Here is a 60,948-nt window from a genome sequence, read left to right on the forward strand (position 1 = left end):
CGATGGTGGTATTGAGCTCTATATTTACATCCATTATATGCAATGGTGTTGTGCCTTCCAGGACCCCCTTGACAATGAGAATACATTCAATGTCAATTGATTGCTAAGGGTATCTGGTGTCTAACCTCGTTTGTTGTATCACTTTTATAGATGTTCCAGTATCAAAGGCATGTGCTCAGGATTGCACACCATCCGCTACTGTGAAGTGCTGCGGTACATCTCAGTGTAACGGTAATGCTAACGTTATTGTTAATTATACAATGGCAGTCACTGAGGCGGCACACTGATTGGTCACATGTTCACATGTTCTAACTGGAGAACTTTAACAAAACACCACCTGGAGGCAAACAAACAAAACAACGGGAATCAGTAATAAAATAAAAAATAAAAGGGCTGTAATCATCCTCCAGTGTAGCTGCTCTCGCTCAAACTAGAAACCTTATTGAATCCTTGCACTACACTGTCTCTTTGTGTAGTCACACAACTTCACCCTGGTAAATGAGATCTCATTGCAGAAAGAGATTGCTAAAAAATAGTGATCGTTCAAGTTAATAGTTATAACTCAGCTGCATCCGGGTTAGGCTTTTAGCAGAGATACTGAGATGAGATGGGCTGGGTAACAGTCAATGATAAGGGGAGCAGTGAAATGTTCACATTTACAAATGTCAAGTAGACAGTAATGTTTTATCAATAGGACTTTATCAATGTTTCATTATGAAGAGATTGATAAACGTGTTGAAACATTATCAGGTATGTGTCTAATTGAGCCAGCCGTAACCCAGCCTCTCCTTCCTTATTCATTGTCTCTCCCTGGCTTGTTTTGCAGTGGACCTCTTGAAATGCTACACCTGCACTGACTTGACAGATGAATCTAATTGTAAAGATATAACAGTCTGTGGGTATGGTGACAAGTTCTGTAAAACCACTTACAAACTAACTGGAACTGGTAAGTAATGATCCCGAAGGGCCGGGTTTCTCTGACTATAACAAGTTTAACTGGCTTCTCTTTCTCTTGTCAATTCCTACTTAGTGTTGGGATTAACATAGATTTTTCCAGCAGCTTCTTTCTAAATAAGGACAAGAACATATCTGCAGTCATCACAAGAGACAAGTTTACATTGCACTAATGTTTCCCACATTTAAGTCACCATTCAATCAGCTAACAATAGTATTCAAGCCAGATAAATGTATCTCTACAATCAGGGCTGTTTTGTAAATGTACCTCCACCTACAAATCCAAGCTAAAATACTTTTTATTACATGCTTCACATTGTTTTTATTCTCTAATACAATGTTTGAAATGGCAAGAGTAACAAAGCCCTTTGTCAATTGATGAGATAATAGTTATAGAATTATGACTAACTTTCTTTTTGGATTCGTTGATAGGTGTCACCGTCAGCAAGGGATGTGCATCAACTTGTACTGTAACAACAGCTTTCCCGCGAGATGAGTGCTGTCAGGGAGAACTGTGTAACGGTAATACAGATACTATTGTAATATTGTTAATAAAATCAAAACTACAGGTGTTCAAATACATTTTTTTTGACTGCATCTATATTTATTGTAAAACGTACATATATAAACAGAGCAGTCAGTACTCTTTTTACACCTTGCTTAAAACAACTATGAAAGCACTTTTATCTGTCAAATGGCAATTATTTAAAATGTTGATTAAATGCTGTAAATAAAAAAAAAAACAGAATGAAGAGCTCCCTCAATTTTCAAGTACCATTACCACAGATAATCCCCAATGAAACGCATGCACTAGAATGTCAGATTAATACATAGCTATTAATAAACGGTACCATTATTTATTCTGTTAACTGATGGGGAGCATTTACACTTGCTTCTTAGTAAATGGGATTTGAAGCCATTTGTACTTAAGATATTTATGTGATTCTTTCTAAATTTCACACCATTGAGTGTTGTAGTGTAATGGATTCAGTTGTAGGGTCTGTAAGGTTTATGTATTAGGTAGTTTTATTTTTAAACTGATATAGAGATTGAAGATGTTCTTTATAAGAGGAAAGGAACCATGTGTGCCTGTTAAGACTTTCATCTTTATAAACATATTTATAGCTCTATATTATTATGAATTAGTTATTTAACAGATGTTTTTATCCAAAGCGACTCAACAACTGCTGCTGCAGAGTCACTTCCCATCGGACCTCGTTTGTTTAACGTCTCATCCGAGGGACGGAGCACAAGGAGGTTAAGAGACTTGCTCAGGGTCTCACACACTCAGCATGACACGATGGCTGAGCTGGGATTGAATCTTTAACCACTGGACCACCAAGCCCCCTACTAACTCAAACGTATTGTTTAAACTAGGTCTTGCTTGTTTTACAGATAAATTGATTTGCTTCAAATGTGCTGAAACAACCGATGAAAGTTCCTGTACTTCGAGTCCATGTGCAGCTGAAGCATTCTGCAAGAGTGACTACAAACTCAACGGGGCAGGTAAGCGCTTCTCCTTCATTTGGGGTTTCTATTCTTTGTGTTTCCAGTTTGGTGCTTGTGAATTCCAGCTGGTGAACGGAGGCCGTTGAGAGCAGTTGTGTTCATGTCTAAGGCGTCCATTCCTAGCAATCCTTTTCGTAATCCTCAAATCTAACATCACATACACCTCACTGCTTCATTGCTACTTTGCAGCCACATTTCCCATGTTTAGAGATTTAAAATACATAACTTTCTTATCATTAACTGACTATTATTAAGCAGGGTAGAGCCCTGTTTAGAATAACGTAACACATAATTTTGTACAGTAACTTATGCCTCACATATTAACCTTCAGTGGACACTTTCTTTTTTCAAGAGCATGCAATATTGTCCCACATGTAAAAATAAAAGCAGAATGCTGGTACCGTAATATGTACATGTTAGTGTAGAGTCACCGAGGATTTGATTCTGTATAAATGCCCTGCTTATTGATTTGTCAGAATCACTGATTTGGCACTAGCTGGTTCTGTCACCACTAACCTTGCTTTTCTCCACCTTACAGGAGTGCCTGTTGTCATTAAGTCCTGTGCAGCTGATTGCAAAGCTGTTGACAATACAGCAGACAAAAACGTGAGGACAACTTGCTGCAAAACAGGATATTGTAATGGTAAGACTGCTATTAACTGATAAAATAGTTCCAGCCCAGCTTTAAAATCCACCAAATTGATACATTTTTGGTTTGCTTGTGTATGTTTTTTTTCACATTAATCTTTGATATGTATATAGTTTAAAAAACACCATGGGATGTTTTATTAATTATATTTGTATTACATTTTTAAAGAGAGACAATGTAGATTTATGTTACAAAATGAGAAACAATGACACAATATTACTAAGGTGTTCTTAAAGACCTTTTTAGGGTTTAAAATTAATATTCAAGTGATCTAATCCCTAAATCCTCTCTTCGTTTGTATCATGAAGACAGCCTTCTCCCCGCTCACATAGTTATTTCTACAGGAAGAGGTTTGACTTTCTTAATCTTGCCACACAAAGCATCAGGCTCCTAGTTTAATTAGTCATTAGCGACCACAGTTTAGCTCAATTGAATAGCCCTCCATGCCTTTGATTCTAGATGGCAGTGCAATGAGCTGCTGGAGACCTATTCATTAAACCCCTGTGTTTATCTTTCAGGAAACGCCTTGAGTTGCAACACTTGTACTAATGAAGCTGACGAAACTAAATGTGCAGCAACAGCATGCGCTGCAGCTGACACACAATGTCAGAGCACTTATACCCTCACTGCCCCAGGTAAGCTGTGATCACAAGGGGAAAGGTGACTGATACCTGTGTCTCTGTCGCCAGCTCGTTCCTCCTCCTCTGCACATTTAAAAGGACAAGGGCCTGTGTGTCAACTCCATAGTAAATGTATGTTGTGGTATTTGTGAAGTACACTGAGAGTCTTGAAGGTTGCAGGTTCATGATCACAGTCTAAGTACTGAGAGAGAGGACCTGTTTCAGAGCTCAGTAGAGGCTACAGGGGGTGCTTTTAACTTTGGAGTTTTTTTAAAGAGTCACACATTGCGATGCATGACAGAACATGATAAGCAAAGTGATTTATAAACAACAAAATTAATACAATAGTTAACTGTGGTTTACCAGACCTGTAATTTGCTCTTTGGCACTTTATCACAGACCTTTTTGCACTGTATTTTAATAAGGGGCTGATATATCACCCAGGCTGTGGGAATCACTTGTGAGATTAATGAAGAGTTCATACGATGGTGGTATTGAGCTCTATATTTACATCCATTATATGCAATGGTGTTGTGCCTTCCAGGACCCCCTTGACAATGAGAATACATTCAATGTCAATTGATTGCTAAGGGTATCTGGTGTCTAAGCTCGTTTGTTGTATCACTTTTATAGATGTTCCAGTATCAAAGGCATGTGCTCAGGATTGCACACCATCCGCTACTGTGAAGTGCTGCGGTACATCTCAGTGTAACGGTAATGCTAACGTTATTGTTAATTATACAATGGCAGTCACTGAGGCGGCACACTGATTGGTCACATGTTCACATGTTCTAACTGGAGAACTTTAACAAAACACCACCTGGAGGCAAACAAACAAAACAACGGGAATCAGAAATAAAATAAAAAATAAAAGGGCTGTAATCATCCTCCAGTGTAGCTGCTCTCGCTCAAACTAGAAACCTTATTGAATCCTTGCACTACACTGTCTCTTTGTGTAGTCACACAACTTCACCCTGGTAAATGAGATCTCATTGCAGAAAGAGATTGCTAAAAAATAGTGATCGTTCAAGTTAATAGTTATAACTCAGCTGCATCCGGGTTAGGATTTTAGCAGAGATACTGAGATGAGATGGGCTGGGTAACAGTCAATGATAAGGGGAGCACTGAAATGTTCACATTTACAAATGTCAGGTAGACAGTAATGTTTTATCAATAAGACTTTATCAATGTTTCATTATGAAGAGATTGATAAACGTGTTGAAACATTATCAGGTATGTGTCTAATTGAGCCAGCCGTAGCCCAGCCTCTCCTTCCTTATTCATTGGCTCTCCCTGGCTTGTTTTGCAGTGGACCTCTTGAAATGCTACACCTGCACTGACTTGACAGATGAATCTAATTGTAAAGATATAACAGTCTGTGGGTACGGTGACAAGTTCTGTAAAACCACTTACAAACTAACTGGAACTGGTAAGTAATGATCCCGAAGGGCCGGGTTTCTCTGACTATAACAAGTTTAACTGGCTTATCTTTCTCTTGTCAATTCCTACTTAGTGTTGGGATTAACATAGATTTTTCCAGCAGCTTCTTTCTAAATAAGGACAAGAACATATCTGCAGTCATCACAAGAGACAAGTTTACATTGCACTAATGTTTCCCACATTTAAGTCACCATTCAATCAGCTAACAATAGTATTCAAGCCAGATAAATGTATCTCTACAATCAGGGCTGTTTTGTAAATGTACCTCCACCTACAAATCCAAGCTAAAATACTTTTTATTACATGCTTCACATTGTTTTTATTCTCTAATACAATGTTTGAAATGGCAAGAGTAACAAAGCCCTTTGTCAATTGATGAGATAATAGTTATAGAATTATGACTAACTTTCTTTTTGGATTCGTTGATAGGTGTCACCGTCAGCAAGGGATGTGCATCAACTTGTACTGTAACAACAGCTTTCCCGCGAGATGAGTGCTGTCAGGGAGAACTGTGTAACGGTAATACAGATACTATTGTAATATTGTTAATAAAATCAAAACTACAGGTGTTCAAATACATTTTTTTTGACTGCATCTATATTTATTGTAAAACGTACATATATAAACAGAGCAGTCAGTACTCTTTTTACACCTTGCTTAAAACAACTATGAAAGCACTTTTATCTGTCAAATGGCAATTATTTAAAATGTTGATTAAATGCTGTAAATAAAAAAAAAAACAGAATGAAGAGCTCCCTCAATTTTCAAGTACCATTACCACAGATAATCCCCAATGAAACGCATGCACTAGAATGTCAGATTAATACATAGCTATTAATAAACGGTACCATTATTTATTCTGTTAACTGATGGGGAGCATTTACACTTGCTTCTTAGTAAATGGGATTTGAAGCCATTTGTACTTAAGATATTTATGTGATTCTTTCTAAATTTCACACCATTGAGTGTTGTAGTGTAATGGATTCAGTTGTAGGGTCTGTAAGGTTTATGTATTAGGTAGTTTTATTTTTAAACTGATATAGAGATTGAAGATGTTCTTTATAAGAGGAAAGGAACCATGTGTGCCTGTTAAGACTTTCATCTTTATAAACATATTTATAGCTCTATATTATTATGAATTAGTTATTTAACAGATGTTTTTATCCAAAGCGACTCAACAACTGCTGCTGCAGAGTCACTTCCCATCGGACCTCGTTTGTTTAACGTCTCATCCGAGGGACGGAGCACAAGGAGGTTAAGAGACTTGCTCAGGGTCTCACACACTCAGCATGACACGATGGCTGAGCTGGGATTGAATCTTTAACCACTGGACCACCAAGCCCCCTACTAACTCAAACGTATTGTTTAAACTAGGTCTTGCTTGTTTTACAGATAAATTGATTTGCTTCAAATGTGCTGAAACAACCGATGAAAGTTCCTGTACTTCGAGTCCATGTGCAGCTGAAGCATTCTGCAAGAGTGACTACAAACTCAACGGGGCAGGTAAGCGCTTCTCCTTCATTTGGGGTTTCTATTCTTTGTGTTTCCAGTTTGGTGCTTGTGAATTCCAGCTGGTGAACGGAGGCCGTTGAGAGCAGTTGTGTTCATGTCTAAGGCGTCCATTCCTAGCAATCCTTTTCGTAATCCTCAAATCTAACATCACATACACCTCACTGCTTCATTGCTACTTTGCAGCCACATTTCCCATGTTTAGAGATTTAAAATACATAACTTTCTTATCATTAACTGACTATTATTAAGCAGGGTAGAGCCCTGTTTAGAATAACGTAACACATAATTTTGTACAGTAACTTATGCCTCACATATTAACCTTCAGTGGACACTTTCTTTTTTCAAGAGCATGCAATATTGTCCCACATGTAAAAATAAAAGCAGAATGCTGGTACCGTAATATGTACATGTTAGTGTAGAGTCACCGAGGATTTGATTCTGTATAAATGCCCTGCTTATTGATTTGTCAGAATCACTGATTTGGCACTAGCTGGTTCTGTCACCACTAACCTTGCTTTTCTCCACCTTACAGGAGTGCCTGTTGTCATTAAGTCCTGTGCAGCTGATTGCAAAGCTGTTGACAATACAGCAGACAAAAACGTGAGGACAACTTGCTGCAAAACAGGATATTGTAATGGTAAGACTGCTATTAACTGATAAAATAGTTCCAGCCCAGCTTTAAAATCCACCAAATTGATACATTTTTGGTTTGCTTGTGTATGTTTTTTTTCACATTAATCTTTGATATGTATATAGTTTAAAAAACACCATGGGATGTTTTATTAATTATATTTGTATTACATTTTTAAAGAGAGACAATGTAGATTTATGTTACAAAATGAGAAACAATGACACAATATTACTAAGGTGTTCTTAAAGACCTTTTTAGGGTTTAAAATTAATATTCAAGTGATCTAATCCCTAAATCCTCTCTTCGTTTGTATCATGAAGACAGCCTTCTCCCCGCTCACATAGTTATTTCTACAGGAAGAGGTTTGACTTTCTTAATCTTGCCACACAAAGCATCAGGCTCCTAGTTTAATTAGTCATTAGCGACCACAGTTTAGCTCAATTGAATAGCCCTCCATGCCTTTGATTCTAGATGGCAGTGCAATGAGCTGCTGGAGACCTATTCATTAAACCCCTGTGTTTATCTTTCAGGAAACGCCTTGAGTTGCAACACTTGTACTAATGAAGCTGACGAAACTAAATGTGCAGCAACAGCATGCGCTGCAGCTGACACACAATGTCAGAGCACTTATACCCTCACTGCCCCAGGTAAGCTGTGATCACAAGGGGAAAGGTGACTGATACCTGTGTCTCTGTCGCCAGCTCGTTCCTCCTCCTCTGCACATTTAAAAGGACAAGGGCCTGTGTGTCAACTCCATAGTAAATGTATGTTGTGGTATTTGTGAAGTACACTGAGAGTCTTGAAGGTTGCAGGTTCATGATCACAGTCTAAGTACTGAGAGAGAGGACCTGTTTCAGAGCTCAGTAGAGGCTACAGGGGGTGCTTTTAACTTTGGAGTTTTTTTAAAGAGTCACACATTGCGATGCATGACAGAACATGATAAGCAAAGTGATTTATAAACAACAAAATTAATACAATAGTTAACTGTGGTTTACCAGACCTGTAATTTGCTCTTTGGCACTTTATCACAGACCTTTTTGCACTGTATTTTAATAAGGGGCTGATATATCACCCAGGCTGTGGGAATCACTTGTGAGATTAATGAAGAGTTCATACGATGGTGGTATTGAGCTCTATATTTACATCCATTATATGCAATGGTGTTGTGCCTTCCAGGACCCCCTTGACAATGAGAATACATTCAATGTCAATTGATTGCTAAGGGTATCTGGTGTCTAAGCTCGTTTGTTGTATCACTTTTATAGATGTTCCAGTATCAAAGGCATGTGCTCAGGATTGCACACCATCCGCTACTGTGAAGTGCTGCGGTACATCTCAGTGTAACGGTAATGCTAACGTTATTGTTAATTATACAATGGCAGTCACTGAGGCGGCACACTGATTGGTCACATGTTCACATGTTCTAACTGGAGAACTTTAACAAAACACCACCTGGAGGCAAACAAACAAAACAACGGGAATCAGAAATAAAATAAAAAATAAAAGGGCTGTAATCATCCTCCAGTGTAGCTGCTCTCGCTCAAACTAGAAACCTTATTGAATCCTTGCACTACACTGTCTCTTTGTGTAGTCACACAACTTCACCCTGGTAAATGAGATCTCATTGCAGAAAGAGATTGCTAAAAAATAGTGATCGTTCAAGTTAATAGTTATAACTCAGCTGCATCCGGGTTAGGATTTTAGCAGAGATACTGAGATGAGATGGGCTGGGTAACAGTCAATGATAAGGGGAGCACTGAAATGTTCACATTTACAAATGTCAGGTAGACAGTAATGTTTTATCAATAAGACTTTATCAATGTTTCATTATGAAGAGATTGATAAACGTGTTGAAACATTATCAGGTATGTGTCTAATTGAGCCAGCCGTAGCCCAGCCTCTCCTTCCTTATTCATTGGCTCTCCCTGGCTTGTTTTGCAGTGGACCTCTTGAAATGCTACACCTGCACTGACTTGACAGATGAATCTAATTGTAAAGATATAACAGTCTGTGGGTACGGTGACAAGTTCTGTAAAACCACTTACAAACTAACTGGAACTGGTAAGTAATGATCCCGAAGGGCCGGGTTTCTCTGACTATAACAAGTTTAACTGGCTTCTCTTTCTCTCGTCAATTCCTACTTAGTGTTGGGATTAACATAGATTTTTCCAGCAGCTTCATTCTAAATAAGGACAAGAACATATCTGCAGTCATCACAAGAGACAAGTTTACATTGCACTAATGTTTCCCACATTTAAGTCACCATTCAATCAGCTAACAATAGTATTCAAGCCAGATAAATGTATCTCTACAATCAGGGCTGTTTTGTAAATGTACCTCCACCTACAAATCCAAGCTAAAATACTTTTTATTACATGCTTCACATTGTTTTTATTCTCTAATACAATGTTTGAAATGGCAAGAGTAACAAAGCCCTGTGTCAATTGATGAGATAATAGTTATAGAATTATGACTAACTTTCTTTTTGCATTCATTGATAGGTGTCACCGTCAGCAAGGGATGTGCATCAACTTGTTCTGTAACAACAGCTTTCCCGCGAGATGAGTGCTGTCAGGGAGAACTGTGTAACGGTAATACAGATACTATTGTAATATTGTTAATAAAATCAAAACTACAGGTGTTCAAATACATTTTTTTTGACTGCATATATATTTATTTTAAAACGTACATATATAAACAGAGCAGTCAGTACTCTTTTTACACCTTGCTTAAAACAACTATGAAAGCACTTTTATCTGTCAAATGGCAATTATTTAAAATGTTGATTAAATGCTGTAAATAAAAAAAAAAAACAGAATGAAGAGCTCCCTCAATTTTCAAGTACCATTACCACAGATAATCCCCAATGAAACGCATGCACTAGAATGTCAGATTAATACATAGCTATTAATAAACGGTACCATTATTTATTCTGTTAACTGATGGGGAGCATTTACACTTGCTTCTTAGTAAATGGGATTTGTTGCCATTTGTACTTAAGATATTTATGTGATTCTTTCTGAATCTCACACCATTGAGTGTTGTAGTGTAATGGATTCAGTTGTAGGGTCTGTAAGGTTTATGTATTAGGTAGTTTTATTTTTAAACTGATATAGAGATTGAAGATGTTCTTTATAAGAGGAAAGGAACCATGTGTGCCTGTTAAGACTTTCATCTTTATAAACATATTTATAGCTCTATATTATTATGAATTAGTTATTTAACAGATGTTTTTATCCAAAGCGACTCAACAACTGCTGCTGCAGAGTCACTTCCAATCGGACCTCGTTTGTTTAACGTCTCATCCGAGGGACGGAGCACAAGGAGGTTAAGAGACTTGCTCAGGGTCTCACACACTCAGCATGACACGATGGCTGAGCTGGGATTGAATCGTTAACCACTGGACCACCAAGCCCCCTACTAACTCAAACGTATTGTTTAAACTAGGTCTTGCTTGTTTTACAGATAAATTGATTTGCTTCAAATGTGCTGAAACAACCGATGAAAGTTCCTGTACTTCGAGTCCATGTGCAGCTGAAGCATTCTGCAAGAGTGACTACAAACTCAACGGGGCAGGTAAGCGCTTCTCCTTCATTTGGGGTTTCTATTCTTTGTGTTTCCAGTTTGGTGCTTGTGAATTCCAGCTGGTGAACGGAGGCCGTTGAGAGCAGTTGTGTTCATGTCTAAGGAGTCCATTCTTAGCAATCCTTTTCGTAATCCTCAAATCTAACATTACATACACCTCACTGCTTCATTGCTACTTTGCATCCACATTTCCCATGTTTAGAGATTTAAAATACATAACTTTCTTATCATTAACTGACTATTATTAAGCATGGTAGAGCCCTGTTTTAGAATAACGGAACACATAACTTTGTACAGTAACTTATGCCTCACATATTAACCTTCAGTGGACACTTTCTTTTTCCCAGAGCATGCAATATTGTCCCACATGGAAAAATAAAAGCAGAATGCTGGTACCGTAATATGTACATGTTAGTGTAGAGTCACAGAGGATTTGATTCTGTATAAATGCACTGCTTATTGATTTGTCAGAATCACTGATTTGGCACTAGCTGGTTCTGTCACCACTAACCTTGCTTTTCTCCACCTTACAGGAGTGCCTGTTGTCATTAAGTCCTGTGCAGCTGATTGCAAAGCTGTTGACAATACAGCAGACAAAAACGTGAGGACAACTTGCTGCAAAACAGGATATTGTAATGGTAAGACTGCTATTAACTGATAAAATAGTTCCAGCCCAGCTTTAAAATCCACCAAATTGATACATTTTTGGTTTGCTTGTGTATGTTTTTTTTCACATTAATCTTTGATATGTATATAGTTTAAAAAACACCATGGGATGTTTTATTAATTATATTTGTATTACATTTTTAAAGAGAGACAATGTAGATTTATGTTACAAAATGAGAAACAATGACACAATATTACTAAGGTGTTCTTAAAGACCTTTTTAGGGTTTAAAATTAATATTCAAGTGATCTAATCCCTAAATCCTCTCTTCGTTTGTATCATGAAGACAACCCTTCTCCCCGCTCACATAGTTATTTCTACAGGAAGAGGTTTGACTTTCTTAATCTTGCCACACAAAGCATCAGGCTCCAAGTTTAATTAGTCATTATAGATCGACCACAGTTTAGCTCAATTGAATAGCCCTCCATGCCTTTGATTCTAGATGGCAGTGCAATGAGCTGCTGGAGACCTATTCATTAAACCCCTGTGTTTATCTTTCAGGAAACGCCTTGAGTTGCAACACTTGTACTAATGAAGCTGACGAAACTAAATGTGCAGCAACAGCCTGCGCTGCAGCTGACACACAATGTCAGAGCACTTATACCCTCACTGCCCCAGGTAAGCTGTGATCACAAGGGGAAAGGTGACTGATACCTGTGTCTCTGTCGCCAGCTCGTTCCTTCTCCTCTGCACATTTAAAAGGACAAGGGCCTGTGTGTCAACTCCATAGTAAATGTATGTTGTGGTATTTGTGAAGTACACTGAGAGTCTTGAAGGTTGCAGGTTCATGATCACAGTCTGAGTACTGAGAGAGAGGACCTGTTTCAGAGCTCAGTAGAGGCTACAGGGGGTGCTTTTAACTTTGGAGTATTTTTAAAGAGTCACACATTGCGATGCATGACAGAACATGATAAGCAAAGTGATTTATAAACAACAAAATTAATACAATAGTTAACTGTGGTTTACCAGACCTGTAATTTGCTCTTTGGCACTTTATCACAGACCTTTTTGCACTGTATTTTAATAAGGGGTTGATATATCACCCAGGCTGTGGGAATCACCTGTGAGATTAATGAAGAGTTCATACGATGGTGGTATTGAGCTCTATATTTACATCCATTATATGCAATGGTGTTGTGCCTTCCAGGACCCCCTTGACAATGAGAATACATTCAATGTCAATTGATTGCTAAGGGTATCTGGTGTCTAACCTCGTTTGTTGTATCACTTTTATAGATGTTCCAGTATCAAAGGCATGTGCTCAGGATTGCACACCATCCACTACTGTGAAGTGCTGCGGTACATCTCAGTGTAACGGTAATGCTAACGTTATTGTTAATTATACAATGGCAGTCACTGAGGCGGCACACTGATTGGTCACATGTTCACATGTTCTAACTGGAGAACTTTAACAAAACACCACCTGGAGGCAAACAAACAAAACAACGGGAATCAGAAATAAAATAAAAAATAAAAGGGCTGTAATCATCCTCCAGTGTAGCTGCTCTCACTCAAACTAGAAACCTTATTGAATCCTTGCACTACACTGTCTCTTTGTGTAGTCACACAACTTCACCCTGGTAAATGAGATCTCATTGCAGAAAGAGATTGCTAAAAAATAGTGATCGTTCAAGTTAATAGTTATAACTCAGCTGCATCCAGGTTAGGCTTTTAGCAGAGATACTGAGATGAGATGGGCTGGGTAACAGTCAATGATAAGGGGAGCATTGAAATGTTCACATTTACAAATGTCAGGTAGACAGTAATGTTTTATCAATAGGACTTTATCAATGTTTCATTATGAAGAGATTGATAAACGTGTTGAAACATTATCAGGTATGTGTCTAATTGAGCCAGCCGTAGCCCAGCCTCTCCTTCCTTATTCATTGGCTCTCCCTGGCTTGTTTTGCAGTGGACCTCTTGAAATGCTACACCTGCACTGACTTGACAGATGAATCTAATTGTAAAGATATAACAGTCTGTGGGTACGGTGACAAGTTCTGTAAAACCACTTACAAACTAACTGGAACTGGTAAGTAATGATCCCGAAGGGCCGGGTTTCTCTGACTATAACAAGTTTAACTGGCTTCTCTTTCTCTCGTCAATTCCTACTTAGTGTTGGGATTAACATAGATTTTTCCAGCAGCTTCTTTCTAAATAAGGACAAGAACATATCTGCAGTCATCACAAGAGACAAGTTTACATTGCACTAATGTTTCCCACATTTAAGTCACCATTCAATCAGCTAACAATAGTATTCAAGCCAGATAAATGTATCTCTACAATCAGGGCTGTTTTGTAAATGTACCTCCACCTACAAATCCAAGCTAAAATACTTTTTATTACATGCTTCACATTGTTTTTATTCTCTAATACAATGTTTGAAATGGCAAGAGTAACAAAGCCCTGTGTCAATTGATGAGATAATAGTTATAGAATTATGACTAACTTTCTTTTTGCATTCATTGATAGGTGTCACCGTCAGCAAGGGATGTGCATCAACTTGTACTGTAACAACAGCTTTCCCGCGAGATGAGTGCTGTCAGGGAGAACTGTGTAACGGTAATACAGATACTATTGTAATATTGTTAATAAAATCAAAACTACAGGTGTTCAAATACATTTTTTTTGACTGCATCTATATTTATTGTAAAACGTACATATATAAACAGAGCAGTCAGTACTCTTTTTACACCTTGCTTAAAACAACTATGAAAGCACTTTTATCTGTCAAATGGCAATTATTTAAAATGTTGATTAAATGCTGTAAATAAAAAAAAAAACAGAATGAAGAGCTCCCTCAATTTTCAAGTACCATTACCACAGATAATCCCCAATGAAACGCATGCACTAGAATGTCAGATTAATACATAGCTATTAATAAACGGTACCATTATTTATTCTGTTAACTGATGGGGAGCATTTACACTTGCTTCTTAGTAAATGGGATTTGAAGCCATTTGTACTTAAGATATTTATGTGATTCTTTCTAAATTTCACACCATTGAGTGTTGTAGTGTAATGGATTCAGTTGTAGGGTCTGTAAGGTTTATGTATTAGGTAGTTTTATTTTTAAACTGATATAGAGATTGAAGATGTTCTTTATAAGAGGAAAGGAACCATGTGTGCCTGTTAAGACTTTCATCTTTATAAACATATTTATAGCTCTATATTATTATGAATTAGTTATTTAACAGATGTTTTTATCCAAAGCGACTCAACAACTGCTGCTGCAGAGTCACTTCCAATCGGACCTCGTTTGTTTAACGTCTCATCCGAGGGACGGAGCACAAGGAGGTTAAGAGACTTGCTCAGGGTTTCACACACTCAGCATGACACGATGGCTGAGCTGGGATTGAATCTTTAACCACTGGACCACCAAGCCCCCTACTAACTCAAACGTATTGTTTAAACTAGGTCTTGCTTGTTTTACAGATAAATTGATTTGCTTCAAATGTGCTGAAACAACCGATGAAAGCTCCTGTACTTCGAGTCCATGTGCAGCTGAAGCATTCTGCAAGAGTGACTACAAACTGAACGGGGCAGGTAAGCGCTTCTCCTTCATTTGGGGTTTCTATTCTTTGTGTTTCCAGTTTGGTGCTTGTGAATTCCAGCTGGTGAACGGAGGCCGTTGAGAGCAGTTGTGTTCATGTCTAAGGAGTCCATTCCTAGCAATCCTTTTCGTAATCCTCAAATCTAACATTACATACACCTCACTGCTTCATTGCTACTTTGCAGCCACATTTCCCATGTTTAGAGATTTAAAACACATAACTTTCTTATCATTAAATGACTATTATTAAGCATGGTAGAATCCTGTTTTAGAATAACGGAACACATAACTTTGTACAGTAACTTATGCCTCACCTATTAACTTTCAGTGGACACTTTCTTTTTTCAAGAGCATGCAATATTGTCCCACATGGAAAAATAAAAGCAGAATGCTGGTACCGTAATATGTACATGTTAGTGTAGAGTCACCGAGGATTTGATTCTGTATAAATGCCCTGCTTATTTATTTGTAAGAATCACTGATTTGGCACTAGCTGGTTCTGTCACCACTAACCTTGCTTTTCTCCACCTTACAGGAGTGCCTGTTGTCATTAAGTCCTGTGCAGCTGATTGCAAAGCTGTTGACAATACAGCAGACAAAAACGTGAGGACAACTTGCTGCAAAACAGGATATTGTAATGGTAAGACTGCTATTAACTGATCAAATAGTTCCAGCCCAGCTTTAAAATCCACCAAATTGATACATTTTTGGTTTGCTTGTGTGTGTTTTTTTTCACATTAATCTTTGATATGTATATAGTTTAAAAAACACCATGGGATGTTTTATTAATTATATTTGTATTACATTTTTAAAGAGAGACAATGTAGATTTATGTTACAAAATGAGAAACAATGACACAATATTACTAAGGTGTTCTTAAAGCCCTTTTGGGGTTTAAAATTAATATTCAAGTGATCTAATCCCTAAATCCTCTCTTCGTTTGTATCATGAAGACAGCCCTTCTCCCCGCTCACATAGTTATTTCTACAGGAAGAGGTTTGACTTTCTTAATCTTGCCACACAAAGCATCAGGCTCCTAGTTTAATTAGCCATTACAGTTCGACCACAGTTTAGCTCAATTGAATAGCCCTCCATGCCTTTGATTCTGGATGGCAGTGCAATGAGCTGCTGGAGACCTATTCATTAAACCCCTGTGTTTATCTTTCAGGAAACGCCTTGAGTTGCAACACTTGTACTAATGAAGCTGACGAAACTAAATGTGCAACAACAGCCTGCGCTGCAGCTGACACACGATGTCAGAGCACTTATACCCTCACTGCACCAGGTAAGCTGTGATCACAAGGGGAAAGGTGACTGATACCTGTGTCTCTGTCGCCAGCTCGTTCCTCCTCCTCTGCACATTTAAAAGGACAACGGCCTGTGTGTCAACTCCATAGTAAATGTATGTTGTGGTATTTGTGAAGTACACTGAGAGTCTTGAAGGTTGCAGGTTCATGATCACAGTCTGAGTACTGAGAGAGAGGACCTGTTTCAGAGCTCAGTAGAGGCTACAGGGGGTGCTTTTAACTTTGGAGTTTTTTTAAAGAGTCACACATTGCGATGCATGACAGAACATGATAAGCAAAGTGATTTATAAACAACAAAATTAATACAATAGTTAACTGTGGTTTACCAGACCTGTAATTTGCTCTTTGGCACTTTATCACAGACCTTTTTGCACTGTATTTTAATAAGGGGTTGATATATCACCCAGGCTGTGGGAATCACTTGTGAGATTAATGAAGAGTTCATACGATGGTGGTATTGAGCTCTATATTTACATCCATTATATGCAATGGTGTTGTGCCTTCCAGGACCCCCTTGACAATGAGAATACATTCAATGTCAATTGATTGCTAAGGGTATCTGGTGTCTAACCTCGTTTGTTGTATCACTTTTATAGATGTTCCAGTATCAAAGGCATGTGCTGAGGATTGCACACCATCCGCTACTGTGAAGTGCTGTGGTACATCTCAGTGTAACGGTAATGCTAATGTTATTGTTAATTATACAATGGCAGTCACTGAAGTGGCACACTGATTGGTCACATGTTCACATGTTCTAACTGGTAAACTTTAACAAAACACCACCTGGAGGCAAACAGACAAAACAAGGGGAATCAGAAATAAAATAAAAAATAAAAGGGCTGTAATCATCCTCCAGTGTAGCTGCTCTCACTCAAACTTGAAACCTCATTGAATACTTGCACTGCACTGTCTCTTTGTGTAGCCACACAACTTCACCCTGGTAAATGAGATCTCATTGCAGAAAGAGATTGCTAAAAAATAGTGATCGTTCAAGTTAATAGTTATAATTCAGCTGCATCCGGGTTAGGCTTTTAGCAGAGATACTGAGATGAGATGGGCTGGGTAACAGTCAATGATAAGGGGAGCAGTGAAATGTTCACATTTACAAATGTCAGGTAGACAGTAATGTTTAATCGATAGGACTATATCAATGTTTCATTATGAAGAGATTGATAAACGTGTTGAAACACTATCAGGTATGTGTCTAATTGAGCCAGCCGTAGCCCAGCCTCTCCTTCCTTATTCATTGTCTCTCCCTGGCTTGTTTTGCAGTGGACCTCTTGAAATGCTACACCTGCACTGACTTGACAGATGAATCTAATTGTAAAGATATAACAGTCTGTGGGTATGGTGACAAGTTCTGTAAAACCACTTACAAACTAACTGGAACTGGTAAGTAATGATCCCTATGAGCCGGGTTTCTCTGAATATAACAAGTTTAACTGGCTTCTCTTTCTCTCGTCAATTCCTACTTAGTGTTGGGATTAACATAGATTTTTCCAGCAGCTTCTTTCTAAATAAGGACAAGAACATATTTGCAGTCATCACAAGAGACAAGTTTACATTGCACTAATGTTTCCCACATTTAAGTCACCATTCAATCAGCTAACAATAGTATTCAAGCCAGATAATTGGATCTCTACAATCAGGGCTGTTTTGAAAATGTACCTCCACCTACAAATCCAAGCTAAAATACTTTTGATTACATGCTTCCCATTGTTTTTATTCTCTAATACAATGTTTGAAATGGCAAGAGTAACAAAGCCCTGTGTCAATTGATGAGATAATAGTTATAGAATTATGACTAACTTTCTTTTTGCATTCATTGATAGGTGTCACCGTCAGCAAGGGATGTGCATCAACTTGTACTGTAACAACAGCTTTCCCGCGAGATGAGTGCTGTCAGGGAGAACTGTGTAACGGTAATACAGATACTATTGTAATATTGTTAATAAAATCAAAACTACAGGTGTTCAAATACATTTTTTTTGACTGCATATATATTTATTGTAAAACGTACATATATAAACAGAGCAGTCAGTACTCTTTTTACACCTTGCTTAAAACAACTATGAAAGCACTTTTATCTGTCAAATGGCAATTATTTAAAATGTTGATTAAATGCTGTAAATAAAAAAAAAAAAACAGAATGAAGAGCTCCCTCAATTTTCAAGTACCATTACCACAGATAATCCCCAATGAAACGCATGCACTAGAATGTCAGATTAATACATAGCTATTAATAAACTGTACCATTATTTATTCTGTTAACTGATGGGGAGCATTTACACTTGCTTCTTAGTAAATGGGATTTGAAGTCATTTGTACTTAAGATATTTATGTGATTCTTTCTGAATTTCACACCATTGAGTGTTGTAGTGTAATGGATTCAGTTGTAGGGTCTGTAAGGTTTATGTATTAGGTAGTTTTACTTTTAAACTGATATAGAGATTGAAGATGTTCTTTATAAGAGGAAAGGAACCATGTGTGCCTGTTAAGAATTTCATCTTTATAAACATATTTATAGCTCTATATTATTATGAATTAGTTATTGAACAGATGTTTTTATCCAAAGCGACTCAACAACTGCTGCTGCAGAGTCACTTCCAATCGGACCTCGTTTGTTTAACGTCTCATCCGAGGGACGGAGCACAAGGAGGTTAAGAGACTTGCTCAGGGTTTCACACACTCAGCATGACACGATGGCTGAGCTGGGATTGAATCTTTAACCACTGGACCACCAAGCCCCCTACTTACTCAAACGTATTGTTTAAACTAGGTCTTGCTTGTTTTACAGATAAATTCACTTGCTTCCAATGTGCTGAAACAACCGATGAAAGCTCCTGTTCTCCAAGTTTATGTGCAGCTGGAATATTCTGCCAGAGTGACTACAAACTCAACGGGGAAGGTAAGCGCTTCTCCTTCATTTGGGGTTTCTATTCTTTGTGTTTCCAGTTTGGTGCTTGTGAATTCCAGCTGGTGAACGGAGGCCGTTGAGAGCAGTTGTGTTCATGTCTAAGGAGTCCATTCCTAGCAATCCTTTTCGTAATCCTCAAATCTAACATTACATACACCTCACTGCTTCATTGCTACTTTGCAGCCACATTTCCCATGTTTAGAGATTTAAAATACATAACTTTCTTATCATTAAATGACTATTATTAAGCATGGTAGAATCCTGTTTTAGAATAACGGAACAAATAACTTTGTTCAGTAACTTATGCCTCACATATTAACATTCAGTGGACACTTTCTTTTTTCAAGAGCATGCAATATTCTCCCACATGGAAAAATAAAAGCAGAATGCTGGTACCGTAATATGTACATGTTAGTGTAGATTCACAGAGGATTTGATTCTGTATAAATGCACTGCTTATTGATTTGTCAGAATCACTGATTTGGCACTAGCTGGTTCTGTCGCCACTAACCTTGCTTTTCTCCACCTTACAGGAGTGCCTGTTGTCACTAAGTCCTGTGCAGCTGATTGCAAAGCTGTTGACAATACAGCAGACAAAAACGTGAGGACAACTTGCTGCAAAACAGGATATTGTAATGGTAAGACTGCTATTAACTGATAAAATAGTTCCAGCCCAGCTTTAAAATCCACCAAATTGATACATTTTTGGTTTGCTTGTGTATGTTTTTTTTTTCACATTAATCTTTGATATGTATATAGTTTAAAAAACACCATGGGATGTTTTATTAATTATATTTGTATTACATTTTTAAAGAGAGACAATGTAGATTTATGTTACAAAATGAGAAACAATGACACAATATTACTAAGATGTTCTTAAAGCCCTTTTGGGGTTTAAAATTAATATTCAAGTGATCTAATCCCTAAATCCTCTCTTCGTTTGTATCATGAAGACAGCCCTTCTCCACGCTCACATAGTTATTTCTACAGGAAGAGGTTTGACTTTCTTAATCTTGCCACACAAAGCATCAGGCTCCTAGTTTAATTAGTCATTACAGATCGACCACAGTTTAGCTCAATTGAATAGCCCTCCATGCCTTTGATTCTAGATGGCAGTGCAATGAGCTGCTGGAGACCTATTCATTAAACCCCTGTGTTTATCTTTCAGGAAACGCCTTGAGTTGCAACACTTGTACTAATGAAGCTGACGAAACTAAATGTGCAGCAACAGCCTGCGCTGCAGCTGACACACGATGTCAGAGCAGTTATACCCTCACTGCCCCAGGTAAGCTGTGATCACAAGGGGAAAAGTGACTGATACCTGTGTCTCTGTCGCCAGCTCGTTCCTCTTTTGCACATTTAAAGGACAAGAGCCTGTCGGTCCACTCCATAGTAAATGTATGTTGTGTCTTAAAGGTTGCAGTTTCATGATTACACTCTGAGTACTGAGAGAGAGGACCTGTTTCAGAGCTCAATAGAGGCTACAGGGGGTGCTTTTAACTTTGGAGTTTTTTTAAAAAGTCACACATTGCGATGCATGACAGAATATGATAAGCAAAGTGATTTATAAACAGCAAAATATTTACATCCATTATATGCAATTGTGTTGTGACTTCCAGGACCCCCTTGACAATGAGAATACATTCAATGTCAATTGATTGCTAAGGGTATCTGGTGTCTAACCTTGTTTGTTGTATCACTTTTATAGATGTTCCAGTATCAAAGGCATGTGCTCAGGATTGCACACCATCCGCTACTGTGAAGTGCTGCGGTACATCTCAGTGTAACGGTAATGCTAACGTTATTTTTAATTATACAATGGCAGTCACTGAGGCGGCACACTGATTGGTCACATGTTCACATGTTCTAACTGGAGAACTTTAACAAAACACCACCTGGAGGCAAACAAACAAAACAACGGGAATCAGTAATAAAATAAAAAATAAAAGGGCTGTAATCATCCTCCAGTGTAGCTGCTCTCACTCAAACTTGAAACCTTATTGAATCCTTGCACTACACTGTCTCTTTGTGTAGTCACACAACTTCACCCTGGTAAATGAGATCTCATTGCAGAAAGAGATTGCTAAAAAATAGTGATCGTTCAAGTTAATAGTTATAACTCAGCTGCATCCGGGTTAGGATTTTAGCAGAGATACTGAGATGAGATGGGCTGGGTAACAGTCAATGATAAGGGGAGCAGTGAAATGTTCACATTTACAAATGTCAGGTAGACAGTAATGTTTTATCAATAGGTCTTTATCAATGTTTCATTATGAAGAGATTGATAAACGTGTTGAATCACTATCAGGTATGTGTCTATTTGAGCCAGCCGTAGCCCAGCCTCTCCTTCCTTACTCATTGGCTCTCCCTGGATTGTTTTGCAGTGGACCTCTTGAAATGCTACACCTGCACCGACTTGACAGACGAAACTAAGTGTAAAGATATAACAGTCTGTGGGTTCGGTGACAAGTTCTGTAAAACCACTTACAAACTAACTGGAACTGGTAAGTAATGATCCCTATGAGCCGGGTTTCTCTGACTATAACAAGTTTACCTCACTTCTCTTTCTCTCGTACATTCCTACTTAGTGTTGGCATTAACATGGATTTTTCCAGCAGCTTCTTTCTAAATAAAGACAAGAACATCTTTGCAGCCATCACAAGAGTCAAGTTTACATTGCACTAATGTTTCCCACATTCAAGACGCCATTCAATCAGCTAACAATAGTATTCAAGACAGATAAATGTATCTCTACAATCAGGGCTGTTTTGTAAATGTACCTCCACCTACAAATCCAAGCCAAAACACTTTTTATTACATGCTTCCCACTGTCTTTATTCTCTAATACAATGTTTGAAATGGCAAAAGTAATAAAGCACTGTGTCAATTGATGAGATAATAGTTATAGAATTATGACTAACTTTCTTTTTGCATTCATTGATAGGTGTCACCGTCAGCAAGGGATGTGCATCAACTTGTACTGTAACAACAGCTTTCCCACGAGATGAGTGCTGTCAGGGAGAACTGTGTAACGGTAATACAGATACTATTGTAATATTGTTAATAAAATCAAAACTACAGGTGTTCTAATACATTTTTTTTGACTGCATCTATATTTATTGTAAAACGTACATATATAAACAGAGCAGTCAGTACTCTTTTTACACCTTGCTTAAAACAACTATGAAAGCACTTTTAAGAGACAAATGGCAATCATTTTAAATGTTGATTAAATGCTGTAAAAAAAACATCTGAATGAAGAGGTCACTAAACCCCTCAATTTTATTTTGTATCTATTTGGTCAAACTAGCTTGCCAGGGTAACTTCCAGCAGAACCCAGCTGTTAATAAATGATCGCTTGGTACAGCCTTTAGTTATATTAGAAAGCTCACTGTTGAAGTCTCGCGAGCACCTCACGACAGACGCGATGTGATTTTTAAATTGCCAATGAGAGACTTTTGAAACGACATGACCATACACAAGAAGCGACACAGAGGTGATGCGACAGGTTTGAAAACATAATATAGTTTGTCATATATATATATATATATATATATATATATATATATATATATATATATATATATATATATATAATTTTAGCTCAAAGAGCCAGCTACCCATATATACAGTATATATATATATATATATATATATATATATATATATATATATATACATACTGTAATTAATTAATTTAATAATAATAACAATAATAATAATAATAATAATAATAATATGCTCACGTTGAAAATATCAGCTCTGTAGGGTTTCCTGTAAAATGCACAACACATTATTGATTTCAATAGTTTACAAAATGACCTGTCAAATTAGCTGTTAGCAGTGGTTAAGGGATTTAGCTGGTTACCTGACTAACTATTCATTTCTAAAACCTCTGTTATTCATGAGTCTTATTTCTCAATTACCGTTACCTCAGATAATCCCCAATGAAATGCATGCACTAGAGTGTCAGACTAATACATAGTTATTAATAAATGGTATTTATTCTCTTACTTGATGGGGAGCATTTACAATTGCTTCTTAGTAAATGGGATTTGAAGCCATTTGTACTTAATATATTTATTTGATTGTTTCGAAATTTCACACCACTGAGTGTTGTAGTGTAATGGATTCGGTTGTAGGGTCTGTAAGTTTTATGTATTAAGTAGTTTTATTTTTAAACTGATATAGAGATTGAAGATGTTCTTTATAAGAGGAAAGGAACCATGTTTGCCTGTTAAGACTTTCATCTTTATAAACATCTGTAAAGCTCTATATTATTATGAATTAATCATTTAACAGATGTTTTTATCCCAAGCGACTCAACATCTGCTGCTGCAGAGTCACTTCCAATAGGACCTCGCTTGTTTTACATCTCATCCGAAGGACAGAGCACAAGGAGGTTAAGAGACTTGCTCAGGGTCTCACACCCTCAGCATGACACGATGGCTGAGCTGGGATTGACTCTTTAACCACTGGACCACCAAGCCCCCTACTAACTCAAACGTATTGTTTAAACTAGGTCTTGCTTGTTTTACAGATAAATTCACTTGCTTCCAATGTGCTGAAACAGCCGATGAAAGTTCCTGTACTTCGAGTCCATGTGCAGCTGGAACATTCTGCCAGAGTGACTACAAACTCAACGGGGCAGGTAAGCGCTTCTCCTTCATTTGGGGTTTCTATTCTTTGTGTTTCCAGTTTGGTGCTTGTGAATTCGGCTGCTGAAAGGAGACCGTTGAGAGCAGTTCTGTTCATGTCTCAGGAGTCCATTCCTAGCAATCCTTTTCGTAATCCTCAAATCTAACATTACATACACCTCACTGCTTCATTGCTACTTTGCAGCCACATTCCCCATGTTTAGAGATTTAAAATACATAACTTTCTTATCATTAAATGACTATTATTAAGCATGGTAGAACCCTGTTTTAGAATAACGGAACACATAACTTTGTACAGTAACTTATGCCTCACCTATTAACTTTCAGTGGACACTTTCTTTTTTCAAGAGCATGCAATATTGTCCCACATGGAAAAATAAAAGCAGAATGCTGGTACCGTAATATGTACATGGTACTGTAGAGTCACCGAGGATTTGATTCTGTATAAATGCACTGCTTATTGATTTGTCAGAATCACTGATTTGGCACTAGCTGGTTCTGTCACCACTAACCTTGCTTTTCTCCACCTTACAGGAGTGCCTGTTGTCACTAAGACCTGTGCAGCTGATTGCAAAGCTGTTGACAATACAGCAGACAAAAACGTTAGGACAACTTGCTGCAACACAGGATATTGTAATGGTAAGACTGCTATTAACTGATAAAATAGTTCCAGCTTTAAAATCCACCAAATTGATACATTTTTGGTTTGCTTGTGTGTTTTTTTTTCACATTAATCTTTGATATGTATATAGTTTAAAAAACACCATGGGATGTTTTATTAATTATATTTGTATTACATTTTTAAAGAGAGACAATGTAGATTTATGTTACAAAATGAGAAACAATGACACAATATTACTAAGGTGTTCTTAAAGCCCTTTTGGGGTTTAAAATTAATATTCAAGTGATCTAATCCCTAAATCCTCTCTTCGTTTGTATCATGAAGACAGCCCTTCTCCCCGCTCACATAGTTATTTCTACAGGAAGAGGTTTGACTTTCTTAATCTTGCCACACAAAGCATCAGGCTCCTAGTTTAATTAGTCATTACAGATCGACCACAGCTTAGCTCAGTTGAATAGCCCTCCATGCCTTTGATACTGGATGGCAGTGCAATGAGCTGCTGGAGACCTATTCATTAAACCCCTGTGTTTGTCTTTCAGGAAACGCCTTGAGTTGCAACACTTGTACTAATGAAGCTGACGAAACTAAATGTGCAGCAACAGCCTGCGCTGCAACTGACAAACTATGTCAGAGCAGTTATACCCTCACAGCACCAGGTAAGCTGTGATCACAAGGGGAAAGGTGACTGATACCTGTGTCTCTGTCGCCAGCTCGTTCCTCCTCTGCACATTTAAAAGGAGAAGGTCCTGTGTGTCAACTCCATAGTAAATGTATGTTGTGGTATTTGTGAAGTACACTGAGAGTCTTGAAGGTTGCAGGTTCATGATTACACTCTGAGTACTGAGAGAGAGGACCTGTTTCAGAGCTCAGTAGAGGCTACAGGGGGTGCTTTTAATTTTGGAGTTTTTTTAAAAAGTCACACATTGCGATGCATGACAGAACATGATAAGCAAAGTGATTTATAAACAACAAAATTAATACAATAGTTAACTGTGGTTTTCCAGACCTGTAATTTGCTCTTTGGCACTTTATCACAGACCTTTTTGCACTGTATTTTAATAAGGGGTTGATATATCACCCAGGCTGTGGGAATCACCTGTGAGATTAATAAAGAGATCATACGATGGTGGTATTGAGATCTATATTTACATCCATTACATGCAATGGTGTTGTGCATTCCAAGACCCCCTTGACAATGAGAATACATTCAATGTCAATTGATTGCTAAGGGTGTCTGGTGCCTAACCTCGTTTGTTGTATCACTTTTATAGATTTTCCAGTATCAAAGGCATGTGCTGAGGCTTGCACACCATCTGCTACTGTGAAGTGCTGCGGTACATCTCAGTGTAACGGTAATGCTAACGTTATTGTTAATTATTACAACGACAGTCACTGAGGCGGCACACTGTAAACGGTAGCTCATTACAGAAAAAAAATAGTTTAAAATAGTTATGGTTCAAGTTACAAGCCACAAAAGTCATCCCATCCCACCCACAAGTCAGCTGCATCCAGGTTAGGCTTTTATTATTAATAGTAATTTAGCAGAAACTTGTATCCAAAGTGACTTACAGAGACTAGTGGGTGAACTATCCATCACAACTGCTGCTACAGAGTCACTCCAATAGGATATGGGCTTTACGTCTCTGAAGGACGGAGCACAAGCAGGTTAAGTGACTTGCTCAGGGTCACACACAGCGAGTCATTGGCTGAGCCGGGAACCTCCTGGTAATAAGCTACTTTCTTTAACAAATGGACCACCAAGCCTCCTTTGTATCATAGGTACTGAGATGATAAGGGTAGATCTAGTCAATAATAAGGGGAGCACTGGAAATGTTCACATTTACAAATGTCAAGTAGACAGTAATGTTTTATCAATAAGACTTCATCAATGTTTCATTATGAAGAGATTGATAAAAGTGTTGAAACACTATCAGGTATGTGTCTATTTGAGCCAGCCATAGCCCAGCCTCTCCTTCCTTATTCATTGTCTCTCCCTGGCTTGTTTTGCAGTGGACCTCTTGAAATGCTACACCTGCACCGACTTGACAGACGAAACTAAGTGTAAAGATATAACAGTCTGTGGGTTCGGTGACAAGTTCTGTAAAACCACTTACAAACTAACTGGAACTGGTAAGTAATGATCCCTATGGGCCGGGTTTCTCTGAATATAACAAGTTTACCTGGCTTCTCTTTCTCTCGTCCATTCCTACTTAGTGTTGGGATTAACATGGATTTTTCCAGCAGCTTCTTTCTAAATAAGGACAAGAACATCTTTGCAGCCAACGCAAGAGTCAAGTTTACATTGCACTAATGTTTCCCACATTCAGGTCACCATTCAATCAGCTAACAATAGTATTCAAGCCAGATAAATGGATATCTACAATCAGGGCTGTTTTGTAAATGTACCTCCACCTACAAATCCAAGCTAAAATACTTTTTATTACATGCTTCCCACTGTCTTTATTCTCTAATACAATGTTTGAAATGGCAAGAGTAATAAAGCACTTTGTCAATTGATGAGATAATAGTTATAGAATTATTATGGGCAGCAGTGTGGAGTAGTGGTTAGGGCTGTGGACTCTTGACCAGAGGGTCATGGGTTCAATCCCCGGTGGGGACACTGCTGCTGTACCCTTGAGCAACGTACTTTACCTAGATTGCTCCAGTAAAAACCCAACTGTATAAATGTGTAATTGTATGTAAAAATGTGATATCTTGTAAGTCGCCCTGGATAAGGGCGTCTGCTAAGAAATAAATTATTTATTTATGACTAACTTTCTTTTTGGATGCATTGATAGGTGTCACCGTCAGCAAGGGATGTGCATCAACTTGTACTGTAACAACAGCTTTCCCGCGAGATGAGTGCTGTCAGGGAGAACTGTGTAATGGTAATACAGATACTATTGTAATATTGTTATTAAAATCACTAACAGCTACCTCCTGCTGTCAGTACCAGTCTTCCTTCTCACTGTACATCTGAAACCTGCCCCCCAACACACATGCACACCAACTGGACTGTATAAGAGAGTGTCTTTGCAATGTGACCTATAACTTATGCTCAGTAACCTTTGGGTGGAAAATAACTAAGTGCTAAAGTGTTTAAGAGTGTCAAAGAGGGAGGGGGCGGGGGTTAAAGGTCAGCGCTGGTGCACGACTTCAGCTGCTGCAAAACTCAAAGCAAAAGCATGCTGTAAGCAAACTGCAAAATCATGAGACGGAGCAGGAAATGGAACAGCACGTGGTAAGAGTGTGATTAAAGTAACGTTCTGTGGAAACAACTCTGCTGAGAAGAATGTAGACATAAGAGGTCATTTTAGCACAGCACACAGGCCTGTTTATCTGTCTGTATAAACTGGGAGTGCTCACAGGCGTTCAGAGAGTCAGACTTTTGAGACAGCTTCCATTCTCCTCCCTGAGCATCGTGCTGAGGTGTGCCCAACGTGACTCCCAATGGGAAGGTAATCTGGCCGACTACCTAACTATGGTTTAGAGCCTAGTGACCATCTAATGTTGTTCTGTTCTTATGCATAAGTGCATCAGAATTATACTTTATCAAAGGAATCAGTATTATGAATGTAAAGAAATTAAATCCACAACCTTACACTTACAGTTTGCTTTACCACCAGATTTGTTTTGCTTAGCACAAGCAGCACAGCATGTCAATCTGTCCCTTTATTGCATGAGAATCCACACTTTGTTTTTGTTTTTTTTTCTGGTCGCTACTCTGAACAGGAGCAATAAGAGAAGATATATCTCAGTTCAATGATAAATAATACAAACACTGAAATCCACATTCCTTTCCATTTCTGCTTAGCTGGTTTACCAAGATGATGTCAATTTTCAGTCCTGAAAAAGATCAAAGATGATTTAGAAATGACTACTAAACCTGAGGGAACACAAAGTCATTTGGCTTGAAACTCTCTTCCGGGATGTCACACATCAATAATTAGCCAGGGGGCAATCAAATCAGTCATTCTGAGCCTTGTATTTGAATAAGGCTAAGCACTAGGAACAAAATTAATTGTATCCCTATATTCCAATGATAGACTTCAAAAACATCATTGATTTTTTGTTGATTTGCTATTTGTGGTTTTATTGAATTCTGACTTTTCTATGCTTTTCTCTTCATACTGCAAAATTATTCAAAGTCAGGAAATATACAGTACATTATGTTTAATTATGCCAAAAATGAAATGAAATCTTTATACTAGAAACATTTTAAAAACCTGTGTGACTCAGTTAATAAATGAATTACCAGACAACAGTATTTTCTGTTTTTTACCACTTTATGTTACTTTGCAGACATAGTTGTGCAAACGTACATTTCTGGTGGGGGTGTCTTTGGTATATTTGTTTCAAAACTGATGATTCAGTACGACACAGACCCTCCATGCACAACTCATACTGGGTAAAACTACTGCACGCCTGCCTTATTATTGATTGTGTCCCCTGTGCTTGCTTTGCAGTAAACACCTTGAGTTGCCTGCAGTGTGATGCTCAGACTGATGAAACTCAGTGCAAGGCGGGCGTGTGCACTGTAGGCACTTTCTGTCAGAACAGCTACACCTTCACTAACCTTGGTAAGCAGTAAACAGCAGGGTTAACTGTGCAAAGCTGTTTCCTCTGTGTGGCTTCCTGCAGTCCATGTTACAAGCCTCTTGCCTTATTGCTGCTGTATAAGCCTCCTTCTTGTCAATACTGACAGATTTATCTAGAAATAGTACATACAGTAGTACTGGGATAAACTTGGTATTCTCATGTTCAAATATCTGTTCAAAATTCAGACAGCTACTTGGATATTCGTTCATTTACAAAACATTGTCAAAGTCATCATATTTAAAACGATATTAAAGTTGAAAATAAATAGGCCAGAAGAATAGGTTGTCAAAGCCTTACTTTACCCTCCCCTCCCTGAATTATCTACAAAGCAAAGAAATAAAAAGTCAATAAAGCAGATATCACTTTTTTTTTTAATTCCTGCCATTGTCACTTCTTTGCAATAAACAAAGTGGCAAAAGACACATTTTCATGAAGTAATATCATCACTGAGGTTTATTTATGCCTTTTATGGCTGAACAAGCAAGTGAAAACTCGAATTTAAGTAAAAAAATATATATAAAATAAAATAAATGAATCCAACTGCTATTGAGTGAGATTTCCTGCTCAAATGTAATAATGCTGGCGTTTAAATTAGGAATTCATTAGCATGTCATACTCTCTAAACAAGCTGGGATCCCTTTCAGGAAATGTACTGCACAAGATTGTATGCCCAGCAGTCACTGGAAACGCATGGCATGTGAATCTTTGAAAAATATAACCCTAGCTATCTGTACAGAGTGTGCAGTACCTCGTGGGTGTGTGGCCTCTAACATTCTCTCTTGTATCTCTATCACAGCCAGCATCAAAGTCACAAAGACATGTGAGTCCGCTTGCACAGCGACCAACACAGTGAACTGCTGCCAAACATCCAACTGCAATGGTAATGCTGACATTGCTCTTAATCACGGAACTAACTCCGGTCTTTCTAGTTTCATAGTCTCTCAGGTATCACCCAACAACCCCTTCAGCGTTATTCATTGTGTCTCCTTTGCTTGTTTTGCAGTGAAAGCCTTGTTCTGTTATACCTGTGACAAACAGAGTGATGAAACACTGTGTACAACTGTAAAAGCCTGCGGATCAGCTTCGGGAAAATGTTCATCTGTTTATGAAACAGGTGTAGATGGTAAGCAATGACTGATATGGGCAGCTTTGGAGATAATACTGTACCCTGTCCTTCTCTGTCTGCCTCTTATATAAATCCTTTCCCTTTCAATGTATGTTTTTTTCTGTTTTACTCAGTGTAAACAATTGCAGGCTTGGTGGTCCAGTGCTTAGAGAAAGGGACTTGTTACCAGGAGGTTCCAGGTTCAATCCCAGCTCAGCCACTGACTCACTGTGTGTGTGTGTGTGTTACCCTGAGCAAGCCACTTAACGGATGAGACGTAAAACAAACAAGGTCCTATTGGAAGGGACTCTGCAGCAGCAGTTGTGATGCATGGTTCACCCTCTAGTCTCTATAAGTCGCTTTGGATTAAAGAGTACTATATGATTAATGAAGAACTTAACTGTAGTACAAGTTTAACCTCCAAATTATGCAGTTAAATTAATTGTAGATCATTCCATGAAGCCATTTTGCACCTCCATTAGCTATATGCAGTTTTAAACAGTGCACGTTATAGCACATATGTATTTAAATTTGAAAACATGCTTTCTCGTTCTACTTTAGGTTAAAGGAGACTCTTTGTTTCTATTCCTTTTTCTTGGTCCGATGTTTGCACTTGTACTCACTCGGTCATTTCACCTCAGCAGTGTCTTCTGGTTGAAAGCATAATACTGCTGAAAGTGTGTCAGTCAATAGCGGAAGCAGCTGATTGGTTATTGACTTGAAAGAAGCCAGTGAAGGGGTGGGAACAATTTCACTCTCCTGGTGGAATGACCCAGGAAGTTGAAGACAGTCAGAAAGCATGGCTCCCAAATAGTTTTCTTTAACCAAGTGTAGCACCAGAGATCACGCTGTGAAATGAAAATACACATGTGCTTCAACATCTGTTTCTGGCCGTTTGAGACGCATAGATATGCACTGCCTAGACATTTAATGGAACTCGTTCTTTTAATTACTTTAAAAAAGAACAAAACACACTTACAATTGAGCTCAGAAAAAGTCATGGAATTCATGATTGATTGATGAAACTTAACATGTTTTTTTGTGCCTGAGCAGTGAGTGAGTGGACTGATGAATGTTTTATTTTTACTTCACTGTTAGGTAAACTCACTGTGACAAAGGGCTGTGAGGCGTCTCGTGGTGCCTGTGTACCCGGAAGAGTGGGCAACAAGCAGACAACATGCTGCGATACGGACCTCTGTAATGGTAATACCAATACTGCTAATTTCACTGTATTTACTTAACCTCTATTCCCACTGTTAAGACAATAGCCTCTTTTTACCTGCTGAACCTAGCGGCTTGTTAATCAGCTGAATCCTGGAGGTTCGGGCACAGCCTGGCTCGTGTCAGTAGGGGTCGCTATAGAGGTGGACTAAACCAGAGGTTTCAAAGACAATGGGAACTGCGCTGTTGGTTCTTGTTAGCCAGTCCCCTAACAGCAATCAGTCTGTGGTACAGTCAAGGTACCATGTTGTATCTGTATGTCTTTTGCATTGTAATTGAAATGTTTGCTAATGATGAACTTTTTTACAAAGAATTGTGAGGGTCTGGAACCAACTCCCCAGTAATGTTGTTGAAGCTGACAGCCTGGGATCCTTCAAGAAGCTGCCTGATGAGATTCTGGGATCAATCAGCTACTAACAACCAAACGAGCAAGACGGGCCAAATGGCCTCCTCTTGTTTGTAAACTTTCTTATGTTCTTAACTAAAAAATAACCATCGCCTGTCCCTCCTCGATGTGCAGTTATTACACAAATCCTCCTGCATATTCATTATCTCTCTCATGCTTGTTTTTCAGTGCCAGTCTTGAAATGCTACACTTGCAACAAAATTAAGTCTGAAACTGACTGCACTACCTTAACTGCCTGCGACTTCAGTGTTGGGTTCTGTTTTGCCTATTATGATACAAATCCAACAGGTGAGCCATTACGATACAACTCCAACAGGTGAGCCATTACGATACAACTCCAACAGGTGAGTCATTACCATACAACTCCAACAGGTGAGCCATTACCATACAACTCCAACAGGTGAGCCATTACCATACAACTCCAACAGGTGAGCCATTACGATACAACTCCAACAGGTGAGCCATTACGATACAACTCCAACAGGTGAGCCATTACCATACAACTCCAACAGGTGAGTCATTACGATACAACTCCAACAGATGAGCCATTACCATACAACTCCAACAGGTGAGTAATTATGTGTGAGTGCACATGTATTTACTATGTAACTATTATGTAAATGCACAGTAATTAGATTAATTTGACTATTTTATTTAGACAGCATTTATAAAACTATTACTTATACCCTGCAGATTTATCCAGCTTTTAAGCATTTATAGAAATAAACACCGTTGTTGAAAAGTATACTGATATGTTGCCCAGTACATGATATCACATTTGCAATCATAGTAAAGTTAATATCTTACCCATGAAAATAACTTCTCATTACACCCAACCCCCCACACAGACAGTACTGGGTTAAAGAAAGGTATAGTCTGTCTGCACCACTTTCTTATTAACTAAAGGGGGACCTCAACACACACTGAATGGCTGCTAAGCCATGCTCTATTATTTGCTTTAGCACACACTAGAAACAACATCACTGCTCCATCATTTTTTTTTCTGTGCTGCTGGTCAATCCAATGGTCTTGCATAACATCACATTCTAAAGAGTAAGTAGCGGGGTTCTGAAAAATATAGCATTGCACGTCCCCACGTGGTTGCTACAACTGTTTAAATAACTCACCTGTCATTTCTCTTTTCATTGTTAACATCCTGACATATTTTTTACACTTCTAACTTTAAAGTCTGTTTCAAAGCTCTTTTTACAATGTCCGCTCTAGTGCAGTGATAGTGTCAGGGTTATTGCCCACATTGTCAAATCAGTAACACAGCAATAACCATCCATGATGTGGTACGGAACAGAAAAGTCAGGGCACTTGTTCGGGTTTATTAATTTTTTGTTTTATCGCTCTTCCTGCAGTGATTTAGAGGACAGATCTCAAACCCCAGGGCACTAGAGCAGACATTTTGAAAAGAGCTTTGAAACAAACTTTAAAGTCAGAAGTGTAAAAAGGTTGTCAGGATATTAACAATGAAAAGAACTGACAGGTACATTATTTAAACAGTTGTAGCAGCACTCAGGGACGGGTAACGCTATAACGTTGTCATTCTTGACTGAGACAAGATAGTTCTTCATTTATATAAATGATAAAGGCCTATACAGTAGACTGCAAACTAACCAAACTCTCACAGTGCAGTGTGCTTAATGCAACCTGCAGAGCAGTGACTGTTTCCTGCACCACTGTAGGGGTGATTTCAAGAAAGGTTACAAGAGGCTGTTGTGGCTGCACACATTCACCCTGCTGGCTGCATTTCAGAAACACTGATATTCTTGAGTGGGTGAAGGCTAATCATATTCTTTGATCCCGCTCTTAGGAACGACCGTCAGAAAGGGCTGTGACAGAACCTGTGCCAGTCTTGATGATCTGTCAAGGAGGAGAACTTGCTGCACTACAGACCTGTGCAATGGTAAGACAGACCCTACAGTTTTTCAAAAACACTTCCACAAAGAAAGAGATGATTCTGTTTCTGTTTAGATGAGTAGCTGCTAGTGTAACAGGGCGTAGGCTGGGCGTGAACGGGCGACACCCGCGCACCGCACGCGAGCGTCTTAACCACAATGCTAAAACAGCCGGGCTCGTCTGCGCTCGTGGTTTTAGAGCTTTTAATCTCATCTGACAGGGGATCTCACAGCACTGCCCATTACACTAGTACCCAGCCTGGTTTTCCCTGGCAGATCTCAAAAGTTCTGTGATACCTTGAAGGTTCTCCTGCCTCAATCCTACTTAATTTGCCAAATCAGAATCACAAAGTGTCCAATGATCCTGAAAAGCCATGGATCAAAGGTAAGCTGCTTCTAATAGTTTTACATCTTGTGTTTACTGTGTTTCTTGTGCTTGTCATGCAGAGCCTAAACTGAGTTGCTACACCTGTAATGGACTGGCAGATGAAAAGCAGTGTACCACGGTCACAGCATGCAGTGCTGAAAACAAGTTCTGCAAGACAGTTCGCAACACCATTGCAGGTAAGCATCCTCTTAACCCCAGCACCAGGGATTGAAATGAGTGATCCACGTGCGGTCCACAATATAAACATGCAGAATTCATAACAAAGACCCTGAGCACAAACGTGGACCAGAGGTTGTTGGGGTGGATTATCTGTGGAGAGATTAGGAGAGGTAGGCAGTCAAAAAATAAAAAGGGCAGACTCCTTTTTTATATCTAACCTGGCCGTGTTTGTAGAAATCACATCTCTGTATGGCTGGTCGCTCTAACTTTCTGGACAGGTTATGTTTTTGGACAGATGGTATGTTACTGTTGCCCCTTGAAGAGACCTCACAGATTGACAGGAGCTCCTGACTCTGAAGCAGTTGGGATGTTTAAATCTTTGCTTTCTGATTGGAGAACGCACTTAGTCTGGGGGGAGGTTAACCTTCTTTGTAAATTCTTCCTCTCAGGAAAAAAGACTGCTGTCACGAAGACCTGTGAGGCCACTTGCACAGCATCGAGCACAGCCTTCCAATCTATAGAGTGCTGCCAGGCCAGCCAGTGTAACGAATACCAAGAAAGGGGTACAGGTGCGTCCCCGTCCACCCAAGCCAGCTCCCTCCTGCTGGCCGTGTCGATCAGCCTGCTCACCATGCTGCTCAAATCAGCATGAGAGGATTCTACCACCCAAAACTCTGAATGCAATGAATTTGTTGTCAATACAATGAGTCATTCAGGTTGTGAAAGATATACATTAAAAACAATTACTTAGGTATTTAGTACCAGAGCATATATTACACAGTACTCACTCAGTTGTTATGTGGTAGCTATAGTTTAGTTTAAAGGGAAGGAAGGTAACTCTGTAAAGAATTATGTAGGTGGGTTGTAACGGTAGTAAGTGGCACCAAGGCTTAGTTTTCTGTGCTTCAGTGTATGCAGTCTTGTCACTAAGTCCCTCTTTCATTGTGGTGGAAATCATTTGTTTGTTTGTAATTTAATTGAGGATTTATATTTCAGACAACTGCCTGACATGAATTAAAAAAATAGAACCAAAACCAGAACCAAATGATGAGAAACACTAGAAAGGGGGGCCTGTGATAATGCTGCTCCAGCTAATGCAAGGCCACAGAGAGGAGTTTCTTTAATTCTAGGCTTTGGGATTTCTTATAGGACTTGTACTCTGCAGTAGTTACAGTCTAGCTTATGTTTCAGAATATGTTGTTAATGTATCGTGTTTCGTACAATAAACACTATTTTTCTGACACTATCATTGTTAAATCAGACCTCTTTTTTTCTGTGAAAATGTTTTTTGTCTGCTATGCAGAGTTGGGGGTAACACAATGCATTACTGTAATCATATTGCTAATATTGCATTCGATTTGTAATAGGAGTAATAATTTATTACCTTCCACAAAACAAAGTTACATTTTCTCTGTGGTACAATTACAATAGTGGTCTTTTCAGTTGTAATGATAAACTGCTGTTGATATTCTTTACAGACACCCTCTCTTTCTACTCTGTGCTTCAGTGACCGAAGCTTCTTTTGATGCAATACAACAGGGACTATTTAGATTTATAAACAAAACGTTTAAAATAGTTTGACTGAATGTGCACTTTGAAGAACTCAAAATTGCATGCATATGAAACACACGGCAGTATAATTAACACATATTATATATCAATGCATCTACAAAATACCCGTGTGCATCTATTGTGTGAAGTCATTTTATCCATCTTTTCTATACATTGTCAGTTTTTTTTACTTCACGTTTTCATGTTTGGACTACAGCTGTAAAATGCCATTTTCTGGTCTTTCTACACTTTTTTTCTGCAAACCTTCGTATACCTGAATGTTTGAATATGTCCTGCAAGCTCATTTTCTATTGTACAAACCTAAATACTATAAATTGACTATTTGATTCTCGAACCATCAGCGCTGAAGGTTAATTCAGTTTTTTGTAGTAATGTTAAGGGTTAGGAGTTCTGCAAGCCTTTTAAGAAAAAGAAAAAAAGTATATTGATTTGAATTACTTCTATTCTTACAGCTTTGTTTAGGAAATACATTTTTTGTCCTTTTTAATGTTGAACCCTTGCAAATTAACAAAACATGTCCTACTAATTTAGACAAAGCCACCAAGCAGTAAATTATACTTGTTTTACTCTTTCACACTGAACATTAGATAGAGATAGATAGATAGAGAGATAGATAGATGGATTGTAGTTTAAAAAAAGAATAAGCACAAAGAGATTTAATCATTAGTATCATTTTTTGCTTAAAATCATAGCATTTGAATTATTGAAACACTAGTAATAGTCAGCGAAACTTTGACATCATAAAGCTCTATAACAAGACAACATATTCCTAATTCTTAAACTGATTTGTTTATGTTACCCGACAGTTAATACAATTGTTTTAATTAAGATATTTTAAATATATCTTCTGTTTCATTTAAGTTATATATATATATATATATATATATATATATATATATATATATATATATATATATATATATAATGAAACAGAAGATGCGTCTGTATATTTTATTTAATTTGCTGCAGTATTTTGAGGTGTTAAATTGTCTTATCTTTTTTAATAAAACGTGTTTGGTTCTTTTGTGCATCTCAGCAATGTAACAGAAAAGGAGATTAACGAATGAAGCTTTCTCTTCAGTCACTTCAAACAGGTTCGTCTGAAGTTCAGACAGGCTACTTGTAATATATATATATATATAATTAGATCAAGCTTCTTACCTTGAAATGTTTCTCTTATTTTTCGACCTGGAAAGTGTGATGGGTTGCTATTGTTCTTGTAATAGCAGTTAATAAAGCTATGTTGTTTTGTACACGCATGCGCCCTTGTAACTAGAGAGAACGTAAGAAACAATAAAGACGCGTTAGCACTGGATAGCACAGACTCGCTCTCTTTCCTTTTATGACCACAACGCCACATGGTGTCAGAAGTTTAAAAAAAAAAAAAAAAAAAAAAAAAAAGTGAGAAACAAAACAAAGAAATCCCCCCCAGTGTGACGGAAAATCACCATGGCAAAGTTTCATGCACCGGAGCCGTTAAACTTTTCCAGACAGTCTGACTGGCCTGACTGGAAGCAACGCTTTTCAAGGTACCGGACAGCCACAAAGCTCGCTGCCGAGTCACAAGAAGTGCAGGTCAGTTCGTTAATATATGCTATGGGGATGGACACCGAGCATATTTACAAGTCGTTTGTATTTGAAAATGATGGGGATGAGAATAAATATAATGTGGTACTGCAGAAATATGATGAGCACTTCATACCGAAGCGTAATATTATATATGAGAGAGCAAGGTTTCATCAAAGAACACAAAACTCTGGAGAATCTGTAGAGGCCTTTATCAGACAGCTGTACGAGCTCGCTGAAAACTGTGACTTCGGAGCACAGAAGGAGGAGCAAATAAGAGACGGGCTAGTGATTGGCATTGCAGACAAGGAGTCATCACAGAAGTTACAGATGAAAAGCGACCTTACCCTCCGTGTAGCAATAGAAATGGCAAGACATTTTGAGCTCGTCAAAAAGCAGAATACCGAAACGGACGCTGAGCGAGTAGAAGAGCTGAAGGCATTGAGACGTAAAGGAAAATCACACAAGCTGAGAAACATGCGTCAGTACAATACTCACCAGTCGAAACGAACGGGAGAAAATAAAAAGTGCGGAAGATGTGGCCGTGAGCATGCAAGCACAGACAATTGCCCAGCGAAAGACAAGAAATGCAATAAATGTCACAAATACGGACACTTTGCTACGGTCTGCCGTACTAAATCAGTGTATGAAGTTACTACGTACACAGAAGACGCAGATTCACTGTTTCTGGGCTCAGTTACAGTTGTAACGCTTGAAATGTATTTGCCTACGATTGTAAGTCGCCCTGGATAAGGGCGTCTGCTAAGAAATAAATAATAATAATAATAATAATAAGTTACAAACAACAGTCAAAACGTAGATACAGTTATCAAAGATGATGAACCTCCGTGGCACACTACTCTGGACATTGCAGGAACGCCTGTGATCTTCAAGATAGATTCGGGAGCAGATACATCAATCATAACTGAAGTTACTTACAATAAGCTAGCAAAGAAGCCACAGTTAAAGAACGTGAAGAATACTTTGCACAGCCCAGGAGGAGCTGTGACCACTTGAGGGCAGTTTATTGCAAAAACGAAGATAAAATGTCAAAGTAAATGGCAAGATTACTTTTTCAAAATTGTTGTTGTGAAATCTGAAGGAGATAACCTACTCAGCAGAGCTGTTGGGGTAAAATTGGGGCTGATACATCGCATTGAAGAAGTTAGTGTTTATGGTGACATGGGAACACTAGACGGTGAACCAGTCAGAATTGTGCTGAAAGAGAATGCACAACCCTATAGCATCACTACACCTCGCAGGATTCCTATTCCCTTACTGCCAAAGGTTGAAGAGGAGCTGAGAAGAATGGAATTGAAGGGGATCATAGAAAAAGTGACTGAACCAACTGAATGGTGTGCGCCTATGGTACCTGTAGTAAAGAAAAATGGAAAGATAAGAATTTGTGTCGATCTGAAGAAACTGAATGCAAATGTTAAAAGAGAAAAATACATTTTGCCAATGCTGGATGATCTATTGCCAAAACTAGCAGGAAGTACTGTATTTTCAAGTTTAGATGCAGCAAGTGGATTTTGGCAAATTCCACTGGAAGGAGAGAGTGCAAAACTAACCACTTTCATCACACCATCAGGCAGATACTGCTTTAGAAGGCTACCATTTGGCATCACTTCAGCTCCTGAGATATTTCAACGCAAAATGTCTGAGCTGCTACATGACCAGGAAGGCACAGTTGTCTACATGGATGATATCCTTGTGTTTGGAAGCACAACACAGGAACATGACATTAGACATAAAGTTATGGAGACCATTCGAGCTTCAGGGCTGAAACTCAATAAAGAAAAGAGTAAACTGCGCCAATCTAAACTAGAGTTTCTGGGACAGGTGATCAGTAAAGAAGGCATCACACCGAGTCCAGAGAGGGTTGCAGCCATCAGAAGTTTAGACCCACCACAAAATGTGACAGAACTACGGAGACTTCTAGGAATGATAAACTACATAGGCCGATACTTACCGAACCTTTCCAACGTCTTGCACCCTGTAAATGAGCTGCTCAGGTCTGATACAGCATGGTTATGGGGTCCACCTCAAGACAAAGCTTTCAACAAAGTTAAAGCCATGATATCTTCAGCACCTGTTCTGGAGTTCTTTAATCCAAACAAACCAACAGTAGTAAGTGCTGATGCCAGTAGCTATGGCATAGGAGGCATCCTTCTCCAGCAACATGGTAAGGAACTGAAACCAGTAGCCTTTTGTTCCCGTACCCTCACGGATGCTGAGAAGCGATACGCACAAATAGAGAAGGAATGCTTGGCTAGTGTGTGGGCTTCAGAACGATTCTACCAGTATCTATGTGGACTGGATACCTATAGACTTATAACAGATCACAAGCCATTGGTGACATTAATAAACAGCAAGGATCTGGACAGAGCACCAATCCGATGTCAGCGTTTATTGATCAGAATGATGAAGTTTAATCCAACTGCCGAATATGTACCAGGGAAGCACTTAATCATAGCAGACGCACTATCAAGGCACCCAATGAAAAGCACAGAACCGGCAGAACTAGAAGCAGAAATACAAGCGTATGTCAACGCCATAGAAAAACATCAACCAGTGAGAAAATCTGTCCAAGAACAGATCAAACAGGAAACACTGAGTCACAGTCAGTTGCAGTGTGTGCTGAACTATACGCGAAATGGATGGCCTGAGTACTTCAGAGACGTAGCTGAACCAGCAAAAGTATACTTTGCAGAAAGAGGACTCCTGAGTGAACTGAATGGATTTCTAAAACGTGCCAGCCAAATTGTCATTCCCTGCAGCATGAGAGCAGACATGATAGAAAAGATACACCAAGGTCACCAAGGCCTAACCAAATGTAGAGAACGACACAAACACTCAGTTTGGTGGCCAGGGATCGCAAATGATGTAAAAGAAAATGTCCTGTCATGTAAATACTGCAATGAACACAAGCCTAGCCAGCGCAAAGAACCTCTCATCACAAGCCAGCTGCCCGAGCTCCCATGGCAGAAGTTAGCTGCAGACTTATGTGAATACAAAGGGAGAAACTTCCTTATCGTTACTGACTACTTTTCACGATGGTTAGAGACATTACACTTACCGAAGACCAACAGTGAAATAGTGATTGCAAAGATGAAGAGCGTATTTGCAAGATTTGGAATACCCGAGAAGATAATAACTGATAATGGACCGCAGTTCACTGCCTGGCATTTCAAGCAGTTTGCAACGCAGTATGACTTTGAGCATGTAACTTCTAGCCCACACTACCCACAAGCCAACGGCATGGCTGAACGAGCAGTCAAAACCGCAAAAGAGATACTCAAGCAAGCTGACCCTTACCTTGCATTATTGAGTTATCGTTCAACATCCACAGAGCCAACGCGGGAAAGCCCAGCAAGACTGATGATGGGAAGAAGAATTCGCACTACAGTTCCAACATTGAAGCAACATTTAATTCCAGAATGGCCTGATCTAAATGTAGTAAGACAAAATGATACAAAAGCGAAGCAGAGTTATGAACAGTACTACAACAGAAAACATTCTACAAGACCACTTCCACAGCTGAGCATCGGGGATAGAGTTCGAGTGAAGACTGATGGTGAAAGAGAATGGAAAACAACTGGAATTGTCCGAGGCAGATGTACAACACCACGCTCATATATCGTCCAGACAGAGCGGGGAGACACACCGAGGAGGAACAGGAGACATATTCAACTTGTGAATATGGAGAGAGAATGTTCTCCGACAATTGAAGAACATGCATTTCCAGAAGAGATACAAAGTAGCAGTAGCGTATCACCACAGAGAGCTGAAACAGCACAAGAAAGCAACAGCAAAAAGGACACTGTAGATTCACCAAGACCAGTTTCAGAAGAATTCGTAACCACCAGATCCGGACGTATTGTTAAGCCAGTTCAACGCTTAGATATCTAGATTGGGAAAGGATTTAATGGGCAGAATAATCCCTGTCCTTCCCAAAAGGGTTTATGGCTGTCTACCCATTGCCCTTAGTTAGCTAGTTCAAAATAAAAGCTTATTTCATTTAAGAGGGGAGATGTGATGGGTTGCTATTGTTCTTGTAATAGCAGTTAATAAAGCTATGTTGTTTTGTACACGCATGCGCCCTTGTAACTAGAGAGAACGTAAGAAACAATAAAGACGCGTTAGCACTGGATAGCACAGACTCGCTCTCTTTCCTTTAATGACCACAACGCCACAGAAAGTCCCTAGCCAATTGCGTTTCTGCATTCTTTCAAATTCTCGTGCAATGGACACACGTAATAATTTTTTTTTAAAATTGAGAAATAGGGTTGATTATACTGTATTAGTTATGGGGCACTGTGATCAGACGTTTCACTAATTTGTCTTATCGCTAGACTGTCCTGGTTCGCAGAGCTTAATGTGTAAAGAAAGAGGTGCCGGGTCGCGAGCAATGACAATAATAGCGTTCTTAAGAAGCGCACATTCAAAATCATAACACGTTTATTTGAAAGAGTATTGTACGTAATGGTGCTATATTTTATAAACACGTATTCTACATCATATACAAAGCAGTAGTATGTGCAGAAATATAAATTAAAGGCAACCACAGGACAAAAAAAAACACAAATACGCCTGTATGCATATCCACGTAACCCGTAGGGCAGAGAGGACAGTGCCACCCGTTCTTTGGTGGGGGGTGAGACGGGACGATGTGTGTTTGGTCCATCCATTTTTCTTTGTATTTGCAATATGATTCAATGTTTTGTTATGGTTACTGTTTAAAATTAAATAAAAAGTAGAAAGGCATTCAGGTGACTCCAGAAGGCCGACATTGATAATAAAAAGATACACCGCACCCTACACAAACATTGGTTTGACCCATGGTCCGTGCTGTTTTGATAATTTAGAGAGCATTTTAAAACACTATCAGTGCCGTGAATCCAACAGAACCCGCAGTTGATTGCAAAAAATAGAAAAATTCTATTTAGGCTACATAGTTGTTAGCTTGGTTTGTTTCTCTTCTCTGTTAATTAAATTATATTTCTAACAGCAACCAGAATTATCCCGGGTTTAAAAGGGGACTTTTTCGACCTGAAAAAAGAAACAAGTACCAGGGGTCACAAATGGAGATTAGATAAAGGGGCATTCAGAACAGAAAATAGGAGGCACTTTTTTACACAGAGAATTGTGAGGGTCTGGAATCAACTCTCCGGTAATGTTGTTGAAGACTACATTTGGGGGCTGATTCGTGAAAGTGATTTACAGTATAATCGTAAATCTCGAAAAACTACTCACTTCTAAATCTTTTGTAGTTATTTTTGTATTACTTTAGTATAAATACATGTTAATTTGGATTCATATGTTGTTTTTTTCTGACTTTATGTGAACGAAAAGACACAAATTCGCCCGTTTTCTCATTGGAAATAGGTAAATTTCAAAATATCACTGTCCTGGTCACAAAAGCAAAGTTTGTGGGGAATAATAGCCATTTTCTATATTTTTGAGGCAATTAGGAAATAACACTTACTACCCAGGAACCAAAAAAAAAAAAAAAGTTTGTTACACGGTGTAATAAATGGAGGAATAAGAAGTGTACATCCATCCATCCGTTCCCATGGCGTTGCTATTGTAAAAAAAACATAGTTGCATTGATAGAAAAGAGTTAACATTCCAGGTAACATTAGCATTTCTTTTTATTAATACATTTGGTGGCACTTTATGAAGTAAACACTCTTGAATTAACATAAATGTTTAAATAAAAAAAGATGGTCTGTATTCATTAGTGCTGGGATGATCACGGCATTTTCATGTTCAGATATTCACTTATAAAAGGCATGTCGTATGCAGACAGGCTAAAATAATTGAATCTATTCAGTCTTGAACAAAGAATACGGCGATCTGATTCAAACATTGAAAATCTTAAAAGGTATAGACAATGTCGACCCAGGGGGCTTTTTTGACCTGAAAAAAAAAACATGGACCAGGGGTCACAAATGGAGATTAGATAAAGGGGCATTCAGAACAGAAAACAGGAGGCACTTTTTTACACAGAGAATTGTGAGTCTGGAACCAACTCCCCAGTAATGTTGTTGAAGCTGACACCCTGGGATCCTTCAAGAAGCTGCTTGATGAGATTCTGGGATCAATAAGCTACTAACAACCAAACGAACAAGATGGGCTGAATGGCCTCCTCTCGTTTGTAAACTTTATGTTCTTATAATTTAAATATTCGTTTGTTTTCAAAGTAATAAAAGCCATTATATTAATGTGAACGCAGGTATAGATGCTAGCAGCAGGGGGCGTGGCCCTTGTGTGTGACTTTACAAAAAATACCTTAACACAAAATAGAAAAATATCTGAGGATTAAAGCATATGTTGTGTAGGTCTTACTTTACCCCAGTGAATGAACTACAAAACAAAGGATGCCAAATAGCAGCTCAAATCAAACGTTATTCCCGAAATAAATAGAACATAAAGCTGACACCTGATAGGATAATAATTCAAGAGGTATGTCTTCCGGACACATAGCATTAACCAAGTACAGACATGCTCAAATTTGTTGGTACCCTTACAGCTCATTGAAATAATGCTTCATTCCTCCTGAAAAGTGATGAAATTAAAAGCTATTTTATCATGTATACTTGCATGCCTTTGGTATGTCATAGAATAAAGCAAAGAAGCTGTGAAAAGAGATGAATTATTGCTTATTCTACAAAGATATTCTAAAATGGCCTGGACACATTTGTTGGTACCCCTTAGAAAAGATAATAAATAATTGGATTATAGTGATATTTCAAACTAATTAGTTTCTTTAATTAGTATCACACATGTCTCCAATCTTGTAATCAGTCATTCAGCCTATTTAAATGGAGAAAAGTAGTCACTGTGCTGTTTGGTATCATTGTGTGCACAACACTGAACATGGACCAGAGAAAGCAAAGGAGAGAGATGTCTGAGGAAATCAGAAAGAAAATAATAGACAAGCATGGTAAAGGTAAAGGCTACAAGACCATCTCCAAGCAGCTTGATGTTCCTGTGACAACAGCTGCAAATATTATTAAGAAGTTTAAGGTCCATGGAACTGTAGCCAACCTCCCTGGGCGCGGCCGCAAGAGGAAAATCGACCCCAGATTGAACAGAAGGGTAGTGCGAATGGTAGAAAAAGAACCAATGATAACTGCCAAAGAGATACAAGCTGAACTCCAAGGTGAAGATACGTCAGTTTCTGATCGCACCATCCGTCACTTTTTGAGCGAAAGTGGGCTCCATGGAAGAAGACCCAGGAGGACTCCACTTTTGAAAGAAAAACATAAAAAAGCCAGACTGGAATTTGCTAAAATGCATATTGACAAGCCACAATCCTTCTGGGAGAATGACCTTTGGACAGATGAGTCAAAACTGGAGCTTTTTGGCAAGTCACATCAGCTCTATGTTCACAGATGAAAAAATGAAGCTTTCAAAGAAAAGAACACCATACCTACAGTGAAACATGGAGGAGGCTCAGTTATGTTTTGGGGCTGCTTTGCTGCGCCTGGCACAGAGTGCCTTGAATCTGTGCAGGGCACAATGAAATCTCAAGACTATCAAGGCATTCTGGAGCGAAACGTACTGCCCAGTGTCAGAAAGCTCTGTCTCAGTCGCAGGTCATGGGTCCTCCAACAGGATAATGACCCAAAACACACAGCTAAAAGCACCCAAGAATGGATAAGAACAAAACATTGGACTATTCTGAAGTGGCCTTCTATGAGTCCTGATCTGAATCCTATCGAACATCTATGGAAAGAGCTGAAACTTGCAGTCTGGAGAAGGCACCCATCAAACCTGAGACAGCTGGAGCAGTTTGCTCAGGAAGAGTGGGCCAAACTACCTGTTAACAGGTGCAGAAGTCTCATTGAGAGCTACAGAAAACGTTTGATTGCAGTGATTGCCTCTAAAGGTTGTGCAACAAAATATTAGGTTAGCGGTCCCATCATTTTTGTCCATGCCATTTTCATTTGTTTTATTATTTACAATATTATGTTGAATAAAAAATCAAAAGCAAAGTCTGATTTCTATTAAATATGGAATAAACAATGGTGGATGCCAATTACTTTTGTCAGTTTCAAGTTATTTCAGAGAAAATTGTGCATTCTTTGTTTTTTATGGAGGGGTACCAACAAATTTGAGCACGTCTGTATATCATTTTTGTTTTTCGAAATACCCTCCCAAAAAATGTTTTTTTTTTTTCCGACTTCAGAACGTTACCTTTGCTGTTTAAACTGCCTGGCGTTCAGCACAGGAGACAAACTCGTAATTCAAATTCAAAATATTTAGATTTTGTCAATAAGCTTTGTAGGAAAAATGTAACTATAGTAAGTTCACTCGAAAGCTTACTGTTAAAAGTAAAACACCTTTTTTTAAATAAAATAAAAATATTAGTTTACCACTGTACTTATTTAAAATTGCCGTTTTTAAAATGTATTTTAAAAATGACATTATACTGTGGTGTGAAGATAACTGCGGTATATTTTTTGTTGGTTATTAACATTGTGAACAATGCCTTCGTCACAGTATTAACGCTTTGAAATGCGCTGCTATTACAAGCAGAACAGGGCGGCAAACTGAAGGGGGCTGCAAAAACGCGACATAATTACATGTTATACTTCACATTCCTTTAATCGTAAAATGTTCCACATCTCAGATCTCTGTTTCTTGTTCTGCGGGTGAAATCTGCTCTCCCCTGGGAACAGGCTCGTGGCTGTTGAGACCGTTGCTAAGCAAAGGACGCTTTGAAGTTCCTTGCGTATTCAAAAGGGGCGGGGTTTCATTCGCCGCACCCCTCGTTCCAGCGCCCCTGGTTGTTTGATATTTAAGCATTTTCATAAAACATCAGTAAAGATTCTTTCATTCTTTCAAGTTAATTCTCAAGTCAAGGATCTGCCTGTAGAAAAATGTACCGGATGATCTGCTGTGCACGATTATATGATTTTTAACCTACACGTTAGATCCCAGTTTTATAGTAGTTAAGGAACACAATACGGTGCTGTACAAATAAGGACCAATGAAAATGCGATGTGTTTGAAGCAGCCTGCGTATCCTGTATCAAGTGTTATTTATAACTCTTAGCTCATGCATGGTGGTAGAATCCATTGATCATAAATATTGTCATTGTAAAACCTGTTTGTAACCAGTGATGATTGGATATAGTTGTATATCGTTTTGTGACGATGTAAAAACACATACTGTGGTGTACAGTAATTTGTTTACACGTTGATCTGTATTGTAAGGATCCTGGCGATGGCCTCGTCCTGCACATTGGGTTTGTCTTGTGTGTCTTGTTTGTTGGGTCTCGTTTAGTGTTCTGTGTATTGCAGGGCTGTAGCGAGGGGTACATTTTGATCTTCGAAGGTTCGGAACACGTCACCGAAGGAAGGTTCGAACCTGCGATGGGGCTCATTTGCATAATGTATTGGTGACGTCACCCTAGCTGCTTGTTTATATTTGATTGATTTACAGGTAATCCATATCAATGGAATAAAACACTTACATGTAGTTTAAAAATACGTTATATAGAACAGTAATAATGTTGTATAATTTAATAAGCACATGTACAGCGTGTAACGTCTTCAGGTTGCTCATTGAAATGAAAAAGTAAGACTTCATTTCCCAGCGTCGCTCTCCCTTTTCACAGCTGCGTTTGCGCATTGAAGTGAAAAGTAAAGACTGACGGTGCGTTCACTTAGATCATTCTGCGCAGAATCTGACCAGTTTAGCCAATGATCTTCTAAGAATTGGTCAGATTCTGCACAGAATCTGCAGAGAATGGTCTCCGTGAACACACCCTTAATCAGCCTATCAGTGCGTCTGTACTGGCTTTTCTGTGACCTGCTGTACTGTGCGGAGCAGGTGGGACACAGGCAGGGCTGCATTGTTTTCATTCAGGTTGCTAAAATCTAGTTTTCAGCATTAGACATAAAATACCAAAAATGGACGACAAAGCAAAACAAGCAAAGTATATTTCGTCTGAGGATCGTGTCGAGACATTCCCCAAAGAAACTGTACATTAGTTTTGTAATTTCTTTTTCAATATTCACCCTTTGTCCCCGGGTGACCTCACTGTATTTCATAACTGCATTCTTTACACTGTCCTGCTTATTACCTGCTACAGTACAGTATTCAAAAATATGATTTTGTGAACAGTATGAGGCTTTTGAGGGTCCGATTCTGTCATGATCACGGGCCCAACAATACAAAGCTCTAGTAACTCTAGTATTAGTTTGCTCAGGATTTCCAGAGACTGCTCCTCCACCCTGGTGTAGCTGCAAATGAACAGCCTGCAATCTGAAGACTGCTGTACCAGTGCATTGTCTCTTTCCTTCTCATTGTGTGCTATTGCTTTCCATGCAGCAGTTCTCATTTCCTGACACTAGATGGCAGTGTCTCCTACAGAATGGCAGCACTGTAACAGTATAATGATCTGACACATGTGCATTACTGAGCTTCACAGGAACAGAGAGAACAGTCTGCTGTTCTGCCTGCAAAACACAGTCACACTTCACCACCTCAGCAGCTTCATAGGACACAGAGAAGTCAAGAAGCATTTAGGGGTTATTGGAAACAGTTTACGGCTGGATATTGTTAAAAATACATCAAACAAAAAACCCAACTATCTCCCCCTCTCTTTCGCTCTATTTTCTTTCTCTAAAATATGAACATAATGTTTGTGTTTAAAATGCCACTGATCAACACTGTTCCAAGGTTGTGGATTTCCCCAGCCCCTCTATCATAGTCGAGGGATTCCAGTGTGCAGTGTTTCTGGGAGTCAGCAATATAAACAAGCTGCATTAAATAATGCAGAGAAACGTATGCAAATGTCCAGGGCTTCACTTCCTATTTAACTCTGCTGCAGTGCAGATAGGAGCAGGAGGAGAGGTAGCCTGTCTGCTGGTTACAACACTTTCTTCTTTCAATAACCACAATACTGCAGTACAATGGGGATTTTAACAGCTCTCTGTATAATAATGACAGCTCTATCAAGTAAGTATCTGACACTTGTGGAAATTAGCCTGCATTGATTCTGTATATTACTTGATGTTTTAGCAGTAGTTACTGTACGTTGTTTGCTTTTTTCCTCAAGGTGTCCGGTCTGATGTAGTGTTGACTGAGTCCGGACCAGCAGTTGTAAAGCCTGGAGAGTCCCATAAACTGTCCTGTAAAGCCTCTGGATTCACATTCAGCAGCTATGCTATGGGCTGGGTTCGACAAGCTCCTGGAAAGGGTCTGGAATGGGTGTCTACTATATGGAGTGACAGCAGTGGTACATACTATGCCCCGTCTGTCCAGGGAAGATTCACCATCTCCAGAGACAATTCCAACAGCATGCTGTATTTACAAATGAACAGCCTGAAGACTGAAGACACTGCCGTGTATTACTGTGCTCGAGAGCCACAGTGATGCAATCAAACCAAGCAGCCGTACAAAATCCCCTCTCTTCAGGACTGCAGCACTGATCACTCACAGGTTCTGCTTTCTTTTTCATGGTTGAGTTGTGGTCGATCAACCATGAGATTCAGACTCTTGTCTGTTAGAAAACCACACACTCAATTTCAAAGAAAACACAAACAAGTGGCAGCTTCTATCTGTCGTGTTTTACTTGTACCTGCAGTCAGGGCCAGCGTGACCATATAGGCAGAACAGGGCGGCAAATTGAGGGGGGCGGCAAAAACGCTACATCATTACATGTACGTGGTCTTGGAGCTGTGCAATCACCTCTTATAGTTACTCTAGTAATTCTGTCATTACCATCTGAGCAGAGTTTTATAAACTCCTTTAATGGTGGGGGAGCTAAATCCTGCAAAGACTTAAACACCAAACCTGCATGGGAGTAATTTATGTAATTATCAAAACTTGACAGGTTCTATTTCTTGAGTATATAACAGTGATGATAGCTTGTCGGCTTTCTATCTAGAATTTTTAGACTTTGCTTATACAAAGAATTCAGAGGCTTAATTGCAGTCTTCCCAGCTTGTGAGCAGAGTTACACAACAGGACAAATGAGAGAAACTCATAGAATGGAGATACAACTTAGCAACAGTAACTGATACATTTGGTCTAATAACCCTAAAGTCAGCCACATTGAATTCCACAGTTTTAACAACCTTTGTATATGTTTCCGAGTCCATTATGACACCTAAATATTTAAATTCTGAAACTATACTAATCTTTTCCCCCTTTTACAAAAATATCAAACAGATTCTGTATTGTATTTTGCTTTATAGAGAAACAGACCTTGGTTTTACATCTCATCTGAAGGACGGAGCACAAGGAGGTGAAGTGACTTGTTTAGGGTCACACACACACACACACACACACACACACACACACACACACACACACACACACACACACACACACACACACACACACACACACACACAGTGAGTCAGTGGCTGAGCTGGGATTGAAGTCTTGCTATAGCGTTTCTTTCAGCAGGTTATACAGCATCTGTGTTGTTTTGCTGCGCACCAGACTGACAGCTGAGAGCTCTCTCGGTCAAAACTGCTGTGCGATCAGGGGGCGTGGCTACCAGACTGCGTGTTCTGTGATTGGTTGTTTATGTTCTGTTAATGTGTTCGTCACACTGGGTTTGCACGGACTGATCTGTAGGGGGCGGGGCGAGTGGAAGCTGGCTGACGGCCAATAATAATGTCGGGAAAATCATGGAAAAGTCATGGAATTTTAAAACAGCGATTTCCAGGACTGGAGAAAGGATTGGAAAAGTCAAGAAAAAAATTGCATAGAAAAGGTTTAATATTATTTAAACTGCACTATATGTTGTTTAAGACTATCGTTTTTTGTCTCTGTTTGTTTCCATCGTTACTGTGATTAAGCACTAGTAATAATCTGAAGCAGTGAAGTGCGCTACAATGGTTTTATTATTAAAAACGTGTCGTTATTTATTTCAATTTATTTTCAGATTTCATATGAAGCTTTTTTCTGTTTATTCAATCAAACCAAGTACTAGTAGGAATTTGCTGGCACCATTTAAGACGTTTTACAAGTCAAGTAAGACTGGCAAAAATAAATCGAAATTATTATTATTATTATTATTATTATTATTATTATTATTATTATTATTATTATTATTATTATTATCTTCGTATAACACGCACGTGTGTAAACCTGACAGGTTGTTTTATTTCTTGATTTATTTCAGTTTCGTTTCACACGGACTTGCCTTTTTTCTTTTTGTGCTGATATTATACAAAATCAAATCCAAGCTACTGTCCAGACATAATGAGAGAGTAAAACGCCACCTCGGAGCTCCGTGACGTGTCGAGAGGACTCCTCCTTTGTGACGTCACGGGACTCCCGGGCCGCTTTTTCCTCTCTGATTCTGCGCAGTAGCTTGTCTTGTATTCTCTATGGAAGGCCCTTCTCGTTATATTAGTCACTCGCCTTCGGCTCGGGGCATTTAACGACACGAGGCGGTCCTTACCACACGAGAGAGCCTCTTCTTCGGGGTCTGTTTATAATGACTTTGCCCAATAGGAAGCGAATACGAGAGTTTCCAAAGATTCCTAAATACTGTCTTTTAATTCTGTGCCTCCAAAGACATGTAATTAGGTTTTAAGAATGAAGCGTACTGTTTGGTTTTGTGTCTCAGCAGTTTGTCAGTCCCAGACTGTTGTGAAAAATTATATATTAAATAAACGGGGTGAAATGTGTTAAGCAGATTATTCTGCGTTGAATTGCAACTGTGGAAGCATTCAGGGAGAGAAAAATGTAAAGGGTAGTTCATCTGAAACCTCCCGACAGAAGGGGTACAGTTAAAAAAAACGTTTTAAACCTCCGTGCTAGACGTATAACCTGTCACGTCACAAATTTCCCCCAACGCATATTTTTTAATGTATTAATTTTAGTAATTTCTCATCCTATACAGCAGCCCACCGCTACCCCACTGCTCTGGGGCTACAGTAAGGGCGGATATTATAAAAGGAAGGGGTGGGGCAATTGCCTCCACGCTGCTTTTCTAATTGGTGCAACAGAAAGATTGACAGTGGGGCGGGGTTTCTTCTCGGTGGATCTGGCGCTTCATTGGTGCGCTGTGTGGTGATGCTGTAGTGGGCGTGGTGTGGTTCTGTGCACACGTGGTAAGCTGTAGAGTATGCTGTTGCACCGCGAGTCAGGACAGCAGCCACAGATACGAAATTTACTAACGAGAAAATAAAAATGACACATTTTACGTCTGGGTTTTCAACGTTTACTCTATAAATCCGGACAAATGGCGTCCCGAGTGTACCTCGATCGGGACGCGGGACAAAGCCCCTAATATCGGGATGATCCCAATTTGATCTGGACGTCTGGTCACCCTACATAGCCATAATAATAATAATAATAATAATAATAATAATACAGAGAGAGATATTCTCACTGACAGAAGCATTTGTTTTATTCATTGTGGAATGATAACTCTAAAAGTCTTGGATCAGACCGCATCCAGAAAAGCGTCCCAGAGCGCACTTTGCAGGTTGTTTCCTTGTGTGCTTGGTGTTTAACTCGGTAGACGGAGCGATATTTGTGGAAGGAGGGTGGTCAGATGTTTTCTCAACACATTCTTGGTTAGCAATAGCAGGTGCAGCATCGCTAGTATTTTCACTACAGTCCTGTGATGATGTTCCCCTGCACGTTACGTTCATGTAAACTCAGATCCAGGGCTGCCAGATTTCTGACCAAATCAAGCTCAACCCATGCTAAAGTACGGGCGCTGATGCAAATTCCAACCCGAGACTCAACAAGCCCAATCCTTATTATAAGCGGATTTAGCAACTCTGCTCAGAGCTTATAGGCCGACCTACGCGGCTGACAGCGAGCTCTGAACTCATGTGACGTATATTTTAAGGCTGGAAATCAGCGAATCAGCTGCAAGATTCGACAGACGCAAATATTCTCATATTAACGCTTTGCAAGAATTCTCTCAAAATGAGATGTTTACCTCGATTTTGGAGTCTCGATTGAGGTGGATATTTATGATAATAACTTGTGAAAGATAGTAAACTGAGTGCAAAGGCTGTTGCCAGTTATTGTGAAAAATGCGCACATTGTAGCCTCACAGGGAACGCTGAACAGCATCCGTTATAAGTGGAGTGCACCTGTATAAACAAGCTGCTTTAAATAATGCAGAGAAACGTATGCAAATGTCCAGGGCTTCACTTCCTATTTAACTCTGCTGCAGTGCAGATAGGAGCAGGAGGAGAGGTAGCCTGTCTGCTGGTTACAACACTTTCTTCTTTCAATAACCACAATACTGCAGTACAATGGGGATTTTAACAGCTCTCTGTATAATAATGACAGCTCTATCAAGTAAGTATCTGACACTTGTGGAAATTAGCCTGCATTGATTCTGTATATTACTTGATGTTTTAGCAGTAGTTACTGTATGTTGTTTGCTTTTTTCCTCAAGGTGTCCGGTCTGATGTAGTGTTGACTGAGTCCGGACCAGCAGTTATAAAGCCTGGAGAGTCCCATAAACTGTCCTGTAAAGCCTCTGGATTCACATTCAGCAGCTACTACATGAGCTGGGTTCGGCAAGCTCCTGGAAAGGGTCTGGAATGGGTGGCTTTTATTCATACTGCTAGTACCCCAATATACTATGCCCCGTCTGTTCAGGGAAGATTCACAATCTCCAGAGACGATTCCAACAGCATGCTGTATTTACAAATGAACAGCCTGAAGACTGAAGACACTGCCGTGTATTACTGTGCTCGAGAGCCACAGTGATGAAGTGCAATGCAGGACTCGTACAAAAACTATTACATTAGATACATGTGCATAGAAAGAGGAAGTGTGACTGGTAACTGGTATTCTGGTCTCTACATGCTCCTGATGAATTCACACTGTGATAAATGTGTTTCATGAAAATAAAATGAAGAGAGACGCTGTTCTGCTTTGATACTTACCCTAATATTGAATTAAAATGTCACTGCTGTATTTATTTTGAAGTGATCATCAATATGTATAATTCCACTATTCTAACAGAAATGGGAATTTTTACAGTGAACGACATATTACACAGCAATGGGAACGTTTCACTGAAATCTGTGATAACCATGAAAAAATACAGCCTTACTTATATGGTACTGTGAAAGAGTGGGGGGATCTGCTGTGAGAGAAACAGAGAGACAGATACAGAGATACAGAGAGACGGAGCGACAGAGATACAGGACCTGTGTGATGAAGGGCCTTGTAGGCCAGCAGGAGTAATCCTGAACTTTACAGGGAGCCAGTGCAGCTGGGAAGACAGGGGGGTGATGTGATCATGTATTTTCCATCTGATAAGGATCCCAGCAACGGCACGGGCAGCAGTGTGGAGTAGTGGTTAGGGCTCTGGACTCCTTACTGGAGGGTCGTGGGTTCAATCCCAGGTTGGGGACACTGCTGCTGTACTCTTAAGCAAGGTACTTTACCTAGATTGCTCCAATAAAAACCCCACTGTATAAATGGGTAATTGTATGTAAGAATAACATGATATCTTGTAACAATTGTAAGTTACCCTGGATAAGGGCATCTGCTAAGAAATTAATAAATAATAATATGTATCTTTTGAAGGTATTATTAATTTTAGTGTCTTAGATTAACTATGTAGACCATTTATGCTTTCAAAGACTTCTTTTTTGTAAATGGAAGAGATTGAATTATTTTAACCTGTCCTCCTAGCTCATGTCACTGAGTCCTGGGATCAGCCTACCTGCTCTTCTCTGTACTTTCTCAAGTGCAATGATGCTTTTTTTTCGGTGGGGTTCTAACTAGGGCATTGTATAATCTTATTATAACCTCTCTAGACTTGTATTCCCCGTCTTTTGCAAAATAGCCTAACATTCTAGTACCATTGACACTCACCTGAGCATGGAGACCTCAGTCTGAATTATAGAACACTCATTTTGTGTAGCTCTTGTTTTAATAAAACATGCCCATACAGATATGAAAAATGTTGGCCCATAGCTTTGTCCTTAAGAGCTCATTAGCAGCCTCTGTGTTGGCAGAATATGTGATACATAAAAACAACGAAACTAATGAATAATTAACTCAGGCCCGCCTTCCCCTTAAGCAAGGGCTGAAAAATGATTCAATTGTTGATTAATGGATAGATCTTTCTATTCAGAAAGACAACAAGGAGGGAGGGTAGTTTGGGTTATCACCTCACATATCTGTATATACTGTATATTTAAAAATGACTATGATACTCCAGGTTGACAGTGACAGATGAGGCTTGTGTAATTGCAGTGTGAAGCTGTGGGATTGAGTGACAAACAAACAAGTCATGTGAAGGAGTCCATCAGTCACTCTGCCATTTCTAATTCCTTTTTCAAAGCAATTTCCAATTCCAATTCCTAGTCCCTTTTAATCAGTTCCAACACAGCATTGATCAAAATTGCAAGTAGCAGATCAAATGAGCTTCTCACGGTGACAATCAGTTATTTAATTTAATTCACTGTTTGTTACTCTAAATGGTCTTCCAATGAAAGCAGTTTCACAATCACAACAATTGGTATTCTTTTAAAATGTCACTTCCAATTGCTTCAAAGGAATTGGGTGTCGAATTTAAAATGGATTTGGAAATGGAATTGGATTTGACCCTAACCCTGCACCCAGCAGAACAAGGCGTCCCCTCGTTTGACCTTGTCTGCTTAATTATTGAGTCAATGGCAACCTGACAGTGTGAATTGAATATAGAGACTGTCATCATCAAAAAACACGTTTTATCCGAGATTATTTCTCTTACATTTCTTTTATCCGTTTGATATAAAAAAATCATTTTAATTTCACTGCCTCATTTTCGCTTTGCTGAGACGGCGCGTTTCTATGGAAACAAGCAGTGAATTGTGGGATTGCTATCCTGGGCAGGAGATGAACCGATTGGCTCTTCAATCATTTAACTGTCAACCCTTAACCCTTTCAAGCATGCAATATTGAAAATAGATGGAAAGAAAGTTTTGGTCACTTAATAAATATATTTTTCAATGACATTTTTTTCAACTGTTTTCCATTGCTTATATGGGGGGTGAAAATCTCATTATTATTATTATTATTATTATTATTATTATTATTATTATTATTATTATTATTTATTTCTTAGCAGATTTGCAGTTGTAAACAAAAATACATTTTTAGTAGCAGTTTTTTTTCAACTCACTGAAAAGCAGTTTTCAGAGTATCACACTTTCCGAAAAAGTCGCTTCCACCAAACACATCCAGGTTGGCCGATCCAAAAAGACTCATAGCAGAAATTGCTGCAAAAGGTGCTTCTACCAAGTACTGACTTAAGGGGCTGAATACTTATGCAACCAGTAAATTTCATTTTGTTTGAATAAATGTGCATACATTATTTGTAATTCAACAAAATGTGAAAACTTTGCAGGAGGGTGAATACTTCTGCAAACCACTGTATATATATATATATATATATATATATATATATATATATATATATATATATATATATATATATATATATATTGAATTTCCACAGGGAACTGCATATTACACAGCAGTGGGTACATTTTGTGGAAATCGCGGCAATCCAATTCTTATCTATGGCAACAGGGTGTCCAAGATCAGGGTCTATTCAAGTTACAATGTAAAATGTGATAGAATTGCAGGATAGGTGAGCTTTAAATAAACATCACCACTCACCACAGAGAACAACTTCATTGCCAGACACATATTCAAAATGAGAAGAAAACAAATGGGTGTCACTCAAAGAATAGGAGCAACAAAACAATAACTGCTATGGTTCAAACTTCATGTCTAGGAAGCTTCTGACTTGACATTGCCTTGAATAGGCGTTGTGCTTGAATTAGACCACATCAACACGTTATGTATTTAAACAGCACACTGGGTGGGAAAACAGGTCTACCGGCTTTGCAAAGCCAAGTTTCCTGGCTCAGTTCCAAGTCACGCTAGTCAGACCCATCCACATTAAATTATTCATGTGTAATAAGCAGTTACGGAATGCAATTGTTATCTAATGAAAAGTTTTTTCAATCAATCGTTACACAATGGCCCAATAAATACTAGCTATCAATATACCCTAACGTGGTTAACCCTCTTTTATGAGTCTGTGCCATTTGTTCTACTATAATTATAGTATGTACCATAAAAGGCAAGTAAACATATTATCACAGCATGGGCTGTATTCTTTTTTCCTAAAATGATTTTACCAAAGATGACCTATGCAGAAAGAATGTCACTCAAGAAAGAAAAAAAAAGCCTTTCAAAGGCAAATGCATGTGGCAATGGATAGCATTTGAAGTGCCAGAAGATAACATCCCTTTTAGAACTTAGTGTATCAGTTGACATAAAGATTTACACAATGTTTATTTTTGGAGAGGTTTGGGGACCCTTGGGCTTATCTTTGTAAAAACTCCTGTAGAATTTGATCCCTTTGTTCCAACAGTTCCAGTATAGTAGACATGTTGGTGAAGCACTGGAAAAAAATCTGTCTCTTTTCATATGCTACAAGTTGAAAAACGACTATAGAACATAAAAAAATGAAAAGCGTTTGTTGTTTCTTTATGTATTTTTTCTGGATATCTCCTTCCAGTGTGGTACTGAGTAAGACTTTTGTCACACCTGAGGTTTTAGTCTTGATGCCCAAGGGGTTACCTTGAATTCAAGCCCTGAACCATGACTGTGCTGTCTATACTTTGGAAGATATTGTGATATATTTAAGGGCACAGCCCCCCAGGCGGAAATTGTCTGTGAGGGGCTGGGGTTTTGACAGGTTAAAGACATTGGAATTTCAAGCCACTCCTAGGTGGAGACGTTAAAAGCATTCCACATAAGGTATTATTATTATTTTTTAACAGATGCCTTTATCCAAGGCGACTTACAGAGACTGTTGCATCAGCTGCAGAGTCACTTACAACAACGTATTGCCTGAAAGACAGAGCACAGGGAGGTTAAGTGACTTGCTCAGGATCACACAGTGAGTCAGCGAGCGAGCTGCGATTTGAACCGGAGACCTCCTGGCTACAAGTCCTTTGCTTTAACCATTGGAGCACACTGCCTCCTGAAGGTAGCGTTGTAGTGAGAGCTCCAAATGAGCTGTGTACTGGGTATTTTACTCATGATAATTAAACTGTGCATGTAAATACACAGAGCAATGCTGCTGCGCAGCTGGAGTTCGCATGTTATCAAGCTTGTACTTCATTGGTTCCCGGCATCTCAATGGTTAATTGTGAATACACTGCATGCGGTAGCTAAAGAAATAATGGGACAACTTGTAGAAGAACATAAGAAAGTTTACAAACAAGAGGAGTCCATTCAGCCCATCTTGCTCGTTTGGTTGTTAGTAGCTTATTGATCCCAGAATCTCATCAAGCAGCTTCTTGAAGGATCCCAGGGTCCTCACAGTACATATGTGTTGGATACGGCACAGCATGCTGCTTTCGTTTTTAGCAGCAGTTTTTTTTCAACTCACCGAAAAGCAGTTTTCAGAGTATCACACTTTCCGAAAAAGTCGCTTCCACCAAACACATCCAGGTTGACCGATCCAAAAAGACTCATACCAGAAATTGCTGCAAAAGGTGCTTCTACCAAGTACTGACTTAAGGGGCTGAATACTTATGCAACCAGTAAATTTCATTTTGTTTGAAAAAATGTGCATACATTATTTGTAATTCAACAAAATGTGAAAACTTTGCAGGAGGGTGAATACTTCTGCAAACCACTGTATATATATATATATATATATATATATATATATATATATATATATATATATATATATATATATATATATATTTATATTTATATATTGAATTTCCACAGGGAACTGCATATTACACGGCAGTGGGTACATTTTGTGAAAATTGCGGCAATCCAATTCTTATCTATGACAACAAGGTGTCCAAGATCAGGGTCTATTCAAGTTACAATGTAAAATGTAATAGAATTGCAGGATAGGTGAGCTTTAAATAAACATCAACACAGAGAACAGCTTAATTGCCAAACACATATTGAAAATGTGAAGAAAACAAATGTGTGTCAGTCAAAGAATAGGAGCAACAAAACAATAACTGCCATGGTTCAAACTTCATGTCTAGGAAGCTTCTGACTTGACATTGCCTTGAATAGGCGTTGTGCTTGAATTAGACCACATCAACACGTTATATATTTAAACAGCACACTGGGTGGGAAAACAGGTCTACCGGCTTTGCAAAGTCAAGTTTCCTGGCTCAGTTCCAAGTCACGCTAGTCATACACATTCACATTAAATGATTCATGTGTAATAAGCAGTTACAGAATGAGTTTTATATGTTTTCAGATGACAGGAAAATATGCATTTAATAATAGTAAAACAGCAACAGCAATCCACAAACACATAGTGTACATACCGAAGTCAAAACATCACCTGTCTGTAGCTAACAACATACTTCCTATTGTTATAATACAAGTGCAAGATCATCAGAAGCAAGGGCTGCAAACTGATATCTTTAACCTGGTGCAGTACCAGAGATCATTTTTAAAAATGAAAATACAGATGCACTTTACATTAAAGGCCTCATTTACGAAGTGGTGTGTGACAGAAATAGAAATGAGTTTTGGTTGTAAATCTCCTTCCAGGGGGCTCCCGAGTGGCGCATCCAGTAAAAGCACTCGCTAGAGTGCAGGATGCGCTCTACAGCCTTGACGTCGCGAGTTCGAGTCCAGGCTATACCACAGCCGACCGTGGACGGGACCTTCCAGGGGGCGGCGCTCAATTGGCCGAGCATCGCCCGGGGAGGGAGGGTTAGGTCGGCCAGAGTGTCCTCGGCTCACCGCGCACCAGCGACCCCTGTAGTCTGGCCGGGCGCCTGCGGGATTGCCTGTAAGCCCCCCGAGAGATGCGTTGTCCTCCGACGCTGTAGCTCTGAGGTGGCTTCACGGTGAGTTTGCAGTGTGTAAAGAAGCGGGCGGCTGACGGCACACGCTTCGGAGGACAGCGTGTGTTCATCTTCGCCCCTCCCGAGTCAGCGCAGGGGTGGTAGCGGTGAGCTGAGCCTAAAAAATAATTGGGCATTTCAAATTGGGGAGAAAATAATAAATACTAATTGGCAACGACTAAATTAAAAAAAAAAAAAAATCTCCTTCCCGACCTGTGAGGGCACTAAGCAGCGAAAGTAGTGTTATTTGGACGGGTTGGCCTGACAGTTCTTTCCCCGGGCTGGGAAGTCGGTCAGTCTGGAAGAAGGCAAGACTCCGTTGCAGGAACGTATTGACCCAGAAGACAGTAGAGACAGCTGCAGTCGTTTACCAAGGGGTCATGCGTGACAGCATAAAGGGGACTGAGAATCACAATCTACACCTTCGCTTGGTTTTTTAGAAACAAGAAACTGGAAGGACTGGGAGAACCCTAAAAATCAGAAAAAGGATTTGTGAGTGTTTTGTTTGTTTAGTAATTGTCTTTTGTTTTTGTAATTCACTAGATGGCTAACACGTCTCCGGAGCTATCACCTTGGGTCAGCAGTACCCGGAACAACACTCCACCACAGTCACTGTATAATTGTTATCACCCACCACGAGCACTACTGCACGCACCCAGACTGGTGACCGTGTATTGTATTATTGTGGGGCGGATAACGTGTGTTTATTATTTGGACTGCAATCCATGTATTATTGTTTCTTTCGTGCTTTACACATTGGTGTGTATTGCCGGAGGTTTATTGTTTGGTCGCCACACCGGGAGTTATAAATAAAAGACCCCCTTTTCCAAAACGGATTATAGTTTCCTGCTCTGTGATTATTTCCGCACGGCATCACCTCTGCACCTGTTTCCAATCAGCAGCCACTTTGATGCATTAAAAAAAACAAACGATTAGAATGCAAACGGTGTGCTTCCAATTACAGTTTTTCTCGATGCTTGAGCACATTTGTCCAAACAGAATTCACTTTTTCAAAACAATTAACACGCAGCCTCAAACTGAAACACATTGGCCAAAATGACACATTTCATTTGCAAAACGCACTAAGACTCTCAAAACATTAAATACATGACACAAAATCAACCACCTCCATCAAAACATGCAACTTGTTATCTGATGGAAAGTTATTTCAATCAATCGCTACACAATGGCCCAATAAATACTAACTATCAATATACCCTAACGTGGTTAACCCTCTTTTATGAGTCTGTGCCATTTGTTGATACTATAATTATAGTATGTACCATAAAAGGCAAGTAAACATATTATCACAGCATGGGCTGTATTCTTTTTTCCTAAAATGATTTTACCAAAGATAACCAATGCAGAAAGAATGTCACTCAAGAGCATGAATATCCAGAAACAAAAGGCTTTATTTTTACCTTTTTTCATTTTGTTCTTTACAAATTCAATGATGCTGTACATACAGAGAATAAAATACACCAAGCTAACAAATCACTGCAAAAGCAAAGCAATGTCAAAAAAGGCAACACAAATACA

At 39.0% G+C, this 60,948-nt stretch overlaps 1 protein-coding gene, 2 long non-coding RNA genes and 1 gene segment (V, D, J or C); all 4 read left to right on the forward strand.

Moving 5' to 3' along the window:
* The first annotated feature begins 16,292 nt into the window (after window positions 1–16,292).
* Window positions 16,293–17,817, forward strand: LOC131723286 (uncharacterized). Its single transcript, XR_009320203.1, has 3 exons — window positions 16,293–16,404; window positions 17,023–17,103; window positions 17,699–17,817. It is a non-coding gene; the product is annotated as an uncharacterized LOC131723286 (long non-coding RNA).
* A 421-nt stretch (window positions 17,818–18,238) lies between these two features.
* LOC117398158 (uncharacterized) lies at window positions 18,239–19,985 on the forward strand. Its single transcript, XR_009320204.1, has 3 exons — window positions 18,239–18,348; window positions 19,224–19,334; window positions 19,877–19,985. It is a non-coding gene; the product is annotated as an uncharacterized LOC117398158 (long non-coding RNA).
* A 228-nt stretch (window positions 19,986–20,213) lies between these two features.
* On the forward strand, window positions 20,214–35,651 carry LOC117398075 (extracellular matrix protein A-like). The gene is made up of 19 exons (XM_059016879.1): window positions 20,214–20,235; window positions 20,512–20,628; window positions 21,052–21,132; window positions 21,728–21,847; window positions 22,288–22,377; window positions 23,884–23,994; window positions 24,536–24,640; window positions 25,163–25,279; window positions 25,895–25,975; window positions 26,634–26,753; window positions 27,422–27,511; window positions 29,090–29,203; window positions 30,019–30,102; window positions 30,226–30,345; window positions 31,426–31,530; window positions 32,123–32,242; window positions 33,774–33,866; window positions 34,306–34,422; window positions 34,855–35,651. The coding sequence occupies exons 1-19, from the start codon at window positions 20,214–20,216 to the stop codon at window positions 35,055–35,057; spliced, it is 2,010 nt and encodes a 669-aa protein (XP_058872862.1). The 3' UTR covers window positions 35,058–35,651.
* A 12,736-nt stretch (window positions 35,652–48,387) lies between these two features.
* Window positions 48,388–48,952, forward strand: LOC131723275 (Ig heavy chain V region 914-like). The segment is given in 2 exon segments: window positions 48,388–48,520; window positions 48,621–48,952. Coding segments are annotated over 2 exon segments (363 nt in total).
* The last annotated feature ends 11,996 nt before the right edge of the window (window positions 48,953–60,948 follow it).

This window comes from Acipenser ruthenus, chromosome 54 (genome assembly GCF_902713425.1).
Source record: "Acipenser ruthenus chromosome 54, fAciRut3.2 maternal haplotype, whole genome shotgun sequence".
NCBI lineage: Eukaryota > Metazoa > Chordata > Actinopteri > Acipenseriformes > Acipenseridae > Acipenser > Acipenser ruthenus.

Excerpts from the sequence above, each read along its gene's own strand:
- LOC117398075 (XM_059016879.1), top strand. The coding sequence starts at position 20,214 with ATGTTCTTAAAGCCCTTTTGGG. Across the intron at positions 20,629-21,051 it reads TTATACCCTCACTGCCCCAG|ATGTTCCAGTATCAAAGGCA; the intron begins GTAAGCTGTGAT and ends TCACTTTTATAG. Across the intron at positions 21,848-22,287 it reads TTACAAACTAACTGGAACTG|GTGTCACCGTCAGCAAGGGA; the intron begins GTAAGTAATGAT and ends ATTCATTGATAG.